General features: G+C 51.6%; 3 protein-coding genes across 5 annotated transcripts in view; 1 reads left to right on the top strand and 2 right to left on the bottom strand.

The window, feature by feature from the left end:
- Capn11 (calpain 11) overlaps positions 1–930 on the bottom strand; it is a 16,124-nt gene extending 15,194 nt beyond the window's left edge. The window contains exons 1-2 of the mRNA XM_036168182.1: positions 688–930; positions 387–456 (exon numbers count right to left, since the gene is read on the bottom strand). Coding sequence (XP_036024075.1) covers positions 387–456; positions 688–915 — 298 coding nt within the window. The 5' untranslated portion in view covers positions 916–930. The remainder of the gene's footprint in view (positions 1–386; positions 457–687) is intronic.
- An 8,367-nt stretch (positions 931–9,297) lies between these two features.
- On the bottom strand, positions 9,298–35,657 carry Tmem63b (transmembrane protein 63B). Of its 2 annotated transcripts, XM_036167118.1 has the most exons (24): positions 35,510–35,657; positions 28,741–28,923; positions 28,440–28,519; positions 28,175–28,213; positions 27,189–27,279; positions 24,873–24,910; positions 23,910–24,052; positions 23,767–23,818; positions 23,530–23,638; positions 22,936–23,006; positions 19,520–19,600; positions 17,098–17,221; positions 15,749–15,882; positions 15,484–15,621; positions 15,175–15,328; positions 14,359–14,465; positions 14,123–14,209; positions 13,906–13,971; positions 12,654–12,816; positions 12,011–12,116; positions 10,947–11,114; positions 10,605–10,720; positions 10,375–10,455; positions 9,298–10,099 (listed from the first exon to the last, which is right to left on the bottom strand). In XM_036167118.1, exons 2-24 carry the CDS (start codon positions 28,897–28,899, stop codon positions 9,908–9,910), a joined length of 2,499 nt encoding a protein of 832 aa, XP_036023011.1. In that variant the 5' UTR covers positions 28,900–28,923; positions 35,510–35,657; the 3' UTR covers positions 9,298–9,907. The 2 variants fall into 2 exon arrangements, with proteins under 2 accessions (XP_036023011.1, XP_036023012.1); XM_036167119.1 differs by lacking the exon at positions 28,175–28,213 and having other exon boundaries at positions 9,353–10,099.
- Positions 35,117–49,665, top strand: Mrpl14 (mitochondrial ribosomal protein L14). Of its 2 annotated transcripts, none has more exons than XM_036167120.1 (3): positions 35,117–35,174; positions 45,794–45,884; positions 48,752–49,665. In XM_036167120.1, the coding sequence occupies exons 2-3, from the start codon at positions 45,814–45,816 to the stop codon at positions 49,116–49,118; spliced, it is 438 nt and encodes a 145-aa protein (XP_036023013.1). In that variant the 5' UTR covers positions 35,117–35,174; positions 45,794–45,813; the 3' UTR covers positions 49,119–49,665. The 2 variants fall into 2 exon arrangements, with proteins under 2 accessions (XP_036023013.1, XP_036023014.1); XM_036167121.1 differs by lacking the exon at positions 35,117–35,174 and adding an exon at positions 35,746–35,820.
- The last annotated feature ends 19,705 nt before the right edge of the window (positions 49,666–69,370 follow it).

The following is a 69,370-nucleotide window of genomic DNA, read 5'->3' as shown; positions in this document are numbered from 1 at the left end:
GGAGCTTCAGGTATTTTGGATGATGGAACTTGGGTGTTGGAGTCTGCACTCTGGTCTTCATTATTTTGTAGCAAGTGCCCTTAACTGTGGGCCATCTCTCCACCCGCCTCCAGTTGCTAAGCCTTGGGTAGTACATTATGCAGCAACAAATATCTGCTATATCACCCCAATTTATTCCCAAACCAGACTGCAGTAGATACAGAAGGGTCGTTCGTAGGACACACGTGACCCTTCTATGGACTGTCATCTCTGGGAAGGGGAAGAACAGGGAAACAGAGGTAGGTGGAGTCTAGGGAGTCCCAGGCTTCCAGGTTTGTGAGCCATGCCATAGCCCCCATCCTAACCCTTTTCTCCCCATGGAGGCCAGCTCACTGCTCCCCACTCACCGAGGATCCCTTGGCAGATGTCTGTGGGAGAGAGGTCATCCGTAATGAATTGGGGGTTATGCGTGATATCCTGCGGTGAAGGAATAAGAGCATCAGTGTCAGTGTCGAGGGGTGAAGGGCCCCGTCCGCCCTCCCTCGCACCTCTGAGTTCTAGGTGAGCAGTAGGGGGAACCCCGAGCCATTTGACCAGGGCTTGGCTGTGATAGCCAGGCTTGGGTGCCAGCCCAGGATTAAACTAGGAGGTTTGACGGAAGTATGTTCAGAACCACTCCTGACTCTGATGGCATTTCCCAGTGCCCACCTTGGGCCGCAGCCAGTAGATGTTCTGCACCTGTTTGGAGCTGGGGCCCAGATCCTTGAAGCCTATAGACTTGGGTTCAGCAGGGAAGAAGGGGTCCTCAAACAGTTCCCCCTTCCTTAGACACGCTGCTCGAAGTTCCTCAAAGTTCTGATTCTTGTAGTTGCGGGCGTTTTGGTGTTGGCCCACGCCCTTGGCCTTGAGCCTGTTGCTGTTTATGGAAGCCACCATTCCGTTCTCAGTGTAAATGGGCTCTGTTCGATAAAGAAAAACCCCAAGTAACCCGATTTTGAGTAGTACTGAAGCTGGGTGGGTGGCAATAGCAGCTGTTGGGAGGGTGGAAGCCGGAGGGTCAGGAGCCGATCCTCTTTAGCCATAGAGGTCTTTATTTTTTCATACTGTACTGGCTGGTTTTGTGTGTCAACTTGACACAAGGTAGAGCCATCAGAGAGGATGGAGTTGTAGGGCATTTTCTTAATTTGTGACCCATGGGGGAGGTCCCAGCCTACAGGGGGTGGTGTCATCCCTGGGCTGTGGTGCTGGGTTCTATAAGAAAGCAAGCTGAGCAAGCCAGGGGAAGCAAGCCAGTAAGCAGCACCCCTGTATGGCCTCTGCACCAGCTCCTGCCTCCAGGATCTTGCCCTGTTTGAGTTCCTGCCCTGACTTCCTTCAGTGACAGCAATGTGGGAGTGTAAACCAAACAAACCCTTTCTTCCCCAACTTGCTTTTTGGTCATGGTGTTTTGTTGCAGGAATAGAAACCCTAACTAAGACAATACTTATTTACTTTTATGTGCATTTGCATGTGTGCCTGAGTGTATGTCTGTGCACCCACCACATGCTTGCAGGAGCTCACAGAGGTCAGTAGGGAAATCAGATCCCCTGGAATTGGAGTTACAGATGCCTGTGAGCCACCATGTGGGTGCTGGGATTCAAACCCAGATCTTGTGCAAGAGCAGCTGGTGCCGTTGCATTGCCTCCTACCCTCCCTCTCCTCCACCCCACACCCGAGACAGGGTTTCTCTATGCAGCCCTGGCTGTCCTAGAACTCACTCTGTAGATCGGCTGGCCTCGAACTCACAGAGATCCACCTCTCTGCCTCTTGAATCCTGGGATTAAAGACATGTGCCCCCACCACCTGGCCCCATTTATTTTAAATACTCATTTATTCTCTCTCTCTCTCTCTCTCTCTCTCTCTCTCTCTCTCTCTCTCTCATCTATCTATCTATCTATCTATCTATCTATCTATCTATCTATCTATGAGGTCTTACTATATAGTGCTGGTTAGCTTGGAACTCACTGTGTAGACCAAGCTGACCTGAGACTCACAGAAATCTTCTTGCCTCTGCCTCCCATGTTCTGGAATTAAAGGTGTGTACCACCATGCTCAGCCTTATTGAATTAAAAAAAATGTGTATGGGTGTCATACCTGCACATTGTCTGGGCAGGTATATGCAGTGTCCACAGAGGCCGGAAGAAGACATCAGATCCCCTGGGACTGGAGTAGGTGATGGTTGTGAGCTAACTAATGTGGGTGCTGGGAACTGAACCAGGGTCCTCTGGAAGTGCAGGCAGTGCCCTTAACTGCTGAGCCATCTCTCCAGCCCCACAAATCTAAAGGATTTATTTTATTTATATGTGCACCTGTCTGTGTTTGGGTGAGTATGCATGTGTTGGGGGAGTGGAAGGTGTCAGAACCCTGGGAGCTAGAGTTACAGACATTTGCCAAATGGCTGGCTTCTCATGGGGATGCTGGGATCCAAACTCTGGTCCCCATTACTGTGCAGCAAATCCTCCTGACTGTGGAGACGTCTCTTCAGGACCAAACACAGTGCAAACATCATGCTTGGTTAAATGACACCTTGCCTCAGAAAACAAACAGAAATGGCCTGGACATTTTTCAGAAGGTCAAGAACACCAAGCGACACCCCTTCCTACTCACAGATGGGAGGGATGAGAAGGCAGTTCATCAGGCATAGTGAATAAGTGAAGATCTGGGGCCCTTGAGCACGGCCAGGGAGACTGGAAACGATGGGACCCCTTTGGAGAGCATCATTTGGCAGTGGTGTCTCAGATAATGAGACACAGGGACTGGAGAATTGGCTCAGTAGTTAAGAGTGCTTGCTGTCCTTCTGAGGACCCAGCCTTGGCTCCCAGACCCACATGGGAGCTTATAAATCACCCATAACTTCAGTTTCGGAGGTCCTGAAGCCCACTTCTGCCCTTCCTGGGCACCTGCACCCATGTGCACATACCCACACATAGACACATAATTTAAAATAAAAAATCAGGGGCTGCTCTTCCAAAGAACTCGGGTTCAGTTCCCAGCAACCACATGACAGCTCACAACCATCTGCAACTTGAGTTCCAGGGGATCTGATTCTCTCTTCTGGCCTCTGAAGGCACCAGGAACTCACACGATGCACAGATGTACATGCATGCAAAGCATCCATGCATATTTAATAACAAAATAACAACAACAAAAATATAGGGCTTGGGGAGGCAGAGGCAGATGGATCTTTGTGAGTTCAAGTCTGATCTATAATAGCAAATTCCAGGCCAGGGCTACATAGTGAGGCCATGTCTGGAAAAAAGGAAGAAAGGAAGGAAGGAAGGAAGGAAGGAAGGAAGGAGGAAAAAAGGAAGGAAGGAGGAAGGGAGAGAAGGAAGAAGGGAGGGAAGAAGGGAGGGAGGGAGGGAGGGAGGGAAGGAGGCACAGAAGGTCTCAGCAAGGGAGACTGCCTCACCTAGTCTAAGGCCTCTTGGCCATGTCTAGAGACGCTTTCGGCTGCCGTCACAACTGAGGGTGGCTGCTATTGGCATGTAACGGACGGAGCCCACAGATGAGCTGATTGCCTTACAATGCTTGGGACAGCATTGCCTCCATGTGGACAAAGGGTCACTCAGCCCGAGATGTCAGTGGCTCTGCAGAGGCTGTGGAATCTGGGGCAAACCTCAGGCCATCTACACAGTGAAGTGAGCTCCTTGGTGCCTTCCACTCGGGCCACCCTGGGAGGCCTCTGCCGTGGCCGTGCTGGGACTGAGGGGGTTCAGCCTCTGCTGGAAGTCTCAGAGAGTCACAGAAGGGGCTGGCATCCAAGAGGACTGAACATCACCAGGGGCAGACCAGCCCAGTGAAGGTCTAGCCTTACCTCTCTATTTCCCTGGGGGCTCCGTCCAGGATCATTGCCCAGCTCAGAGTTGTTTCTTATCATACTGACTGCACCAGCCAGAATCCCCGTGAAAGTCCCCAGTGTCTGAGCTTGTTACTTAGTGCGGACGGACAGCAGGGAGTCATATGCTCTAACTTGCTCCCACTACCATTACTATGGCAAGCATCTCTAGAGAAGGCAGCTGCCCCAGGTCCTTTCCCATGGTGTTGTGGGGCCCTGGGCCGCAAGTACAGCAACCATTGTCATCCTCATCAGAGTAGCTGTGACCGCTGGCAGTGGGCTCTTAAGATGGCGCTTGTAGACATTCCCTCATGGAGCAAAGGGTCTCCCAGGGTTGCAGGATCCTCACTGAGGCCCCAGCCGCTCCCTCTTGCACTTCCTAGCCAGCTGATTGTAATTCTGTGCCAACTGCATGCGGTCTTGGGAAACACATTGCCTTACAATGCTTGGGACAGCATTGCCTCTACATGGACAAAGGGTCACTTCCGTGTTTACACGGAAGGTTAGTTCAAGGGAGGCTCGTCTGTGTAGCTACCAGGAAGTTGTGCTAGAGTGAGACTTTCCAGAGACGCATTTGTTTGGGGGTCACCCATGCTCCTGTGAATAACTCCTCACCAGTGCACTGTAAACAAGCCCAAGTCAGACTCTGGACTCTTGTTGGGATCTTATCTGGGGCAAGTAGGTGTTTGGTAATGTCATGAACTTGAAAAGTTCATGCAACACATGGATTGGTGGCAGTGGGGCAAGGTGGGACAGACAGGCAGATGAGGCAGGCAGAAGCTCAGGCAGATGACTCTGGGAGGGAGAATCTTAAGAGACATGACCAAGCTGGGCGGTGGTGGTGCACACGTTTAATCCCGGCACTCGGCAGGCAGAGGCAGGCGGGTCTCTGAGTCGAGGCCAGCCTGGGCTACAGACCAAGTTCCAGGACAGCCAGGGCCACACAAAGAAACCCTGTCTTGAAAAACAAGCAAAGCAAGCAAGCAAACAAACAAAGCAGAGAGAGAGAGAGAGAGAACAACATAGGGAACTGCCTCCTCCATCAGACTAAAAGTCAAGGTGAGGTGCAACCCACATCAGACTAGGGACCTGTAGATTTTTGAAAAATTAAATCTAAGAAGAATGTGGTAGCATATTACTGTAACCTGGCATTTGGGAGGTTGAGGCAGGAGGATCCTGCTTATTACATCTATTTACTTATCTGTTTACTTTTTGTGTGTGCATACATGTACCAGAGCACATATATCTGGAGGTCAGAGAACAAGCTGTAGGCTCTCTCCTTCCACCTGTGGATCTTGGGGATCGAACTCAAGTCATCAGGCTTTGTGGCAAGCACCTTTACCTGCTAAGCCACCTTACTGGCAAGGACCCTGTTTTTGAGACCTAAGCCACATAGTAAAACTCAGTCTCTGAAACAAAAAAAACAAGAATAATGCCTCCCAACCCCCTAAATCTGTTTATTTGGAATGCCTCAGTTGAACTAATTAACATATGATACACTATCTCACACACCTCACACCCTTTGGTTGTGGTAGGGACACTGAATATAAATACTATTTTTTTTTTTTTTTTTTTTGAGCTAAGGATCGAACCCAGGGCCTTACACTTGCTACGCGAGCGCTTTACCACTGAGCTAAATCCCCAACCTTTTTTTGTTTTTTAGACAGGGTCTCATATAGACCCAGGCTGGCTTCAGACTCCCCGGGTAGCTGAGGAGACCTTAAACCCCAGACGCTCCCCGCTCTACCTCCTGCGTGCTCAGATCACAGGTCTGTGTCTTCACATCCAGTTTTATGGTTTTAAGGGGATGGGACTCAGGGTTTCATGCATTAGAGCATTCTACTACCTCAGTTACACCCCAATCACTACCGTCAGTGATTCAAAAAACATTTAATTATGTGTATGTGCACATGAACGCAAATGCCCACAGAGGGTAGAAGTGTTGGATCGTCTGGGAGCCGGAGTTACACCCCACACGAGAGCTGGGACCAAACTTGGGTCCTATGCAAGAGCAGTATAGGCTCTTAACACTGAGGCCCTCTCAGGGTCTACTCCCAGGGACTTTTGAAACTATTACGTTATAATAGGGAACAGATGGTCTTATGGATAGTTTGCGCTCCAGAGCTTGGAGGAAACTGAGATACTGCTTCAGAAAACTCCAGGGGTTTAGGGTCTCCTTCAAGCCTGTCACAGAAGCTGGGAGGCAGAGTCTAGGCGCCTTTGTCCTCATACTAATCCAGCTTCCTCCCCTCTCACAGGCTGAGGGGAGGGCCAGAGCTAAGCCTCACTCCTCCTCTGCTGCTGAAGCTGGATTACCCAAAGGACCAGTCCGCCCTGGATCTGAGGGGAGAGCTGAGACTCCATCCAAGCAGCTTGCTCCTGCTGTGTCTTAGGACCTCAGGTCTCTGGACTAAGGAGGTCACTTTTCTAGGCTTGGGAGATTTTGTCTGTTCCCTAAGGCTTACCGTCTCTCTAATGGCTGATGGGGGGCCCTTACACAAACCCTTTTGCAGACAGCCATGACTGAGGGGTATGAGACATCGCTCTACCCATGAGAAGGAAGCCCAGCTTTTACCCTCAGAGCATCCAGACTGATAGCGGTCCGGCTCTACCCTGTCTGAGGCCTCAGGACACACAGCTGGCATTTCTGTAGGAAAGTCCTAGTATCTAGGAGGGACAGGCCCCTTGAGTGCCTACCTGGGGAATACAGCATGCCGAAGGCTCACTCAGGTGAACACCTAGTACAACTAGTGCCTAGCACAGTGCTTGACAGTTGAAGGTTCTTGGTGGTGGTGGTGGGGGGGGGAAGGGAGCAGAGACCACCCCTCCCCCACCCAGAACTCTCCAGTGCAGGTGAGTCTTCAGCCAGGGGTCTAACGGCTGGCTGGCTGCCATTCCCTCCTTCTCACTTGGCCCTTTTACCCTGGCCCTTCCGATCTGCCAGGGTCAAGGCCTGTCCCTACCTGGACAAGGGAACAAGTAACTAATGGGGCAGCTACCCTAGGCCAAGTCCCTCCCTGTCAGCCTAAGGTTTCTGGAAGCAGTTGTTCCTACCCCCTCAGCCTGTACTTTTTACCCTGAAAAGCTTCTTGTTTACAAAAAAGTCACGATCTCACGTCTTCACATCTTACTGCCCTAACATTTTTTTTTTTTTTTTAATAAGATACGTAGCCCAGGCTAGCTTCAAACTTGCTTCATGGCTAAGGCCTTGAACCGGGGTCCCCCTTGTCTCTACCTCCCAGGTGCTGAGACTGTGGACTTGTGTGCTACCTGCTCTGCTTCCGCCTCCTCCATATGCCACATGTGTGTGGTGGCTCTCAGAGGACAGCTTTTGACAGCCTCTTCTCTTCCACTGTGGCTTCCAGGGCTTGAACTCAGGTCTGGATGGCAAATGGTTTACCTGCTGGGCCATCTCCTGGACCCCCAACCTTCTGATCTTGAGTGCCCCTGCTTCCTGAGTGCTGGGGTCACAGGTGTGCACCACCACACCTAGTTCATGCCTTGCGGGGGATCCAATCCACCTTTGTGCATGCTAGGCAAGCACTTCACCAACTGAGCCACATCCTAGCTGCTACTCCCATTTTATAGGTGAGGTCAGGGGTATGGTATTGTTTGCTCAGGGTCACTCTGCAGGTAAAAGGCTGAGCCAGGGTTTGAGCCTAAGGCCTCAGCCCTTACCTATTATCCGTTAGAAGGAGGGGCCAGGGGAGGCTCCCCTGAGCCCTTCCCTCTCTCTTCCCATACCTGCAGCTAGCAGGATAATAAGAGGTCGTGGAGAATCTTGGGGCCTTTGAAGGACCCAGACCAGAGTTAAGCACCGTTTGCCAAATATTACTATTGGTTTTTCCCAATGGCCTGAGTTCTGTTTGATGCCAGGAGCCAGGAGCAGGTAGGCTTGGGCCTTCTCCATGGCAGCCTTCCATCCTGGGGAGGGCTCTCCTCAGCACCAGTGCTGTGAACGCTTTTGAGTCTAAACCTCATTTCTCATCCCTAAGCATTTGGATTTGGTTTAGAACTTGAGGCCCATCAGGCGATTCCCTCCCTACAGGAACCAAGCGAACCCCACTCCCATCCCCCAACTCAGGGCAGGGAGGCATGCTACAAGAGGTGAGCGAGCAATCGAGGTCAGGGCTAAGGTCTGTCCAGGACACAGTGGGCAGACAATCGGATTTTCCAGGGAAGATGTGGTGCACCTGCTCACCCATACAGACTGTGCTTAGGAGTGACTGTAGCCTTCCTGTAACCAAGATGCTTGCTTCCCAGTCCCCTCAGTCTCTGTGATCTAGTAGCTGGCACCCTGGCTGCAGGCCTTGGCCAGGCAACTGTTCCTGTTTCAGCACTGTGAGGGACTCCACCTTGGAGCTTCTACTTCATGAAGGCTGCAGATCTGAGTTTTATGTGAAGGTTGAGATGAGGTCCAAGGCCACTCCAGTCGCCATGGTAACTGGCCTGGTTCTGCACCCACAGTCAGCTGCCATGAGCACTGGCTCTGTGTGGGGATTTGTGGTACTGGCAGCATCACCTCTGTTAGGGAGGAGCCTAGCTCCTGTTCCTGAGGCTGTTTTCATCAGGGTCTTTGTGCTTCCTTCCTGCTGCTTCTGGAGGCTTTCTAGTGCCTGTTTTTTCCTCCTCTCCTGGACCTCTTCTCTCTGGGTAATCCTCAGCTCACTTTCTCATGTTCTGCTGAAGGATGGAAAATTCACCAGGCAGTGGTGGCGCACACCTTTCACCCCAGCACTCGGGAGGCAGAGGCATGTGGATCTGAGTTTAAGGCCAGCCCAGTCCACAGCCCAGGCTTACACAGAGAAACCCTGTCTCTGTAAAAACAAACAAGCAAACAGGATAGAAAACTCCAGCCAGTGGCAGGCAGAGGCTGGAGAAGGATGGCTTCTGAGGTTGGCTGTAGAGGTTATCTGGTCATACATCTTGATTTGACTGAGGAAACAAGGCCAGAGATGGGTGTGGGTGTAGGTGTTCTCAGAGACACATAGCCAACTGGTGACAGAACCAGCCAGGGACAGAGGCTCTCTGGCTCTTGCTGCACACAATGCACTGTGGGTATACATGGCTGTGCCCTTGTTGAGTGGCCTAAAGAAAGCTCTTAGAGAAGGTGAGTTTGGGGTCTTGAGAAAAGATGACTAGAGAATGTGTCCTGAGGACACGTGGGGCTCAGGCAGGCTACCCTGAGGTGCTGGAGAGGGCCCTGCCCTCTTCCTGGGCTCACGTGGAGCAATGAACTTTTGCAATTTTCTCTCAAGACCTTTTTCTCTTAGTAATTCTTGGGGTGCTCAGAGCATAGGGCTGGTGTGAGGTGACCTGAACCCTGAGGCTCTTCCCGATAGAGGGCTCCTCTTTAATAAAGCAGGGACCCCCCAGGACTGTAGATGGACCTCATGGGAGGACAGAGGATGGGGTTCCAGGGCTGCGCCCAATCAGACACAAGCTTGTAACTTTTGTTTTTATTTTAAAGGAAAACAAAAACAAAAACAAACCCAGTGCAAAACCCCATTTTCCAGTGTCAGTCATGCCCCTCCAGGTCACCCCTCCAGGTCACCCCCTGGCTCAGGCCTGACTCTTCCCCCCACTCTGCACCCCTCCCTTCTCCTACATCCCAGAGGGCTGTGGTTCCATGTCCCTGGAGGCCCAGATCCAGGGGCAGTGAAGAGAGGAAAGAACTGGGGGGCAGCTACAGATGTGCTCATTCTCCTCAGGCCTCCAGCCATGGCACCAGGTACCCACCTTGGCTCTCATTAACCCTTTCCTGGGCACACTACTGGATGGTGAGGCTGATCTGGGGGGGGACTCTCTCCACACCCCTCTTTGCCCCGGGGCCTGCTCGGGGCTGTCCTCACTGAGGTTGGGGGAGCTCCCTCCCTCCCTCCATGGTGGGGGAGAGCAGTGAAATCCCCAGGTTTAAATACCTTAATGAAAGCAGGAGACAGGGGAGGAGGAGGGGGCTTTAGTTCTAATAAATTATTAGCGTTTTGTTTTTTAGTGTCCGTGGGGGTGGGTGGAGGGGCAGGGCGTGGCCTCCAGGGCCCCTCCCTCCCCTTACTGGTGAATCTCATTCTCTATGAGGCTGTCCTCACATGACTGGAAGTCTGTGTCCGTGAGGCCATCAGGCGGCATCAGCAACTCCTCATCTTGGGAGGAGGATGACGGGGGCTCGTCGCCTGAGCTCCCAGGAGCCCCGTCCCCGTCCCCATCCCCCTCTGAGTCCTGCAGCACCTGAGCGATGTATTTCTGAAGGGAAAAGGAAGAGGGGTAAGGTGGACAGCTGCCCCTGATGGGTGGGTAGGTGGGGGCAGATACCTTAGGGCCTGTGGGAAGCATAGTGGACAGCGCCCTAGGGGATGGAGTGGAGGGGGTGAAGGCAGGTCTCTCCTGGGCTGGTGCCCACTGCCATGAGGTCTGGTTCAGGATGACTTTGGTGGAGGACTAATGGCCCACCCAGATTTGGGACTGAGTCTCTGCAAAGGCCCCCCAAAGCACCCATGGCTGTGGAGTAGGGCACTCACCGCAGATTTGGGCACAGCGGCAGCAGTGGGGGGCCGTCCGTTACTTCTGGAGCTCACGGCATCTGTCTCCGTGTGTTCAATCTTAAGGGGTCCAGGGAGGAGAGGAAACATCCTGTCTTCCACCCCAGTCATGCCCCCACACCCTCTCAGCACCTTTTGACCCCGTGCGCCACCCCCACAGAAAACGTCTGCCCTTAGCCATGCTCCACCTCCCCGCTCCCGCCCCACACCTTGTAGTTGTGGGCACTGAGGTATTTGAAGTGTCCGAAGCAGACGTGGCAGAGACAGATGACGATGGTGATAACCAGGACAACGAAGGTGAACATAGATGTGGGGGCTAGGAATCCTGCGGTTGGGGAGGACAAAGAAGGGAGCTGCCGCCCGGCCTGTCCCCGGGCCTCTTCCAAGGGGCTCGTACCACAGCCTCTGATCCCTTCACTCCCATCCATATGGCCTCACCGAGACCCGCCACTGTCTACCACGTGGGCCTTACTTCTATGGCAAGTTCTACCTTCGAAAGTCGCTTCTGTCCTCATCACCGCCCCCCACCCCCATGGGATGGTGGCCCTCACCCGCGCGCATGGTGGAGAAGAAGAGGAGCCAGAAGAGGCAGAGGATGGGTGCCGCCACCACCTGGTTCACAGCCCCTGAGTGGATCTTCTTGTCCAGCTTGGCCGGCAGGTAGGCGTAGTAGAGATTGTACCTGTCTACCAGGTGCTTCAGCAGCATGTACATGAGCCCTGAGGAAAGCCAATGGCCCTGACCTCGGAACCAGCGCCCGTGGACCTTGTGTATTGACCACAGGCTGTCCTGGCCTTCTGAGTTGGCTGAAGGGCTGGTCTCTGCTCCTGACCTGCCACAGATTGAAGCTGCAGCTTCCCACACTCCAGTCCCTTCATCCTGGGCAGCCTCCCCATCCCCATAGCAACCATTGGAGAGCTATTGTCTAGATGACCCAGAAGCCTTTGAATCCCGCCTTACTTCTTTCTACCTGTCCCTAAACAGTTGACTGTAAATTAAGGCAGGTTCTACTTCCTGGAGCTGAGGGAACTATAAACAAGAGTTAGGAGGTTAATCTGAGAATTGGAGCCTTTAACAGGGACGGAAGGTGGGTGGGGAGTTAGGACGCTATGGGGAGGTAGAGGCTATTGGTGGGATCATGGCCAATGAGAAACCTGGCTAAACACCATCAAAGAGGAAGAGGGGCCTGCCCAAGTTACACGGTTTGCCTGCATAGGTCCACAAGGTACAAGGACTTAGCCCACTCTGGAATCCAAGGGGTTTTCTTGAATTTTGAGGTCTGTGTATCAGTGTAGATTTTGGTAATAGGACTGTGTGTATGTGTGTATAACAACTCAGAGGGAAGTATGTCCGCGTATATAACCAAAGGAAGGCCTCGGTGCCGGTAACTATTGCTGAGGTGGATGTTGACCCAGGGACTGGGCATGCCAGCTTTTCTCCCCCTCTTTCCCAAGGCCTGGCCCCAGACTGAGCCAGGAACCAGGCGGGAGGCCGGAGGGGCCAGTCTCCCAGCCAGGGCCCTGTGCAGTCGGGGTGGCCTGCCTTACTAGCGTGGAGCGGGTGAGGCCCTGGGTTCCCCCGAGCAGGGCCCAGGTCCCGGCGCGGCGGTGCCTACCGAAGGGCACGATGATGGGGCAGGTGATACTGTAGGTCATGACCACCGTGAAGACGCACATCATCCAAGCGTAGGCTGCGCCAAACTGGAACTCGTAGGCCTGATGCTGGGGGGGACATGGGCAGGAGGGTGGCTCAGGGTGGAGGGGACAGGCTGCAGGGGGGCTAGGCAGGTAGGAGGCGGCCAGGAACTCTGGGGCTGGGAATAAAGCCACGGGGAGTGAGGGACCTAATGTGGGGGTGGTGCAGGGGATAGCAAAGCAGGTGGGAGGCAGGGGCTGTGGCTGAGAGGGAGGCCAGGCTGGGGCAGTGATGGGGCATGGGCAGGTAGGGAAAAGTTGAGGACTAGGTGACAAGCTATCCAGCGCCCTCTTGTGGAGTGAGAGCAGAGGGACCCTAGACCAAGGGAGTGAGACCTCTCCCAACTCCAAGCACGTAACACTATGCTCTCAGAACTCAGGGACGTCCTGGGATCATCTATGTCCACCCATAACTATATGTGTGGGGAAACTGAGGCTTCAGAGGGAACTGAAATCCCTAAGTCCCAGTATCCTTGTGCCCACCACCCGAGCCTGACTGCTGCTGTTTCTGGTTGGGCCACCAGAGGGCGCTGTGCGTGTTGCCGCTGCCCTAGGCGGCCATACCCGCTTCACGTTGCGTCTTTCGGCGGCGGAGCGCGCCAGGCAGAGCCGGATCATGTACATGAGTAAGCCCGGGATACGCAGCAGGTCCATGGCGTTACCGATAAAGGCTGAGGCAATGACGTAGTTCACGAAGAAAGCGCCGTTGTCCGGCAGGAACACACACCTGCAGGCAGCAGGTACTCCAGCACTGCACCCTTGGGGTGACCTGGTGGCTGCCTGCCCACTGCTAGCATGGCAGCACACCTTGCCCTCACCCTTAGCTGATTCCTCTCTGCGCACACCCCCATCCTAGACCCATAATACCTGTGCTCCAGTTTTTCCGCAGTGTGAACCCCAAAACACGAAAGCAAGCCCAGATGCACACCCTGAAAACCAGCCCAGAGACCTACCTAGATGGTGTACCCAACCCATAAACATCCAAGACCACATTAGGCCACCAGTATGTGCAGTATATAACTGCTGAGACCTCCACAGAAAGTCTCAACGGCACCCTCAGAGATCTCCAAGGATTTGAGCCCCAGAAAACCCAGAAAGTTTTCCGACACTGGCATTCCCACAAGAGAGAGAGCCTCAGACTCACTCATCAGCTTCAGAAACCCTCCCTCAGATGTCTATGGCTGTTGGGGGATGACAAGAACCAGAAAGTCCCTAAGTCCAAGATGGTCACAGAAGATTCCAGCAAGTCCCTGGAGTTTGAGCCTACGAGAACCACCGTTTACATCCGGAGACAAAACAGTCACACTCTGAGTGAGTGAGACATACTTTAGAGACTAAACTTGTGCTACATAAGCACCTTCGGCTTTGTGCCCCAGAGCCGGCCACTCCGAGCTGTGAATCTCACAGACTTCAGTATTCTTGTGACCCTCAGGGATATTCTAGGAGTCCCCAAGTCACTGCCAGATCATGACCAAGTTCCTACAACAGGCACCTCTCCGGCCTCCTGGGTGAAAGCCAAGACTCCCACAGCAGTCCTAGACTAAGAACCAGAGTCCCCACACAACCTCCCAAATGTGAGCTCTGAAGCTGAAATCTACCATTCAGGTGCATTCCTGAGCACGAGACATCAAGTACCCACTCCATCCAAATACATACCCAACACCCTATGGGTGCCTTCTTTTAGTAGATCATGATGTGCATCCCACCTCACCCCTTATGGCTGGAAGCTTGGTGACACCCTCCTATAAAGGCTAGAGGTGTCTCAGCCACATCCACCCATCATTTGTCTCTCTCCCCAAGTGCTCTGCTCACTCACTCAAACCGAATAGCTGCCTCGGCCAGGAATTTCTTGTCAAAGAGCCAGCGGAAGAAGAGGTCTAGGCTGCAGGGAAGAAAGAAGGAAGGGAGCTGGAATAGCACAGAACACCAGCGCAAAGGGTCCCCAGGAGCACCCGGGGACAGGTAGGCTTCTCCCTGTAGCTCTCTCCCTATTCTGCACTCCCACCCGGCTCCCCTCGGTCCTCCGCACTCACCTGCTCAGCCCCAGCGAGGGCAGGAGCAGCACCATGAAGATAAGGAAGGTGTAGCACTTGTGCATCGTGGTCCTGTTCTCCCCAGAACTAGGAGAGCAGGCAGGCGGCAGAGCACAGGCCGAGGTCAGGGCAGGTCAGCGCATACTGCGACCATGTCCCAGGGGCTCCCTTGGGTGGTGGGGGCTTCCCTAGGTGAAGGTACAGGGCTCAGGGCTGGTGGAGTGTGGGCGGCTCACCGTGTCCAGTGTGCTTCGAAGAAGGCAGAATAGTAGACGATGGTGGGAAGCAGGGCTGAGAAACACCACAGCAGTAGTGTAGGGAAGAACTGGGTGATGATGGGGTTCTGTGGGGGGACAGGGGGTGTCAGGCAGGGACAGTTGGGTGGGTCTAAAAGTTCAGAACACTTGGATGGCTGGGGTGAGGGTGGAGGCTAGGGTCCTGGGACAACTCCAGGGTGAATGTCGATGGTGAGCATCTGCTGAGCACCTACTGTGTGCTGAGTGCCTGGGCACATGACCATGAAACTAGATCATTTTCCCAATGAGCCAACCTAGGCTTTGTACAAGACACTCCATGGCTTGGCCAGCTAGTGAGCAGCGGGGATTGGGTTTGGACTAGGATCTGCATCTTATCTGCTGAGCTTCTGGGTTTCAAGGAGGCGTACTCTGTAAACGGCAGGAGGGGCGGAGGAGGCCGGCAGCCCTGAGTGTACCCTACTGTCATCTGAGCACCTTCACGCTGACAAGAGGCTCTGAATGTACACTAGGGTGTCAAAGGGCCATTCTACACCTCCCAGTTTTCAGAGAGAGGAGAAAGGAGGTCTTACCCAAGGTCATGTGCCCTCCTGAGGGGTTTACCCAGGAGGTGTAAACCCAAGGGTGGCCCCTCCTGAGGGCAGGTGTAGTGCAACCCAGGGACAGGTACGATGGGAGCATCCCGGAAGGGCTAGGCTAGGCCAACCAGAACCAGAACTACAGTAGGGATGAGGGGGATGCTGCCTGGCATTGATGCTCATGGCACATCATGGAGGGCTGGGTGAGCATGGGCCTCACGTTGAGGTACTCCACAGGCTTGGTGACGTTGAACTTGTCCATGGTGGTGATGATGATGGCTGGGGTGGTGAGGAAGAAGAGCAGGATGAAGAGGACCACATTGATGACAAGGCAGCGCAGCCACCAGATGAAGCCTCGGATGGAGAGGTGTTCCCTGGGAAAGCAGGGGAGGGTCACTTTGAGGACTCTGGACTGATTGGTCTCTGGTGACATCTACCTCCCTCCCCCTCCTCTTCCTGCTGGAAACAGCCTCTCCATCCGTCCGTCTGTCCATCCGTAAGAAGCCCCATTCCACCTGCTATGGCTCACCAGTAGATGTTCTGGGGGTCAGGGGCATAGGTCACGGTCCAGTTGGAGATATGCAGGGCCTCACTGCAGGAAGAGGCCCGCGGCTCCCCACGGCAGGCACAGCCCTGGCATTTACACACGTTGAAGTCCTTTAGGATGCTGGGGGGATGGATACTTGTTACTGCAGCCGAGACTGGGGTCCACAGTGGTGAATACAGGGCCCTGTGGCAGAGAGAGGGCCAGGGGCAACAGGTGGGGCTGGGGGCATGAGACGGTGACGACTCACATGGCTGTGATGGTCTCGTTGTGGAAGGTGACAAAGGCCATGCCGAGCGGCTTCTCGTTCACCTTCTCTTTCTCCCGCCTGTAATCTTCCTTCAACCTCTGCTCCAGCTTTGTGTAGTACTCAATGGCCTCCACCTACAGGAGAGAGGGCCAGGGGCTCTGGTTAGCGTTGGGGGCACCCATGGCGTCAGCCAGCATCATGCCATGCTCCCTGAGGCTTTCTGGTCTGTCTGGAGTTGCTCTGTCCTTGCTCTGACCTTGCAAGGTGGGCACAAGGAACCCAGTCTTTTTTTTAAATTTTATGTCCTTTGGTGTTTTGCCTGGATGTATGTCTGTGTGAAGGTGTCGGATCCCCTAGAACTAGTTACAGACAGCTGTGAGCTGCCCTGTGGGTGCTGGGAAGTGAACCCAGGTCCTATGGAAGAGCAGCTAGTTCTCTTAACCACTGAGCCATCTCTGAACCCAGTCTTAAGGGGGAAACCAAGGCACGGGGCAATTAAGAAACTTGTTAAAAATACAGTTCGTTTCTCTCCTCTTTCCACCATCCCTTTTCTTTTTCTTATGTGGAAACTGCTACGTAGTCAAGATTGGCCTTAAACTCGAGATCCTCCTGCCTCAGCCTCCCAAGCAGTGGGGTTACAGGTGTGTACTATTTGACTAGCTTCTCAGCTGACGACTATTTTAAAAAACAGGGTCTCATGTCTCCCAGGCTGACCTCAAACTCTCTTATGCAGCTGAGTATGACCCTGAACTTCTGACCCTCCGGCCTACATCTCCTCCTGAATGTTGGGGTCACAGGCATGTGCCACACCTGATTTATGTGGTACTGGGGATCAAAGCCATGGCCTGTGTGTGCTAGGCCAGCACTGAATGACATCCCAACCTCTTGCTATACTCGCCTAAGCTATGGTTTTAGAAGTTATCATAAACAGGACGAACCCAACAGTGAGGACAGGGGCTTCAGGGGCCGGCAAGATGGCTCAGTGAGTAAAAGGAGCCTGCCACCAAGCCCGAGGACCAGCATTTGAGCCACAGAATTCGTATGGTGTGGAGAACTGACACTCACAAATTGTTCTTTGACCTCCACACATGCACCACGGCATCCCCCAGATAAAGAAATAAATAAATATTTAAAGAAAGAATCAGGTTTTCATGGACTCCAGAGGGAGGTGAGGCTTTACCTGGGTTAGTGCCCAGGCCCTCTTCCTCGGGGAGTCTGTTTACCTTTGGGTCCTACTGTCGCCCACACCTGTTCCTGGGGTGGTGGGTTGGGTCTACCCGTGGCCATCCATGTCTACTGAGACTTGCCCAGTCCTCCCCAGCCTTACCTAAAGGCAGCCCACACGGTACCTGCTCGCAGCCTCGGACCACACAGCAGCAGAGGTGGCCACACGGTTTGGGGTTGATCATGGTAGGTACATTTTCCTTGCTCTGCAGGTTTGTGAAGTACAGTTTTCCCCGCTCAGCCTTCTTCCTGTAGGACCCGGGGGCCAGTTACCCACCACATAGTGTCTGGGGATGGCCGTGAGGTGGGGTAGGGGTCACCAAGAAACCAAAAGCGTTTTTTGTTTGTTTGTTTGTTTGTTTGTTGGAGAGAGGATTTCCCTGCGTAGCCCTGGCTGTTCTGGAACTCCCTCTGTAGACCAGGCTGGCCTCAGACTCCCAGTGATCTGTCTCCTGAGTGCTGGGATTAAAGATGTGCGTCATCACCACCTAGCAAAACTCAAAGCTTTTTTAACTGTGGGCATGAAGTGGGGGCACTAACTGAACTTGAGGGTTATGAAAACTCAGGCCAGTCAAAGGTCTCTAAAAGCACAATGACCACAGATTAATTCAGAATAAACACCTCCCGAGTCTGAGGTATTTCTGGCAGAGCTTGCCTGTATTGCATCATGAGACTCCACTGCAGCCTTGGGTCTGAACACACAGCTTGCAGTTCATGTGGCCTTTGCCGCCATGCCAGTGACTGCTCCCCAAAACAGGCTGGCTCAGACTGTGTTAATGAGTTGCAGTGATTTCACTGTACATAAATAGCTTTTGGCTCTTGGAGAAGACTACTGGTTGAATTATAAAAAACAGAGTTAACGTTTTCCTGTGCTATTCCTCATATTTTTGGTACTATGTTAGACACACCAGTACATCCATTTTAGGAATGTGCTTTCCTCTTGTTTGTGTGCACAGGTGTATGCATGTGTGTATAGGAACAAGACACTGACATTGGGGGTGTTCCTCGATTGTTCTACAACTTAGTTTTTTTGGTTTCTGTTTGCTTTGTTTTTTGGAGACAGGGTCTCTCTATTATGTAGCCCTGACTGTCCTGAAACTCACGATGTAGACCAGGTTGGCATTGAACTCAGAGCCACCTGCCTCTGCCTCCCGAGTGTGCTACCATGCCACTGGGCCTGCACCTTAGTTTTTGAGGCAAGGGCTCTCACTGAATTTGGAGCTCATGAATTTGGTCAGGCTGGATGGCCAATGAGTTTCAGGTATTGCCTGTCTCTTCCCTCACAGGACCAGGGTTATAGATGTGCCTGGGGCTTTGCTTTCACATGAGTGGTGGGGATCCCGACACAGGTTCTACTTTTGCATGAGAAATGCTTTACCCACTGACCCATCTTCCCAGCCCAGTCTTTTCATTAAATAAGTGACGGGATCATATAAGGACCGAGGAGTTTTTTAAAATGAGTGTGTGCACACGGGCACACACACACACACACACACACACACACGCACACGGAGGATAACTCAGCATCACTGTCATTCTGGCATCTAACTCCTTAGAGGCAGGGTCTCTTGTCTTTGCCTCACCAACACTAGGGTTACTAGTGTGTGCTGTGACAGATAACACCTTTATATGGGTTCTGGGGACTGAGCTTCTTGTAAGGCAAATTCTTTACCAACTGAGCTAGCCCTCCAACCCTCCAACCCCAAGAATTGTCTTAAGTTTCTTTCTTTCTTTTTGGTTTTTCGAGACAGGGTTTCTCTGTGTAGCTCTACCTGTCCTGTAACTCACTTTGTAGATGAGGCTGGCCTCGAACTCAGAGATCCACCTGTCTCGGCCTCCCGAGTGCTGGGATTAAAGGTGTGTGCCACTACTGCCTGCCTCTTTCTTCTTTTTCTTTTGTTGTTTTTGTTTTTTGTTTTTTTCCAAAACAGGGTTTCTCTGTATAGCCTTAGATGTCCTAGAAATAGCTCTGTAGACCAGGCTGGCCCCAAATTCAGAGATCTGCCTGTCTCTGCCTCTCAAGTGCTAGGATTAAAAGTGTATACAACAATCACCAGCTAAAATACATTTATGACTTATTATCAGTAAATGTTTGACTTGTATTCCTATTTATACACCTATAAACCTGAGGTCATGCAAAATTTTCTCAGGTGCAAAGGGGTTGGGAGTGAACAAAATTCAGGTCCCCAAGGGCAGGGGCTGTCCTTTCCTGGGTTTGTTTAGCCAATATGGCTCAGCAATAATCCCATCCAAGGATCTCCTTGTCCATTTCTGGAGGGCCAATTCTTTGGCTAGTCTGCCATAAATTTCTTATACTGTAGCTTAAGAGGGTCAGTCCTCAGATGTGAGGGCCACAGACCCCTTCCCTCTTGCAATACACTCTAAGCCCCAGGCCTTGGAAGTAACAGAGACTCCCGAGGTTGAGTCATATTCAAAGCACACAAGGGAACATCTGAAAAGGGAGTCAGGATCCCACAAGGTGCCAAGATTCCCTCCATGATGAGCAGAGGGCCCCTGGTGTCATCCTCCCCGACCCCAACCCATTACCTCTCGGCATCAAGGAACATAAGGCGAGCCACGTTGTAACAGGGCCGGGCTTCCAGAACCGTGCAGTTGGGGTAGGCCTCCCTGAAACACAGTCCAGCTGTCATGATCTGCAGGGCCCCTTCACTGCCTACCCTTGCTTTCATCCAGGGCCCCCCACATCAACACATCCCCATCTCACCCCCATCTCAGTCTACAGCTCTCAAGAACAGAACTTCAGAAGAAAAAAAAGAAAGAAATTGTCTGGCGATGGTGGTGTACACCTTTAATTCCAGCATTCAGGAGGCAGAGGCAGGTGGATCTCTGTAAGTTTGAGGCCAGCCTGGTCTACAAAGGCAGTTCCAGAATAGCCAGGGTTACACAGAGAAACCCTGTCTTGAAAAACACACAGACAAAAAGAACAGAACTTGGAAAATAACTTCCTCATGTTATATGAGTGGGGGCTGGGTGCAGGTATGCCTTCAGACTCTCTAACCCAGGATGTGTGAGGACACCATTGTGTGGAACCAGGGCTTTGGTCTGATTCTTGCCCAGGGCTGTGAACTTGAGGTTCAGAAAAACTGTTTCTAGTCACAGGCTGTTCTCTGAGCCCTGTTCCCAGAAGCCCTGGTCCTGATCCAACACTTGGCCTCGACTTTGGACTTAATACAACCAATCTTGGCCCAAGACCAACAAGAAACTGATCCTGAATCTGATCTCTGACCCTGGCCATGACCCAGGCCCAGGGCTGTCCCCCCCGCCCCCCCGCCCCTGAGATGGAATGCTCAGGCTAGCTGCCTGACCCACTGGCATGTGGCTCCCGAGAGCATTCACAAAATACTTGCTGATCCACCAATCAGTGTCCTTCCCAGTTGACTGCAAACTGATCCAGGCCTTAATCCTGACCGTTTCTATCTTCTGATGTCTTATTAAAATTAAATGAAGGGCCACCAAGGATTCGAGACACGTGTGATAAAGTTCCACAACAGCAAGATGAACTTCACAAACTCACATCTGGCTCCGGGTCCTTGAAAATGAGCTCGCCAGGTGGCTACAACTCTTCCCTTCATGGCTCTTTAAGCTGCTGTAGGCTTCCTCTTTGGGAGAGCAAGCACTCACCCTTGCCAGGCTCATGGCAAATCCTTTAAAGCTAACCAGAAAATCTCGGCGATTCTGCACCAAGGATGTTCTCTACTTCTTCTGAGGCAGTCCTCCAGTCCACACAGTCCTTAGACCTGGACCACGAGCCTCAGTGAACACTGATGACCGCTCAGCTCAGTGTGGACAACAGCTATCTCCTAATCATCATCCTATACAAAGTCCTGTCCAACAGCCTCCCACAGTAAGTGCTCAACAAAGCAGGCTGAATGGACAGGTGGGTGCGAGGCAGATTTCACCTATGTTCAGGCCACTGAAAGCTGCCCAATAAAGACTAGATTCTCTTCACCCTCCTTTGTGAGAGCATGAACTCTAACCACAGGCTCTTTCCTAAACAAAATTAGAGACCAGCCCTGAAGCAGCCCAGCCAGGACATGTTAGTCCAGCTTTCTGCCTCCCCCAGCACATAGGAGGATAGCGGAATTGACCAGGAGGGTACACTCCTTCACTGCGCTCAGGTCTCTGCTCAGATGCCACCCTGTGAGGGTCACTTTCCCATGTCCACCTGTTCCCATGTCCACCTTCCCTGCTCCCGATGGCACCTTAGCACCTGTGCAGTGGGACGGTGTTGAGAGCAGCGTGTCTCCACTGACTCCCAGGACTAATGACAGGAAGATGGCTGGGTTTGTTTACTGCTCTGTACTGAGCCCTCAGCCAGGACAGGCCCATGGTCTTCATCAGGACATGTCAATGCAAGCTGACAACTGTCCTAGTGGACACAATGTCACTTGATCCTGAGCCCCCACAAGCCCCCACCTCAACCTAGAGTGCTCCATACTGATAAAAGGTTGAACCCCAAATACTTCTCACCCTATTTTGAAGTTGTAGGAGGGCAGGCCTTACTCCTAACATCTCTATGCCTGCACACTGCTGCTCAGTATATGTGTGCCACACGCATCAGTGTCTAGCTCTGGATCCCTGTACCTCATAGGCGTAGAAGGCTTTGGAATGTGGCCTCCGCTCCTGCTCAGACAGTACTGCTGCTGATAGGAAGACATACTGCCCAACCCAGGACAAGAACAGCAGACCTGGACCGCAGGGCTGGAGGGATAGCAGGGCACGAGAGCACCGGTGCTCTCCCAGAGGACCAGAGCTGACTGCCAGTAATCACACAGCTACTCAAAACCATCTGGAACTCCAGCCCCAGGGGTCTGCTGTCTTCCTCTCTGGTTTCCACAGGCACTGTGCCCACACGGCACATGGACATACACAGTCAAAATACCCATACACATAAAATAAGTAATTCAAAATTCAAAAATTCCAAAAAGAAAAGGAAGAATAAGCCCTGAATCTGCCTGAAGCCTGAGTTTGGACCCAGACCAGTAACATCCTTTGTGATGACCACTGGGCAGTTCCTAATCTGGGTCACAGATTGACTTGTCCCTTGTCATGGACACTTGCTGGCTCCTAATTTGGGTCACAGATTGATTTGGACCCATCTCAGTTCAGACCCTTGACTAACTGCTACAGCTGGTCTCCATGGTGTGGCCTTTGAGCTGGATAACTGTTCATTCATCTTTGGGAAGAAATGGAATAAAAGTGTGACATACCTCTAATCCTGTCACAGACTGTCCCTCTAGACCCTTACAGCTGGGCTCTTAACTCTTTTTGTTTGTTTGAGACAGGGTTTCTCTGTGTAGCCTTGGCTGTCCTGGAACTCACAGAGATCCACCTGTCTCTGCCTCCCGAGTGCTGGGATTAAAGGTGTGTGCCACCACCGCCCGGCAGCCCTTGACTCTCTCTCTACACCATGAGTTCAGCACCCAGGTGCCTGAACTGAAGAGCCAAAGAAGCTGAGGGAACATAGGCCAACCTCCTCAGAAGCCACTCACAGCCCACGAGCTTTCCCACAATGTCTGCAAATGCACCAAGCAGATGCTGCTAATAATTTTGAAGAAGCCGTCACCTCCGGATCCTGGGCCAACTACCTATAACCCAGTCCAAGCCGGGGGGAGGGGGGAAATGAATGTCACAGGCAGTACTCTTCAGGATCCATCTTACTTCTTTCGTTTACTTTTTTTTGTCTTTTTGAAGGGCTGGGGATCAAACCCAAGGCCACGGGTGACTCTGAGTGACCCCTCAGCTCTGTCCAATTCTGAAGGGGCTGTCACTCAGGAAAGTGGGAGACCAGCCCAGGTTGGGACGTGAGGTCTTCCCCCAATCTGCTCCTCTCAGCCTGTGCTGCCAACCGTTGAGTATGACTCAAGGGTACAAAGATGTTCTTGGGGCTAACGGGCAAGCAAGGGTCTGCATGCCTGTGGTGGGGTGGGCTGCTTACTCACTCAAAATGCTTCTTGATTTTTTCTGACTCTGCATATTTGGAGATTCCATTGATGAAGAGAGTCCGCTTGACCTGTGGGAGAGGACAGCAGGCCTGTCTTCCTGCCGGAAGGTGGGCTCCAGGAAAGCCAGAGGACAGCGGGAGGGGCTGGGGGTGGGGTGAGCAGAGGGGCAGATGGGTGGGAACAGGCCTCAGGACTCTGTCAGGTCTCAGTGGAGTGTTTGAAATTGAAGCCTGACAGAAGAGCCAAGAGGTGCCTTGTCCTGTGAGGGCCTACAGGGGTCACCAGATGGCTGGACGCTTAGATCCCTAAGGACCTAGCACAGTGGCTAACGAAGAACAAACATTTGGTCTGGGCTGGGTGAATGGATGTAGAAGGTGAAGGAATGTTCCTACCATCCATATCAAGCAGGATGACAACACAATCATCTGACAGCACTACCAGCCAGGGCCATTTCCCAAGGGCCAGGCGCAGCATGGTGAGGCCCAGGCATTTCCTTCCTAGGACCCCTGGAGATGTGCCCTCATCCCATGCGGAGGAGGGAACCCGGCAGCCCCGCTCCACAGTGGGCACCTGAGGGCTGCACTTCCTCACCAGGTCATCCTCCTTGTAGCGCATCTTAGAGGTGTGTCTCCGCATGCTGTAGACGGTGAGGAGCAGGTACAGGAAAGCAAAGGAGGTGTGCAGCCAGAGGAGATTATTCCTGTCGGGGGCAGAGGGTCACGTGGGGTCAGCAGAGTCTACCTCCTGTGTCCATCCATCTCTGAAGCCTCCCATCTCTTGCTTCTACCCCAGACCCCGCCCACTGCAGAGCCCCGCCCCCAGCCTCACCCTGATTTCAAGTTGGCAATAGTGGTTCTTCCGAAGCTGTAGGCATTGTTCTCTGGAAGGCGGGAAGGAGAAGGGGGTGGCGGTAGGGTCGGCATGGATGCCCTTCTGTCCCCTTCCACTCCAGCCCCCTGGCCCTCACTGACCCAGCAGGTCCCCTGAGAAGTTGACGGGCAGTACGATGCCCACGGAGAGGACGCCCACGACGACCAGCAGCCCGATGATGTGTCTCTGGAAGGACAAGTAGTGCACAGCGTCGCCCCCACACTTATCCCGGATCTCGTCATCCCTGCAGACCACAGGAGGCAGACGGAAGAGGCTGGTGAGCAGCAGCCAAGGCAAGGCTGGAACCTGCCTGCCCCACCCCACCCCCACCCTAGCCACCCCTGCTGGTGGGGTAGCAATGGCGTTGAGATGGAACTTCTCATCCCGATTTCGTGGGAGGGAGGGGAGGAAGAAAGGAGGAACTCTCAGAGCCCGGAAGTGGCTAGCAGAAGAGATGTGAGAGAAAGGGAGCCAGGTCAGAACAGAGAGGACAAGATAAGAAGCAGGGTGTTGTGGACGGAGGCTGGGAAGTGGGCAGCAGCTCCTTCTGGGGCCTTAAGGGTCCCAGGGCTGAGCCCCCACGGCCAAAGGCCGCACTGGGGGAGGGGCCCAGAGCACGGGGAGGGGCCCAGTGCTGACCTGTCCCAGCTTCCTGCCTTTCTCAGCGCTCACTGCCTGCCTGTGGACTCTGGCTGGATCTCCTGAGTTCTGCCTTGCTGGCTGCTGGCTGCTGGCTCCAGCCTGCCTGCTGCCCCTACCCGCTGGCTGCAGAGAGGCCGAGGTGGGGGCTCCAGCCCCTGCTCTCAAGCTGTGGCCAGGGCTGGTGGACCAGGGCATGCTGACCTCGTGCGGAGTGCCACAGAGGAGATGATGGGTCAGAATAAGCATTCGGGGGTCAGCACAGGCTGGACCCCCATTGCCTGGCCTCTTGGAGTAGGGCTCGGGGTACTGCCATGGCTAGGAGCACTAGGCCCTCAAGGCTGCTGGCCTTGACTTTGGAGGGAGATGACAGGTTCTGAGGTTTTTCTCTGTTTCTCTTTAGAGTGCGCAGACCATTCACTTACTTTATCCTGAAGATGGCTGTCAGCCAGGAACAGAAACCCTAGGGGAGCAGAGAGAACACACTGGAGCTCCCAGCCTCCCAACCCCTCCTTCCCTTAACTTCCACCCAGGAAATAGTTCCTACGCCCACCCCTGCACCTGAAGACAAACCTCATCAACACAAAGGACGAAAGTCTGGTAGTGTCTGCCTAGTATGAGTGAGGCCCTGGTTTCTATCTCTAGTACTGAAAAAATGAAAGTATTTAAGTAGGGGGAGGGAGATGGCTCAGTCAGGAAAGTGTCAGCCTTGCAAACAAAAGTTCAATTCCCAGACACTACAGAAAAATAAGCAGGGCATGGTGGTGCACATTCCCAGCACTGGGGAGGCAAAGTTAGACGGGTCTCTGGGGTGCAATGGTGAGACAGATTAGCCTAAATAGGGAGCCCTAGGTCCCAGTTAGAGACGTGTCTCAGAAAATAGCGAGGTGGGCCTGGTAAGACAGCTTGTTTGATCTCTGGAACCTCACATGGTGGAAGGTGAGAACTGACTTCTCCAAACTGTGTTCTGATCTCCAGACAGAATTTAGTATGTGCATGTGTGTATGTGCGCATGCATGATGGATAAATAATGTAACCTCCCCCGCCCCCCCCCAAAAAAACCCAAAAGATAAACCAAGGTTGATGGTACCTGAGGAACAATAATCAAGGTTGACTGTTAGCTTCCCCATGTTCCTGTACACATGTGCAAACACACCTGTACACGCACAAACCCCCCGCCCCCCACCCCACGAGTATGTATCCAAGAAAAAACCCACAAAGACCTAGGAAGGTCTGCCCTTAAGGAAGAAAAGGCCCAGCACCTTACTGTTGGACCCCATGTCCAGAAGTACAGATAACTACAAAACCTTAAGGTTCTAAAGGCCAGAATGGGGATGGGTGTACTTTGGGGTTCAAGGAAGGTAGTGGGAGCCCCTGATCTCTGGCAGATAAGAAGAGTTTGTAGCCTAGCAAAACGGCTCGGAAGGTAAAGGTGCTTGCCCCCAAACCTGATGACCTGAGTTCAAGTCTAAGGACCTACGTGGTGGAAGGAGAGAGCCAATTTCCAAAACTCGCCCTCTTACCTCCATACATACAATGTCCACAGTGGTGAACACACCCACAAACTTATACAAATGAATTGATTAAATAAAAAAGAAAAAATTAGGCTCACTGAGCAAAGGTAAAAGCATTTGCTGCCGAGGCTGCCGACCAGATCCCACATGGTGGAGGACCTAAGGTGTCCTTTGATCTCACACGTGCTGTGTCACCCTCCCCCACTTCTCCTGCGTGCACGCATACACACACACACACACACACACACACACACACACACACACACACGCGCGCGCGCGCGCACACAAAGTCAATATAAAAACAAACAAACATGACTCCCCAAAGCAGAGGGGTGTGCCATGCTGCCTGAGTGCCCGCCTTCATCTCCTAGCCCACCTTGAAGGGACCAAAATCTAGGATGAGCTCGGCGGCATCACCTCCCTCTCTTTCTTTCAGGCCTGCCTTCAGGTAGAGAGTGGATGCTCAGAAAGAGAGGGTCCTCCTCACCTTCTACCAGGAGAAGGCCCATGTTTAGTGCAGGACGGGGAGAGGTGCCTTCCGGCCAGGATGCAGGAGGTCTGGTTACCTGAGCTCCACTCAAGTCTGGGGACCGTCTGGACACCTCTGGCTAGCAAGGGTGATCCCAGTAGCTTGCCACTTACCCTGTGAGTCTCAGGCAGCTGACCTCTCTGCTAAGGCTGCTGCAGGAGCCCCAGCCCAAGTGTGACTGACCAGGGCCGACCCAGAGATTCTGCCTGGGAACTTCACCATCAAAACGTCGGGAGGGCCAGACAGGGGACAGCTGTGTACCTGATCTGATGCGAAGGAGGCCTGGGGACTACTGTGACCTGTCAGGCCTGAGGGGACTGTTTACTCAGCACTAACACCCAGAAGACAGCTGGTCCCTAGGGCCAGGGCCACTAGCCTACAACTGCAGTGTAACACGAAGGGGGTCTAAGTTTACGACATGGACCCTCTAGTTCATCATGGCTTCTAAAACCACGTTCAGAGAAAAAGTAGTTTTAATCAACGGTCTAGGTGGGCATCAAATTCTACTGTGGCCGACGAAGTTTGGAACTGAAAAATGTTAGGGATGCCATTCAGGGGACCTCGTCCTGTGTCACAGGTGCTCTGGGCCTGCTGCTATCCTCTGAATGCTAGCATGCCATTTTGCTTACTGAGAGAAGGCCACGCTGGTGTCCCTGACCTTACGGCAGCACAGTCAAGGAAACCGGGAGAACACTCACGTTGTCCCTTTGGTCAAAGTCGACGGAGCTGGAGACGGAGGTGAGACGCTCATACCGGTCATGACTGTCCCCATGCATAGCTGACGCCACACTGGGGTAGGGAGACAGAGCAGAGCACGGTGAGAAGAGGACCCTGAACCTCAGGGGGCCAGACGTAAGCACCCAGAGGGGCTCAAGAAGGTATAGAAACTGCAGAGGCTGAAGCGAGAGTGACCTCCCCCTACCCTGCCTCCCTCAGGGGTCACTGGTGACGGACAGTGAGTGGGGCCTTAAGGGGGTCTTCAGTACGGCCCAGAATGGAGGTTGAAGCAAGAAATGTTAGAGGTCCCTGCAGTTCCGGAGGTGACCAGCAGGGGGAGTGGGAGATTGGCAACAGAGCCAGTACTACCCCAAAAGCAAAGGGGAGGTGAACAAAAAAGCAGGGACCAGAAGAACCCAAATGGGTGGCAAGACTGTAAGATGTCTCTTGGGCAGGGCCCGACCCTCCCTTTTCCCTGAGCCATCAGCTGCCACAGCTCCAATTCAGTCCTATGCACAGAGACCACAAGGAGACATAAAGGCCACACAATGGGGACTCCTTGGGCAGGCCCGTCCTAGGCCTCCAGAGGGAGCAGGGAACCCTGGAATATGAAGAACTAGCTGTTAGGGATGGGAACCGTTGGTGACACCCAATCTTGTCTCTGCATGATAGTGCTAGGGATTTTCTGGGGAGTTCCCAGAGGATGGTCCCTCGCCCCAGCCAGTGAAGGCCAAGAATGCAGGGGTTCATACAGAGGGGATTTTCTTAAGGCAGACCAAAACCAGGAAGGGCAGAGACAAGCTGAGGAGCCCCCTGTTCTGCAAAGCACACCGCCTGCGTTAATCTGAAACAAGAGCCTGCAGAGGAGGAAGCTGCAAAAAGAGAACCAGCCTCTGGTGCGGAGAGAAGAGAAGCGTGAAAAGGAAAGCTGGTTTAGTGTGGATGAGGGGGCTGGTGCCCCACATACTATTCCTGCTCCACTCGTTCCCTCTCCTGCCGGCGAAGCCTGAGGACAGAGAACAGACAGGTTACAGGGGCGAAGGAAAGTCCCTGGGGACCGGTGAGACACAGAGCACAACCAACGGTGCCTGACCATCCCGTGCTGGCCCAGGAACTAGTCTCTTTCCATCCCTCAACAGAGCGGATGAGAAAAGGCTTGCTCTTCCCTACTCCCAAGCAGCACAGAACATGATGCTGGTGTGCAGTGGAGGGGTAATCCCAAGCTTTCTTACCTGTCTGCATCTGTGACCAAGGCCAGCCGCCCATAGTCCCAGGCCACCTTCCGGAGGATAGAGAACAGGAACAGCAGGGCCTGAGGGCAGAGGGGAGGCAAGTAAACAGCCGTCTACAGCCCGGGGGCAGAACCTTAAAAGGGAGGATGCTGGCTTGGGTCAATGGACAGAGTTGGAAAGCAGGAACCCCTTTTTCTTGGTTAGGCATGGGAAGGTGGGGCATGGGTCAGGGGTGGAGGATTTCTGCAGGGGGCATCCTGGGCCCGGGTGTCCAGGGTAGGGACAGTATGAGGACACTCACAAGGAAGCACATGAAGTCCAGAGCCAGCACGGTGGGGACGCCCCCAAAGGGCAAGCCCTGTAGCACAGTGCTGCGGATACGGGCACTGTAGCAGTAGTCCTTGGAGATGCTGCTGTTGAGGGCCGCGGTGCCCAGTGTGGCCAGCAAGAATGGCAGCATGGCTGCTACTGCCGCATGGTCCTCCTGGGCAGAGGGTAAGTCAGTCAGCTGGATTCATCCCCTACCTACCCTGGCCTTGCAAGGTGGGTCTACAGAGGGCTGACCATCTGCCTCAGTGGGTGGAAACTCTGTTCGTGAGAAATAAGTGCTTAGGGAAGAGAGGTGTGTATCACATGGATTGATTTCATGGCCCTCTGGCTACGATTCTATCCTGGGTCTGGGCAGCACACTCTGATCCTAATGGGGGGCGGGCAACTGGTTTCACTACAACGGCAGGAGTGTGAGCTCAACGTCTGCTTCCACCTACCCCAACTCACAAAGAATCTCTCCTAGGCAGGAGAATTGAGGAGGGGTGGAGACTGTAGATGGTTCCATGGTTAAGAGCTTCGCTGCTCTTCCAGAGGACCTGGGTTAGGTTTCCAGCATCCACATGGAGGCACATGACCATCATAACTTTAGTTCTAGGGGAGAAGATGCCCTCTTCTGACCTCTGCAGGCACCAGGAATGTATGTGGTGCATACACACACTCATACATATATGGTAATATAAATAAACATTTTAAAGATGGGTAGAGGCCTGTCTCTGTGCCAGAGAGTGAGAGTCCAGAGCCAACTACTTCATTTTGACCTCTTCAGAACCCCTAAGTTCAATTGAAAAGTGAAAAGAGAAACAGAATGATCAAATGTGCTTAGTTTTTAATTCTGTTAACCTCCTCCACAGAACCACCTTCAAAACAGATGTTCAGCCTCAGAGCTGCTCCTGTGTCCACAGGGTAGAGCACTGGCTGGAAGGCAGAGTTTGTGTCACCTGCTGGTGCCACCCACACCTGCCCTTCTCCACCCCAGCTTCCCTTCCCTCTCTCCAACTAGCAGTACAGGGGAACAGAGGGGTGTGAGGACTACAACTCCCAGAATGCCGTGCTTCTGCCTCCAGAGCAGAGCAGGCTGGGAATGCTGTGCCCTCCAGCCAGCTTTTCCATTGGCAAAGGAGGGGAAGAGTGGGCGGAGGCCTCTTAAAGGCCCTCAGCAACCACTGTACCACTACTGTCTTGCCTGGTGCCTGCCTGGTGCCTGCCCACAGCCCTTTGTGCTCTAAGTGGATGAGGGGCAGGAGAGGAGGAAAGGAAAGCCAATTGGACCCCTGGGCTCTAGAAATGCTTGGGGACAAAGATGGGCAGGGCCCGGGGGAGCTTCCCAGGCTGGAGAAGTGTGGCTGCAGCAGACTACCACAGCACCACCCAGTCCTACACAGGGGCCCCTGAGGGCCCCTTCTGCTGACAACATGGAAGATCTGCCTGGAGGTGGGTCCCGAGGGAAGAAAGGTAACCAAAGAGAGAATAACAAATCTACAAGAGGTGACTGGCAATTTATTAGGAACTATCTGCCCCTTAGCCCTCCTGGGGTGACCTAGCAGCCCTGGGGTCTCCCCTCTCCCATTCAAACATCCAACCAAACAGGGCAGGAGCCAGAAGCTCTCTAAGGATGAGAACATGAGCATTGTTTGTCCAAGAGAATCTTTGCAAAGCCTGCAGCATGATGGATCCCCTGCATGTGTTAGACAAGCTCCTTTTCTGGCCCAAGCCGCCTTTAAAAACACGTGAGTTTAATCATTGTAGCAAGTACTATTTACCTAGTGTCTGCTGTTTCAAGAATAATAATATATGGGGCTCCAGAGATGGCTCAGTGGATGCGAGCACGGGCTGCTCTTGCAGATAACAGGGATTCAATACCCAGCACCCATATGGCCCCTAACAACTGTCTGTAACTCGGTGACATGACACCCTCTTCTGGCCTCTGCTGGTATTGCACCCACATGGTACACAGACATACATGCAGGCGAAGCACCCCACACATAATCTTTAAAAAAATAAAAAATAAAAAAAATAACATACATGACTGCATTTAATCCTCAAACGCCCTGTGAGTTGTATCACTGACATTTGAAGACGTGAGTAGAGGGCTCAGAAAAGTTAAGTATTTTCCCACTAGGTCTCACTGCAAATAAAATGATGGAAACTTGAATTCAAACCCAAGTCAATTTCTACCCAAGGGTGAGCCCCTTCTCAGAACACACAGCTGTTTTGCTGATAGACCTAGGGCAGGTGAAGGTGGACCTCGGCCTCAGTCTTCCACTCTGTAACAAACAGATACATACTAGCAAGGCTCTCACAGAAAGGTAAAAATGTATCCATGCCAGGGGTGGGGGTGGGGCAGCACTGTCTCCCTCTCTTACCAAGGTCTCTATGTAGCCTAGGCTGACCTCCAATTTAAGATCTCTGTATATACCAGGCGGTGGTGGCGCATGCCTGTAATCCCAGCACTCAGGAGGCAGAGGCAGGTGGATCTCTGTGAGTTCGAGGCCAGCCTTGGTCTACAGAGTGAGTTCCAGGACAGGCTCCAAAGCTACACAGAGAAACCCTGTCTCAAACCTCCCCCCACCCAATCCTCTGCATAATAGGGAAGCTTCATAAATACAATGCTAATTATTTGTTCTGGAGGCAGAGAATACAAGGGCAGTCGAGACGTGTTCAGATGTGTAAACATGCTCATACATGTGTCTGTCTGTCTGTCTAGGTGACTACACGACACTGTGCAGAAATAAAAGGACTCGTGGCCTCTGAGTGAAGGAGTGTGTGAAGGAGTGTGTGTGCATGTGCCTGGGAGCCTGGGTGTGTAAATATAAGATGCACAGATGCCGAGGCACCAGGACAGGCTAAAGGTGGGTATAGGTACTTTGGGGAGGGAGGCTCCGATGAGCCCCCCCTTTCCCTTTGAGACAAGGTCTCATATATTCTAGACTGACTTCAGTCTTGCTATGAAGCTGAGGATGGCCTTAAATTCCTGACCCTCCTGCCTCTACTTCCCAAGTGCTGGGAATCGAACCTACGGCTTCCTTCATGCTAAGCAAACACTCTATCCACCAAGCTAAATGCTTAGTCCTGACCTCTCTGACCTCCAGGAACCTCAGTGCCCTCCCAACCCTTGTTTCTAAACTGTTCAAACCCTTTAAAAGAGTGCCATCTTCCTATTCCTATCTTCTCTACTCTGAACGAAGTTGGACCACTCTGGAAGCTTCTACGTGACATGGCTCTGCTGGGGTGGGTGAGAGTTCCGCGGGATGCGTGGTAACTGAAGTTACCAGATCTTTTCATCGCCAATCTTTGTCCTGTCACAGAGCACCCTCTGCTCCCAACTACACAGATCTTCCCCCGCAGCCAAGGCAAGCAGGGCACACCCAGATCACCCATCCATAGGAAGGAAATTGGGACCAGGGAAGGCAATGGAGCCAGGCAAGGTCACAGGGTAGGGAAGGGGTGGAGTTGGGCGAGTGGCTTTGCCAGTGGACAGGGTGACTTCGAACTCTTAACTGTAGGGGCGGGGCTGTTGGGCTGTGTCATCCAGAGCAACTGCCTTCAAATCCAGCCTGGGGCTGGGAGGCTGAGAAGAGGGCAGAAAACTACCTGGAGAGAGGAGGAGGAGGAGTCGAGGGTTCTCCCAATGCAGACATGCCCGGCCAGCTCTGAGCCCATTTCTCTAGCTGGATCCTGAAGCTGGCTTTGTAGCAGGATGGGGATGTTAGACCAAGTCAACACTTCACTAATAAAAACTGTACCACAGGGTAGAAAAAAAAAGTTACTTTTTCCTTTTGTTTTGTTTGTTTTTTCCTTGTAGAGTTAATGGGAAAGACTTAATTTAGGATTTGGGATTTTTATACAGCCAGTGAGAAGAGATTAACTTTTGTTTGTTTGTTTGTTTTTCAAGACAGGGTTTCTTTGGCTGTCTGTCTTGGAACTCACTCTGTAGACCAGGCTGGCCTCAAACTGATAAGAGATCCACTTGCCTCTGCCTCTCAAATGCTGGGATTAAAGGCGTCCTCCACTGCCCAGTGAGATTAACATTTTTTTGGGGGGGGAGCTGAGGATTGAACCCAGGGCCTTGTGCTTGCTAGGCAAGCGCTCTACCACTGAGCTAAATCCAAATCTGGGTCTCACTCTTCCAATCTATAACAAATAGTATTAATGGCTTTGCCTGGCCTGAGTGAACTCAGAGAAAGGTAAAAGTGTATCTATCCAGAGGCGAGCCACCCCACTTCCCATCTCTCTCCAGAGTCTAGCTATATAGTTTAGATTTTGTTCCAAGTCAAGACTTTCCAGAATGCTGTGGATACAAGCTGCCACACTGGCTTATTTTACTTTTATTCTGTGCAAGGCATTACTTCTCTAAGCACTTTGTAAATGTTACTATTTGCTACCCCTTGCAACCCCAACAGGGCACTGAGGCACACAGACAGCAAATAACTTGGAGAAGTCACACAATCAGTCTGTGATAGATCCAGAGATGGGCCCAGGCATTTTGCTGCCCCTGCAAATAGGGGAGGCCACTAGCAGGGCACTGAGGCTGAGGGCTGTTAGCACCAGCTCTGGAATGCTACACCCTAGACCTATAGGCTGGCCTTTCTTCTTGCTTGTAGCTCCTGATCCTTGACTCAGGTTTGTGGGTTCAAGTTCTGAGGCAAGGGCTCTAGGATGAAATGCACTTGGGTTCTATTCTGGAAAAAGTACTTAGCCAGCTCGGGTCTCAGGTCCTTCACCTGGAAGATGGGGACAACCACTCAGCCTTGTGGCCACTTGAAAGACGAAATAAGATTAGAAACAAACAAGAGTTCAAAGCTCTTAAAGAGAAATCCAACCAAACAAAACAAACTGCCACAAGAAAAGACCAGCTGTTGAAATCAAGCATGCTGATGTACACCTGGGAGGCGGAGGCAGGAAGATCAGGAGTTCAAGGCTGGCCTGGGCTAAATGATAGCAGATCTCAAACAAACACAAAAACAGCTATTATTAACAAGATATAGACTCCAAGAGGTTGCTTTACAGGAGGTAGGCTGGTTAAGAGCAAAATAAACCATATAATTTCATGATAGGAATAGAATCACTCAGTGGGGGAAGGGTGCTTCCTCTACATTAAGGACTCTGTTACCGAGTCCCAGAATGTACCCCATCCACCTGCATTAGGCAAGGTGGGGCACCAGAGGTGACTAGTAGGTCAGGAAGTTCAAAGAAGTGAACCCATTACTATTGATCAACCGTCAGGCAGCCTGCCAGGCTCTTTACCTGCATTACACTATCGGATCCCAAAGCTACACCTCGGAAGGAGGTGGTGGTAACCAATCACACTTTTAAATAAAAACAGAGGCTACTATGGTTAAGTAACTGGTCAAGGTCACAGGGCTCAAGAACAGCTTGGCTAGGATTCGAACCCAGGTTTCTGTCAGTTTATTGTGTTTGGAAGGAACTTGTATGATGTCCAAAAAAGGGGTTCTTAGCTACTTATCACCCATCTTCTGCCTCAAAACATCCCCACCCACCTACTCACTCACTCATTGGCTGCACTGGATGAACTAACAGCAGGCCCCAGCACGTGCTACCTGGGGCATGCCAGGGCGTAGACCCTCTGGTACCCCGGAGGACAAAAGTGCTGCCAGCATACCCCCCACCTGAGCCCGGCAGCCACTCCCCTTCCCTTCTCTCACGAATCTGGAGGGCAGAGGGCTGTGGGACCCTCTGCAGGAGGTGCTGGGCACATTCTCATTCATCCCGGACTACTGCAGACCGGGGAGGAGGCTACAGGGTCAAGGAGCAGAGATCCAAGCCCCACTGGGCAATGGGCCGCCAGACCTCTGACAGGGGGACCAAGGCTGGTGGCAGCACAAAGCCCCAAGGGCAGCCAGCCCCTCTGACCTCTCTTCCTCACTTCCCAGGCGTCCTTCTTTTTTCTGGGTAACCCAAAGACAAGCTTTGGGACAGTCCGCACCAGGAGGTCAAGACAGCCGGGAGGGACAAAGCGCGCCCCCTCCCCCTCAACAGGGCCTTTGCCTACTCCGGATTCGCGTCTGAATCTTCTCCCCACCGCACCCTCCAACGCAGGCCGGGGCGGCTCATGAATGAACTGCTCTGTGTGGGGCGCAAGAGAGGACATGCTCCCGGGGCCAGCCGGCAGACCAGTCCCCCGCCAGGGCCAGGGCCAGCCACCCGTCAGGTGCCAGGACCCTCGAGCCCTCCCCTTTGCCCAAGCCTGGATCCCTTGTTCGAGGCCAGCTTCGTCCCCAGCAACAAGAGAAAGAATAAAAAGAGACCGAGGGCATTGGACTTGGCGACCCCAGAATGCAAAACTCGGGGGCGGAGGCGGGTGGTTCCCTTCAGCGGCGCCGGTGGCTGGGGAGCAGCTGGGACCACAGGAGGGCCGCGCAGGGGCCGCGCACCTGGACCGGGCAGGTGGCACAAGAGTAGCACTCCAGGGCCGGGACAGAAGGGGTCCCACCCCTTGGGATATCCCAGCGGGGTGGGGGCAGAGGACGGCGCACATCTGGAGCCCCGACAGGGGTGGAAGGACTCACATCTGGCCAGGAACGGTGCGGGTTTGGGTACAAAGCGTGCCTCCCTTGGGTCCCGCGGGGCCTGGGCACCTCTGGGTCCCGCAGGAGGTGGAAGGGAGGGGACGCGCAGCTGAGTCCGGGTGTTTTTTTGTTTTTTGTTTTTTCCTTCCTTGGGGTGGTAGTGGGAGCCTGTGCTCCAAGTAAGGGGTGCTGGGGAGGGGTCCGCGTACTCACCCCCAGGCGCAGACTCGGCTCCGACTCGGGAGCCCCGGCTCCGGGCGGGGCGGGGCTGGGGAGGGGGAGGGGGAGTCGCCGGGCGGCTTGAGCTCAGGGCTCCTGCGGCGGCCGCGGCAGCGCGTGGGGGAGGGGGAGCAGGAGGAGGGAGGGGAGCCAGGGGGCGGGGCTCCCGAAGGGCCCGCCCCCCACGCCGCACACGTAGAAAGTGCGCGCGCACTTACGGAGCACCGCCGGCGCGCAGGCGCAGGGAGCGGGGTGGGGCTTGACCGGCGGGGCTCGTGGCGGGAGATTCCCTGGCAGCCAACGCGGTATGGTGGGGGCTCAGGGGCCACCTTGCTCCCTACGCGTAGCTACTCCTTCCCCTTTCTTCTCTGCAGTAGGGGAGGCGCTCTCGGGGAGGGGTCAGGACAAGCCACACTGGGCCCAGGGTCAAGTGAGAGGGGTTCCCCGCTTCGCGAGGCCCCAGATCTGGACGCTCTAGCCTCCTATTTGCCCAGGGCTGCATGGTGCACGCCGCTTCCGCGCCTCCCACGCCCCCTCGATGCGCTTACCCGGGTCAGGAAAGTGGAGCCTCGGGGAATGGGAGCTGCGGTCTAGCCTGGGCCAAGTAACTTAGATCGGTTGCTCTGGCGTGTCTCCTGCAGTTTATCTGCTCCTCCTTCTCCCACTGGGTCTGGAGATGAGTTTGCTAGAAGCTTCTTCAGTGTAAAGAGGGAGTCCTTGCTTTCGCTTATGTCAGACAGAACGACTCCTTTGGTCCAGGGGATTCCCTGCTTTCTCGGTTCACCAAAGACCTCACCTAGCAGGGGTTAAGACTGGGACGATGGAGAGGCGGACCGCCTCTTTTCTGTATGTCACCACAAATCACGATCACAAAGACAGGACAAACACCACCTGTTGTTTAATTGCGGGTTCTTAAAGGGAACAGAAGTACGCAGTAAGTGAGCTTTGCCACGCTGAGACGTTAAGGGACAGATTATGTAGCGGTCACAAGAGCTGAGACGGAGTCACCTTGGTTTGCTTGGGAAATGCTGGCACCCAGGGCCTTGCAGTCAGGGCTGGACACTGCCTATCCTGGTCAGTGTGTCTGCTGTATTTGGGTGTTCAGCTGCCCGTTTGTAGCTGGAAGGTTGCAGCTGTAAGGTTCAGTCTGTTGAAGTGTCTTTCAAACGCTCCCATGAGTAACTTGAAAATCAGTTTAGTAGATCATGGCCATTGTTTGTGTGTATATGTGTGTGTGTGTGTGTGTGTATGCATATGTTGCACTTAGAGTAGGTATTGTGTGTTGGGACACAAGGTCATGGGAGTGTATTAGGTGTCTTATCCTGTTTCTATGTATCATAGAGAAGTTTGGGAAAGCATTGATCTCTTACATGCCTCTTGATTTCCTCAGCTTGAGCTTTCAGTTTAAATCTGACTTTGCAGTTGGTTAGTGGGGCTTGCCTGTAATCCTAGACGTAGGCAGGTGTTCAAGGCCATCCTCAGTTGCTTTGGGAGTTTAAGGCTGGCTTGACATTGCCTGAGACCATGTCTTAACAAAACCAAACCAACTTACAAAAATCCAAACCCTTCCCAAACTATGAGAATTTTATTGGAGGTAAGGGAAAGAAGATGGAGGAAGACAGCTTAGTGGCAGAAGTCTGTAGGTCTGGGTTCTGAGGAATGAACAGTTCTTGGTTAAAAAGGATCTGTTACAATGTTTGGTGTTACCCATTTTACCCACAAGGGTTCTTAGATGTGTAAAAAGTCTTGGATGTGTAAAAAGTACGGTATTGATTTGGATGTCCCTGAAACAACAAAATTCACTGACAGTAGGTATCTAGAAAATGGAAATGGAGGCCATGCTACCTTGGTTTGGGAACTTCTAGAGATCACTGGAATATGTTTCTGGAATTTGACTATTTTAAAAAAATAATACAAGTGTGAATCTGAACCTCTGTGGGAGACCAGCCCCCAAACTTATTTACCCCAGGAACTCTTGAGGAATGAGGGATAAGAGACTTAGTTAGAAATAGAGGGAGAGAGAAAACACAGGGCAGACTTGGGTGGGCCTGGATCCTTATCCAAATGGGCCCCGAACTTTTTCCCAAAGGTCTGTTTATAACAATGCCAAAGGGTGGAGCAAAAGACTGCCCCCTTGCTAGTTAGACCCTTACAAACACCTGGTGCCCAGGCTCATGGCCCAGTCAACCTCCCATGCAGTCCTGCTGGGTACAGCCACTAGGAAACCTAGTGGGCTCCAACAAACCTCTGGGTTCATTAGTCCATTTCTCAGTTGGCTGTTACGTGAACACAGTGCCTAGACTCTGAGATGATGCAAAATCCTCCCCCACCCCCATACAGGGTTTCTCTGTGCAGCCCTTGTCTGTCCTGAACTCCCTCTGTAGACCCGGCTGGCCTTGAACTCAGAGATCCGTCTGCCTCTGCCTCCCGAGTGCTGGGATTAAAGCAAAAGTTCTGTGTTGTTTGACTGTCACAGGTGGATCTGCCCAAATGCGTTTTCAAGTTGTTCATGTTACTTGGTTCTGTGGGAGCTTGGGGAGGCCTCAAGAAGTCAGATTATAGCTTAACCTGTATTTATTTGTTTGTTTATGTGAAACCTTGGCTCACGTAGCCCAGACTGGCCTCGGACTCAATGATCCTTCTGCCTTTGCCTCCAAAGTGCTGGAATTAAATGGGTGCACCTCCATACCCAACTCCATTCTTCCATTTTAGAGGTTGAAGGTTTATCTGATACAATTTTACAGGTATGTTAACAATGATAGTCAGTGTTCAAAAAGGACTGTGATTCAGGGCTCATGGTATTGTTCTGAGTCACAAAATGTGCTGACCCAGAAGGAGAGGTCAGTAGCTTATTATTCACTAGGGAATCAGGGTGGAACCCCCCCCCCCTTGAAAAAAACTCTTAAAAATCATGTCTGCCCTTGGAAAGTCAGGAAACACTTTCCTGTGTCTCCTCTAAGCTGAGAAACACTTTGAGGATTTGAGATGAAGGAATTGGTGCTGGCTTGTGAAGGAGGAGTGAGCCAGGAAACAAGCTGCCTACTCTAGACCAGAAGGATTGCCCAGGCGGTTCCTCACCCAGTAAAGCTAACACAGTCAGATCCGTGCAGCTCTGCTCTACCCAATGACCCCGTTTGTCCACATTGAGACCTGGAGAAGTAAGTGGCTTAAAGGTCACAGACATATCAGAGAGATGAGTTCTCCCGGGAGCATTTCCTCTTTGGTTCTAACCTTGCTAACCCACATTCCTCTGGCTCCCTGACTTCTTATCCTGGGCTTCTTACCACTGGCTCAGTTAAGTCCTCATAGAAAGTTAAGCCTAAGATAAAAACTATGGACCAAGCTGAAAATGGGTTGTTCAGTGGCAGCTTTAGAAGAAATAAATGGATCTTCATATTGTTGAAGGGAGCTGTGCTCCTTGGTAGTGGTGCTATGAAAACTCACACCTGGGTAGAGTCAAACTGGCTTCTGCTTTGCCCTGGGCTGTGCTGGGTGTGGTTATTACTATTGTTATTGTTATTGACAGGATTTTACTATGTATCCCTGGCTAGCTTGGAATTCAGTATGTAGACCAGGCTGGTCTTGAACTCACATAGATCCGCTTGTCTCTGCCTCCCAAATGCTGGGATTACAGGTATGCACCACCAAGCCTGGCCTTAGTTGTTTTGATTTCTTTTGGAGACAGTCTAATTAACTCAGGTTTTCCTTGAACTCTTTATCTTCCTGCCCTGCCTCCCCAGTATTGGGATCACAGGTGTGCACTACCACAACAAAGGCAGCTTTTTATTTCTTGAGTTTTTAAAGACGTGTGCCAGCCTTTACACACGTAAAATGTGTGTGTTGTGTTTGCTTTTGGTGAAGTTTTTTAGTGGGTAGGACTGTATCTGAGCCATACTCCTGTCCTACAGGGCGTGCTGAGTAGGGAGTTTGAGCTCTGGTCTGGACTTGGTTGCCTTCTTACCTGGGAGGGGTGGCAAGCATTTCTGACTTGATTCCTCCTCCTGCAAGATGATGCAAGTCCTCAGGTGGTCCAGCCTCTTACAGTTGCCTGTTCTTATTTGTTTTTCTGTTTCCTTTGGGTGCCTAGGAATGAAATCATCAAAGAAAGCACTCTGGTGTGGATACTTTGAGAATTGCAACATATTAGACTTGTGTCAGGTTAAACTGTGTACACAAAGTAAACTTCCTGAAAGAGAATGAGAATCCGTGGTAGGGAAACAGTGACAAGTGTTTAAACAACAAATACAAGTGTTTGTTGGTCTAGAATGATAGAAAGGGTCTTTTTCTGATTCTTCAAAGTGTCCAGGCCTTTTCTTTTTCCTGCTTAACATTTGATTTGTTTTATTTTTGGAGACAGGGTCTCTGTAGGTGAAGCTGGCCTGGAATTCCCAGGCTGGCCTTGAACTGAAGGTGACTCGCCTGTTTCTCGGTCCTCCTGCCCCTGGTACTAGAAATTGAACCCAGGACATCAGTGCAGGCCAGACAAGTGCCTCTGCCTTCAGAGTGCTGGGATTGAAGGTGTGTGCCACCAGGCCTGGCTTGGAAACAATGTATGGGTCTGTGATACTCAGTATATGGCATACTTGTATAGAGAGCTGCTCTGTTGGGTACTTAGTACAATTCAGCACCCAAGTAATACCTGGAAAAAGATGGCCGAGCAAGGTGGCAACATGCTTATGCGAAAGTCTGAGCAACTAAGTCTGCTACCCAGAACCCATGTAAAGGTGGAAGGAGAGATCTGACCCCATAGTTGCCCTCTGCATGTGCACCATGGCACTCATAATAACAGATAAATATCCTCAACTATTGGTGCTTTCTTTTCTCACAAAGCATACCGAGGGTAGATGCTTCCTTAATTACTCTTCTAGCCCTTAGTTTGAAAACTAGCTATCCCCCAAAAGAAAAGAAAGCTAGCTAAAAATGAATCCCCTAGATCAGTGGTTCTCAACATTCCTAATACTGCAACCCTTTAATACAACCATAAAATTATTTGTTACTACTTCATAACTGTAGTTTTGCATGTTATAAATGGTAAATATCTGTGTTTTTCCAATGGTCTTAGGTGACCCCTGTGAAAAAGTCCTTCCACCCACCAGGGGTTGAGACCCATAGGTTGAGAACCACTGCTTTTTTTTTTTTTTTTTTTAATTGTGGTGACCCCCAACCATAAATGTTGTTTTCTATCATCAGCTTGATACAGTACAAATTCTTATCCTAATAGTGAGATGTTTCACTGAAGCTTGCCCAGTGATTGAGTAAAACCAAAACTTATTATATACACAGTCATCCTAGGGTCCCCCCTGCTATGTAGCCTCCCTGGATCTGTCTGTGGGTTGCAGTCTGATTGAGAACCATTGCTCTTAAACATCCGCAGTCTGGGTGCATGAAAAAAGTCAAAACACACAAGCTCACAGAACATGGAGACGGGGCTCCATGTTGAACTGTAAATCAGTTCTGTCCACTTGACAATTCCTGAGCTGTAGCCGTGTGTCAGTGGCTCTCTACCCTAGAATGCTAAGCAGGGCAGGTACTGGGCCCTGCCTCCATGAAGCATGCATTCCAGTGGGACGTGCATGTGATAAGGCTAGTGGACACCTCACCAATGTGTCTCTACAGCACAGTGGAGAGTTAGTTGAGTCTCGATGGGCAGGAGGCATGCCTCTCAGACATAGTAAACCATCTCCACCCTGCCCTGTGAAGAAGACGTTGTGATTCACACTCTGAAATGGGAGGATAGTGTTAGGAGTTGACCAGGAATAACATGAAAGGCTGCTTCTGGCCCTGGAATCTTCCAAAAACCCTGATTCCATCTGAATGTGAGTGTTGTGAAGGAAGAAATACTGAGGACTGCCTGGGCAAACACAAGGCTAAGGAAGAGACCCGGCATTCTGTGTGCCCAAGTCTGCTGAGCCTCAGGTCCTGGGTCTGCAGGGTGGACTCATGCTAGCAGAGAATGTAAAGGCTTCTCAAGAGATTTGTTGAAGTCCTTTGCTGTCCCGTAGCTCCAGAGCCTTTATTGAGTGATGTAGACATTGCCCATACTAGACTGGGAGATGCTTCCAGGGGTCTGCAGACAAAGCGTGGACTTCCCCCACCATGTTGGCAGCAGGGAACTTCTAGAGGGGGTTGCCTGTGAGGTTCCCGTGTCTCATGGAGGGGGGTGGGTGGTGGTGGTGGTGTGGTGGTGGTGGTGGTGGGGTGGTGGTGGTGGTGGTGATTATGGTGGTGGTGGTGGTGGTGATTATGGTGGTGGTGGTGGTGATGATGGTGGTGGTGGTGGTGATGATGGTGGTAGTGGTGGTGGTGTGGTGGTGGTGGTGGTGGTGGTGATGGTAGTGGTGGTGGTGTGGTGGTGGTGGTGGTGGTGGTGGTGGTGGTGGTGGTGGTGGTTATGGTGGTGTGGTAGTGGTGGTGGGATGGTGGTGGTTATGGTGGTGGTGGTGGTTGTGGTTATGGTGGTGGTGGTGGTGGTGGTGGTGGTGGTGGTGGTGGTGGTGGTGGTGAACAACTAATTCATTCATTTCACTCCTACTGTTTTTGGGACTTGAGATCTTTTCCCAGTATGAGAGAAGCAGTTGTCTTTTGAGGAATAAGGAATATAAGTGAGGTCTGTGACTGCCTTAGGGCCACAGGAAACTGCTAAGTCAACTGGGGTTGAGGTCAGAGGTTACAGTCACTGTAACAGCGAGAGTAACCATGGGCCTTAGGAAAGTCAAAGTCTTTCCTGGAGGCATGACCCCTGTGCTTGAGGATAGAGTGCAGAGCCCCTGCCTTCCCAGTTCTTGTGGCCATTTGAGATGTCCTTCTAAGTTCCTGAATTTGGGGTAGTAAGTAGCAAGGAGTAAAATGTGAAGGGACATCCAGAATTACCCAAAAACCAGACCTAATGGCCTGGTGTCATAGGCCTGTGATCCCAGCGACCTCAGAAGCTGAGACTGAAGGATGCCAAGTTCAAGGCATGTCTGGGCAGTTAAATGAGGCTGTATCTCTGTGGTAGAGGGCTTGCCTAGCATTTTTGAGGCCCTGGGTTCAAATTTCTGGCTTGGCAGAATCAATCTTGGGTTGAGATGTGGCTCAGTGGTAGATCACTGTCCTAGCATATGTGAGGGTTGATCCCCTCAGCATGCTGAACATTATCTCAGTGACATTTCCATCAGCACGGGATACAGGGGTGTCCCCGTGTAGATGGGGCTGCAGCTCACTAGGAAAAAATGGCTTGGAACCAGGTCAGACTCAGTAGGCAGAGAGGGGCATGGGTAACAGGGCCAGCTGAAAGCAGGTGCTAAGTGGAGGCCTGGGCCCGTTCTTTAGTAGTCAGAAGGTTCCTTGAACACTGGGATTTGTGATGGTATCTCATCAGGAGCTTCCAGGAACCCCTCAGCACTCCTGCAGTTCTCGACCTAGCATTCTAAGAGCCCAGTGCAGAGGTGAGGTCCCTGTGACCTCAGGATCAACTGTGTGGGCTGCAGTCAATTCATTTTGAATGCTGAAGGAGTCCTTTTCCTCTGGGAGCGAGCCTGAAGGCCTGCTGGCATCAGATGGCACAGCGTGGTTGGGGTTGAAGGTGCAGGCTGGCTGCCCTTCAGAGCTGTGTGGCTTTGTACCCATTTTTAGTTATGATTAAGCATGAGCCCTTCTTGCTACTTACACTACAGATTGTCTTCAGAACTTAGATGGGGCCTGAGATGTCACTGAGCTGTGGAGCGCTTGATAGGCTCAAGGTGCTGTGTGCAATCCCAGCACCACAGAACACAGCCAAAACTTTGGGTTGGATTGAAGAGAATCCTCTTCACCTGGGATTTCAAGTCATTCAGTAGGTAGTGAAGTGCCCATGAATCAAGTGGACATGTAACGCTGGGTTTTTTTGTTTTGTTTTTGTTTTTTAAGTTTTTGAGATGAAGGTCTATCTCTATCACCCTGGCTGTCCTGGAACTTGCTATGAGACCAGGCTGGTCTCAAACCCTGCCCCTGCCTCCTGAGTGCTGGATGGAGGCGTGCACCAGCACACCAGGCCGGTGTCAGTACTGATGGAAGTAGAGCGCATGAACAGTTGGAGGAATACTTCAGGTTGCCATAAGCGGGCTACTGTGGTTCAGATTTCAGCCTTGCTATTCCTCACTCTGTCGCCTTGGTCAAGTTACTTCTCTGGCCTCATTTGTGTGTGCATGTGTGCGGGTGCGGGTGCGCGTGCGTGCGTGCGTGCGTGCGTGCGTGCGTGCGACAGTGAGGTCAGTAAAGGTGTGCACTGCACAGTGGTGTTTGAGTGAGATGACTTTAGCTGTAACCGCCACAGCAAAGGTTCATCAAGAAAACGGGGGTCCAACAACTCAAAGCCTGAGGGGTGCCGAGGGAGGTCCTGAGGCCGAGGCTGGTATGGTTCTGGTTCTGCCCATGACTGGTTGTGGGGCTCTGTCTAGTGCTCTGTGTCCCTCAGTTTTCTCATCTATCCGATGAGATGGGAAGAGGAAGAGAGCCGATAGGCACTGGGCGTCCAGCCTGTACTGGGTGCTCTGCATAGCTCACTGCCCGGGATCTTTAGTAAAGCTGGCCTTTTCCGTTGCTGTCTGTGTGTCCAGTGCTCAGGCATGCCTAGGTTAGCTGCCGTCTGCTGCACGTTTTCTGATCATGGAGTAGGCTAGCACTTCACAGACGTCCCAAGAACACTGGGATTTGAGGCTAGGCACTAAGTGACAGGCATTTGTGGAATGCCCGAGTATTTCTGTGGAAGTGACTGGTGAATTCTTTCCCACCTTTATTAAATAGTCTTATCTGAGGCAGGCGTGTTGAAGCCTCACTAGGCAAAGCTGTATGTTAATACTCCAGTGAACAGGCATAGCTCTGGGGCTCTTCAGTGGGGCCCTCGACGGCCAGGTCCAGGTGGAAGAGCTGGCCTGCTTACAGCTAGGATCCCCATCGGTTTGGTGGCAGGTTGTTCCTTGCCATGACACAGCGATGCTTGTGCCCTGCGGGACCTATTGGCTTCTGTGTGACCAAGTTCTGTGACCTGGACTCCTGACTCCTGTCTGGAGATTTTTTCCATGCCACAGTGTGGTTGGGGAGACTCACCAAATATAGACTGGTCAGTGCCCTGGCAAGGGTGGCTTTGGCTCTGCTCTGCCGACCTTGGGCTCTACAGGTGTCCTGGCATTCATATTTGGGGGAAGGGTGATATGTGGCAGGTGACTTTGGAAGCTGCTTAGATCACTGACATTTGTACCCCCTTCAGCACTATGAATTGGACGCACGGTGTGTGTGAGCACACTACCATTGAGCTATATTCTCAACTCTTTTAAACATTTATTTTTGCTTCATGTGTACCAGTGTTTGCCTACATATATGTAGATCACAACATGTATGCCTAGTTCCCAAAGAGGCCAGAGGGATGCCTGACCCCTGGAACGGGAGTTACAGACAGTTGTGAGCCACCATGTGGGTGCTGGAAACTGAAGCCAAGTCCTCTGCAAGAACAGCCAATGCTCTTAACCACTGAGCCATCTCTCCAGCTCCAAATTTTGTTTTATCTTTTTTTGGTTTTGTTTTTCCAGACAGGGTCTCACTATGTAGCTGGCTGTCTAGGAACTCTCTCTGTAGACTAGGCTGACCTCGAACTCATAGAGATCCACCTGCCTCTGCCTCTCATTGGGATTAAAGGTGTGCACCACCATTGCCTGGCTTGTGTTGTCTCTTAATTTCTTTGAGACAGGGTCTCATGTAGCCCAGGCTGGCCTAGAGCTCACTAGGTCTTGAACTTTTCATCCTCCAGCTTCAGTGTGCTGGGATTACTGGTGTGAGCCACTATACCTGGCTTAACAGTTTTTAATACAGGATCTTGGTAAATTACCCTGGCTAACCTAGAACTCTCTCTGTAGTCTGGCCAGGTGTGGAATGTGGTCCTCCTACCCAGAGTAACTGAGATTGCAGGCTAATCTGCTTTCTCCCAGGGTGCTGAAGTGGGTTTCAGAAGGCACGAAGGTGTCCAAGTGTTCAGTTTTGGGGCCCTCTTTGGAAGTTGTGGCTAGCTCGGGTGTGCTACAGGACTCCTGTTTTCTATTGCCCAGGGAAGCTGTAGGGCTATCAACATTCTCTCTGCTGGTCTGTTACAGCAGAGCTGTTGAGGGCCGGCCCAGCTGACCTCAGCGGGAATGTGACTCAGCAGCATTGGGACCTGGAGTTGTCTAATCATCACACAGCGTCAAACACTAAGATTCGTAGTTAGTGCTACCATGTCCTCTCCCACACAAGCCCCCATATAAACAGGCTCTGTCCCCTCTCCTGCAGGTTTGCCATCTTGGGATCCCATGGCTGTCCTTACTGGGCTCTGGGGCCCCTTCGCCCATGCCAGCAGAGCATTCGGCCAGCGCTGCTTCAGGTAATGCTTGACGTCTTGTTCTTTTTGTTTGTTTGTTTGTTTTTCGAGACAGGGTTTCTCCTTGACCTGGACTAGCTCTCTAGACCAGGCTGGACTCAAACTCACAGAGATCCGCCTGCCTCTGCCTCCGGAGTGCTGGGATTATAGGTGTGCGCCACCACCGCCCAGCCGACGTCTTGTTCTTAAGTGTTCCTGGTAAGCCTGCTGCCCTGACTGGATCCAGTGGTGACTAGAATAGGAGAGGAAACTCAGGGAGGTGTCATAGGCCAGTTGGAGCTGGGATTTGGTCAGCACGGGAGGGGCTAGGACAGACGTGCAGATTCTATCTTGGGTGCAGGAAAGCATGGCCTGTGATGAAAGCTATCTTCAGTCCCTGCCAGTTCCTTAGAGTCACAGCTCTTGATCCTGTTTGTCATTCCCAGGGCTTTAGAACACCTTACATTAAAAACAAACAAACAAAAAAACCACTCTGTGTGTGTGTGTGTGAGAGAGAGAGAGAGACAGACAGACAGACAGAGACAGACAGAGAGAGACAGACAGAGACACAGAGATATTTGGGCATACAGGTGTCACAGTACACATTTGGAAGCCAGCGGACAGCTTGCAGAAGTTGCTTCTCTCCACAGTGTGGCTCTTAGGGATTGAACTGAGGTCGTTGGACTTGGCAGCAAGCACCTTTGCCTGCTGAGCCAGCTTACTGACCCCAAACTTAACTTTACTTTTCCTTTTTTTCTTTCTTCCTTTTTTTTTGGAGACAGGGTTTCTCTGTGTAGCCCTGGCTGTCCTAGAACTAGCTCTGTAGACCAGGCTGGCCTTGAACTCACAGAGATCTGCCTGCCTCCCACGTGCTGGGATTAAAGGCGTGTGCCACCCCAAACTTCTTTAAGATGAATTTTTTTTAGGACTATGGATTGAATCCAGGGTTTACAGCCAGCCCTCCTTTTACATTTATTTTGGTTTTTGTGTTTTCGTGTGCTTTTTGCAATAGAGTTTCACTGTAGAGCTGTAGCAGGCCTGGATGTTTCCATGTAGACCAGGCTGGCCATCTTCCCACTTCTGCTTCCTGACCACTAGTGTTACAAGTGTGTGCTACCAGCCATCTGTTTTACCTTTGATTTTGAGACAAGAGCTCACTAAGTTTCCCAAACTGGCCTTGAACTCTGTAGCCTACATTGACTTTGAACTTGCCATCTTCCCGCCTAGTCTCTGGCAGGATTGTATTCTTGCATCACAAAAACACAGCAAAATTATTCTTTTTCTTTTTTTTTTTTTTTTTTTTGGTTTTTCGAGACAGGGTTTCTCTGTGTAGCTTTGGAGCCTGTCCTGGATCTCGCTCTGTAGACCAGGCTGGCCTCAAACTCACAGAGATCCGCCTGCCTGTGCCTCCCGAGTGCTGGGATTAAAGGTGTGCGCCACCGCTGCCTGGTGCAAAATTATTCTTTAATCACAAAATTGCACAATTCCTGTCAGCACATGCTTCTTTACCAAGCCAAGACGGCCCCACCCCAGCCACAGTGCCTTCCCCTTGAGAGCCCGTGCTACCCACCTTTACTGCATCCTCAGAGACGAGAGTCGCTTCTAGTGCAGAACACTTCCCAAGGCAGGCCTCCGAGTGAGCTGTGATGCAGCTGACTCTCAGAAGAGCTGAGGACAGGGGCGAGGCTCAGCAGTAATGGTGGCTGCCACAGGCCCGGCGGTCTGCGTGAGTTCCATCCCTAGGACCCTCATGACGGAAGGAAGGAGAGTACCAACTCCTGTAAGCTGTCCTCTGACCTCCACACATGTGCACATGTGCACACACAGTAAAGAAAAGGAGTTTTTAAACGAACACGGTGAGTATAATGGAGAGCGAGCGGTTTGGTGGTGTCAGGTCTGAGGAGCTCTCAAAGGAGGGAGGTAAGGACACCTAGAAAGGGAGTTTCTGAGGATGGCAAACGACCGGAGTTTGCGGTGTGTGTAGCACACATGGGAGGGAGCTCTGCAGTGCTAAACAAAGTCAAGGCTAAACAAAGGAGCTACCTGACCCAGAGGTGGACTCACTTAGCTGGAACCGTGGGGCGAGGCAAGTAGAGAAAGGGTCAGAGACCCCGGGATTGTGCTGGAGAAAACCCCACTCAGGGTAAACATCAGGAGATGGAAATCCCACAGTGGCCAGACTGGATCTGCTAGGAATAGCGTTCTGTTTCTGAAAAGGAACGGGTCTGGGGGTAGTGGGCTGCAAGCTGCAGCCCGTCTTCCTACCTTTGGAGGCTAGGCAGCAGGGTCACTTGCTGTCAGGGGTTTGGGCAACCTAGAAGACCCCTCTCCAAAGGCAAAGCCAAGCCTCTTGGCTAGCATTACAAAGTTGTTGCCTGGACAGTGTCTAGTTTCTGCTGTGTTGTGTCAGGGATCCCTCAACCAGAGTCTCCAGGTTCCAGACTCCATGAAAACAGGGTAGGGCTACGCCTGGGGAAGCAGGTTCTGCAGGATTGGCAGGGGTGAGGCAGCCTGTAGAGATTCCTTTAGCTCTCCTCAACTTGCAGAAACCAAAGGCTATGGATGAAGTATCCATGAAGTTTGTTGTCAGAGAAGAATTGGAATCTTGACACTCAGTAGCAGCTCTTAGTTTATGAAAGCGGGTCTCACTGAGCTTCTCAGGTGCTGGGTTGCAGGTGTGCGCCAGCACTGTCTAAGATATTCTCAGTTATAAGGGAATCGGTAGTTAAGGCTTCACAACCCCTGACTTTATTTTGAGTCCTGGGTCATCCCTGCTGAGCATGTACATGCATGTCTATGCATGTGACTAACATGCACCTTCCAGCTCTCTGAGACCTGTGCCCTGTGGCCCAGAGAGGTCTGTGTCACAGACTCTTTTTCTCTCCCACTAGCACCTCTGGGAGCCTCGGTGCAATCCAGAAGATGACTCGGGTACGTGTAGTGGACAACAGTGCCCTGGGAAACACCCCGTACCATCGGCCTCCTCGATGCATCCACGTCTATAACAAGAGTGGGGTGGGCAAGGTAGGCGATCAGATTCTGCTGGCCATCAGGGGGCAGAAGAAGAGAGCACTCATTGTGGGGCATCGCATGCCTGGCTCCCGGATGACTCCAAGGTTTGACTCCAACAACGTGGTCCTCATCGAGGACAACGGGAACCCTGTGGGGACTCGAATCAAAACACCTATCCCATCCAGCCTTCGAAAGAGGGAGGGCGAGTATTCCAAGGTGTTGGCCATAGCTCAGAACTTTGTGTGAGCAGAGCGGCTCTGAGCCATGCAGCTGTCCCTTCACACTGGTGACACGTCCTGGAACAGAATAAACGTTTTAATGTGTGTTTTCTTCCTATGCTGTCTGAGCTGTGGTCGTGAGGTGGGTAACAGAGCAGTTGAACGCTGGTCTCCTCCCTAGACCCCAGGGATGCTCTGACCTTACTTTTACAGCTCCTTGCATCCTTGTGGTGATTCAGCCCGTTTCTCTTCTCCCCTTCACCTGTCGATCTCCTTGTGGGGAGTAAGGACTCCTTTAGTTTCTTTAATAGAACCTTATCAACTCACAAAGTGTTTTGTTTAAGATACTGTGGGGTTGGAGAGATGGCTGCTCGTCTAGAGGCCAGGTTCTATTCCTAACACCCATGTGGAGGCTCATGACCTTCTGGAACTCCAGTTCCAGTGAATTTGATGCTCCCCTCCCCCACTTCTGACCTCAGTGGGTACATGTGGTACACAGATGTGTGTGCTGGCAGAACACTCCTGCATGTGAAATTTAAAGAAATAAATTAATTAAAAGATACTGTAGCGAGATATGAAAGTGTCTTCTTGGCATCTTAGAGGCCGATGACAGGGATTCACAGGTTCAGATTGCCTGGATTTGAGTCACAGCTCCACCTCTTACCACCTCATAATGTTGGACAAGTTGGTTTATTTTTCTGAGCCTCCATGTCCTCACAGGATGCATGACAGTGGTGCCCACACGATGCCATTGATACGAAGATGAAAAGGGCCAGTGCCTGTGATTGCTCAGAGCGGTCCCTGGCTCTTTCCTGTATCGTGACTACATGTGCCAGTTCCAAGAGAACAAAGGTGAGTGAAAGCAGGTGTGGCTCTTGTCCTCCTGGCACTCAGAGTATTTATTACAAAGGGAGCCCACAGAAACTCAGTAATGCCTCTAACAAATGCAGTGCCCAAGTGTAACAGGGACTTATCACGAAGGGTTAGGCCTTCAGTAAGGTTAGCACTGTCCTAGAGAAAGGGTTGCCAGCCTCCACTGCATCAAAATTGGCATTGTGATAGAAGCCCAAGTAAGGATTACTTGAGGGGTTGGGGGTGGTGTGGACTGGGAAGGGGCAGGAGGGAGCCTCTGGGCATTGGGAATGTGTTAGACTTCGCAGTTGAGGAGTGTTTCTATCTGTGAATAATTAATGAGCTGTACGCTCCTGTCCTTTTAAAGGAGTAGGGATTTACTAGGGAGAAAGGGGTCTGTGCACAGGCCCTGGGGTAAGTACCAGGGCCTTTAACATGTCAGCCTTTGGGGCACTTCACATCTGGCTATAGCAAGTCAGGAGAGGAGTGGACCTCCATTTACTCAGGGCCCCATGGCCGTAGGAAGGAGATTTTTCTTATCCAAATACATTAAGATGCATGTGGTGGGTATTCAGGAAAGAGGAGGGGAGGAGGGTTGGAATAGGACAGACTGCTGTAGTCCTGTAAGATGCTGCCATGAGCTGGGGCACAGTCGAAAGTAGATACCTAGAATAGCTAAGTTTGGCAATGGCCAAAAGTAAATCTGGGGTTTCTGGATTCCGCTCAGGAGGAGCACTGAGCTAGGGGCTGCTGGAGAGGCCTGAGGGTCTGAGAGGGAAGTGGTAGTGGGTAGGTAAGTAACTGTGCCTTTGAGGTGCCGAGCAGGCAGCTGAGTATAGTCTTAAGTTATAGTGCACTGTGCGACATCCAGGGATGCAATATTCTCAGTGCTTCTCACAGCCCTTGGGTTTGCAAGCATTGGCCCCATTGCAGGTGAGGACAGTTTCAGAGGCCATGTGGGAAAGCTGGGTCTCAGGCCAGATCTGTGACTCCCCGTTCAGAGTCTTCCTCTAACATCCCCGACTCTATTTTTACTGTTGCTGAGGTCTCTATCTTGACTTCCACCAGCTGTGACCCTGCATACAGGCTGCCATTTTGATTCTCCTGCAAACCTCAGAGCAGACCTTGGTGGTGGTGGTGGTGGTGGGGGCACTGTCTGCCTGAATACGAACAGGCAGAAACTCAGCTTGTGTCTTCCAGCCCCAGTGTCTCCTGCTCACAGGGCTCCTCTGGCTAAGTTTGCTTCAAGGGATCCTGGGTATTTGGGAAGCCTACCCGTCCCTCCTAAACTGTCCGTTTGCACAGACTAGTGCAGTGGGACTGCTCTAGTGAGCTGCAGGAGTGGGCCAACTGTGGTAGAGCACCCGCCAACACCTTGCTGTTTTGCTGGTGTGTTTGCAGCCTGGCAGCTGGGATTTAGTGGGCTCTTAATTCCCTGCTGTCTCTGCAGCTTGGAAGGTGGACTGGTGGGGGTGGGGTGGATGAAGCCTCTGTCTTGGGGCAAAGGAAAGCAGTGATTGTCCTCAGCCTGACATAACCTGCTTTTGCCTGGACCTTTGCTCTTGACAGGACAGCTTGGCCTGAGCTACCTTACAGCTGCTCTGGCCATTTGCTTAGCTGGAGTTGGTCCCTCCCTCTGCCCTGTCATGTGTTTTCAGGGTGCTGGCTGCACCCCCTCACCTGCTTCCTGGCTGTTGAGGCTCACCGGTGTCCTCTGAGTGGCTCTATCCTTGCTGTCCCCTCTGGTCTCTCATGGACTTAAGCGCACTCCCAAGGTGCACTGTGCTGACCACTGGAAGCCTGTGGTTTCAACACAGCCGAGTGGCCAGTGCCTGTGACGCAGGCCCTTGTAGCACACTGCCCAGAATAGCCCAGCCTTGCTGCCCTTCCAGCTGTCCTATCACGTTGCAAAGGGAGATCTAATTTGTTGCCTCCCCCACCCCACCCCCAGTGCCCACAGCCAGTACTTTCTTTGCCCATGAAATATTTATAATCACAGATTATGTTTCCTCAGGAGTGTAAGCTTGCTTTTGTTTATTCCCCTTAGGTGCCCCTAAGAAGCCGCCCGCCGGGTTTGCAGCCTCCCTCATCCTTCCAGAGTTACCACGGGCTTCTCTGCAGTGTCTTTGCTGGTGTCCTGCCCACCCACAGTGTGACTCTGCCACATCGCTACAGACGGATTGTGGTGGGAAAGGTTCCTAGATTGGTATCTGCGGTTGGAAACCTGTCTCCAGGTAGCTGCGTGTCTCTGAGCACAGGCGCAGGCTGAAGGGGAGATGCAGCTTATCCTTCGATGGCTTGGTGCTCAGGAGGCCTGGATGAATGCTACATTTCACAGATGCAGCCTGACCAACTCTGTTAAGCCCTCACACCCCAGCCACCTTGAAGGATGTGCTCATGGCTACAGATAAGGATCTGGCCAAAGCGTGTGCAGAGGCTGCCTTATCCTGACACTCTAGAAGTCACCTGTCTCTGGCAGGAGTGTCAGGTGGTCCATCCCAAAACCTCCCGCATGGCCTCAGCTTCCCACTTAGCCTCTCTTGGCTTTTTCATGTTCCCTCATGGTCCTTGGTTAGAGAACTTGGAATGTCTCTCACTGTAGTACAAACTGGCCTGGAGCTCCCTGTGCAGACCAGGCGTGATCTCATGGTAGTCCACCTGCCTCAGCATCCCATGTGCTGAGATTATGGCTGTGTGGCTGAGAACAGTCTTTGGTGGAGATCGCACTATATTGGGGTCAAATGCATAGCTGAAATTGTACTCGTAGCTGGAATTTGTAGTTCAGTCTTTAGGAAAGAGAGACGCTGGCGCTTTGTTTTCTTTTCCCGCCTGTTTGGCGGTGGACCGCTATTTTGTTCTCAGTCCTTGGAAACATTTTTGTTTTAGTTTTGAAACTATTTCATCAAATATGACTCATTTCCAGTGTACCTGGCCTTCCTGGGATGAATCGGATCATGGGTTTCCTTAACACATTCAGGGTAGTGATGACCCCTTGCCATTTGCTTGACAGTGTGATAGGCCATCTGTCTCCTTGGACACACTACAGGCTTGCTGAAAATGAAGAACTGATTTTGAGAATTTCACAAGAGCTCTTGCATCCTTGGGATACCCTTGGGTATTATGACACCTGAAGTGGGCGAGTGATGGAGGCCCAATGTTTACATACCAAATAGAAGCCACCCTTGCTCACCCAGGATGGAGGGTTCAGCTGGCCATTTATCCCCTGTGTCCCCCAGTCCTGCTGCAGGCTCTGTTGATTTCACCTTGCTTCCCCAGAGCTGCCCGGCACAGGAGAAGAAGTGGGTGCCTCTCCCATGCTAGCCTTAGCACTGGCTACCACACCTGGCCTCCAGTGGATTTGCAGCCTAGAAGTGGACTGTACTGCCCTTTTAGGGTTAACCCAGCACCTTCGTGGCTAGCCACAGCTGATGTCCAGAAAGGGGTGGGCACATCGGAGCCAGGGAGCTGTGCGTTCATGTGTCCATAACCACGCCAGTGTTCCATTCGAAACAAACAATAACTGCACTTGCCACCAGCTCTGTTCAGGGGTGTGGGGAAAAGAAGGATGCTTAAGTGAAGGTTTTAGGGTTCTTTGTAGAACCTCTTTCTCCAGGATAGATCCCTGTAATCATAGTCTTGTGGTTCCTCAGTTATCCCAAACACTCTTTGCTGCAGACCTCCCAGCCAACAGGCATCCTCTGTGTTTAATTAATTTTGCAGAGAGTTTGTGTGTGCATGCATTTATTTTACGCATAAAAATTAACTTTAGTCCTCTTCATTGGGTTGTATTGTGTTTTTTAAAATATTTATCTTTCATTTTTTTTATTTTTATTTTTGGAACTGAGGATTGAACCCAGGGCCTTGCCTAGCAAGTGCTCTACCAAAATATTTATTTTTACTTCATGTTTATTGAATGCCAAAAGAGGTGTCTGGTCCCCTGGAGCTGGAGTTACAGGTAGTTTTAAGCCATGGGTGCTGGGAATTGGACTCGATTCCTTTACGAGATCCCGTCACTGACAAACACCTAAGAGAAGCAATTGAAGGGAGGAAAGACCCCTTGGCTCAGGTCCGGTCAGATGCTTCACTTGAGGCCTATGATGAGGCGCAGCAGAAGTGTATGGAAGAGGCTGCAGGGCAGGGAGAGTCTCCTTCAAGCACACGCCCCCATGTGACTTCCCTTCCTTACACTAGGCCCTCCCAAACAGTGCGGGCTGCTGGGGACCAGGCTTTTACACAGGAGCCTGTGGGGACATTTGAGATCTTAGTCTGTGAGGATTTGGAGTTTTCCATTCATGCTCAGGGCCTGGAGTCTAAGGTCATTCTTAGCCACACAGTGAGTCTGAAGCCAGCTTGGGCTACATGAGACCCTATCTTAAATTTTTCCCCCTTTAAACCCAGTGCTTAGATGCAGAGGGGGCCTTTCTCCAAGGCCCAGGTTTCATCAGTCATCTGACCTTGAGGACAGTTGATTTCAGACCAGAGCTGAAGTCTCAAGACAACAAAAAGTCCCCAAACAAGTAACAAAGCCCTGTGGATAGGACCAGCTTCCTAAGAAGCTGGACTGGTTAAAAACCAAACCAAAGCTGCTTATGAGGAAGTGAGAGCCTAGTATTCAAGAACGATTGTCTGGGGTACAGTGAGGCGAGGCGAGTGTGCGGTGATGGACGGGCAGGAGGCGAGGGGTTTGGGGTGCTGTGTGGAGACCTCCTCTCTGAGCCCCTTGTTCCCCACAGCCTGGGACAGCACAGGAGGGCCCCCTCGCTGCTTTCTCTCCCACCTAGTCCTAAGTCCTTCCTCCTCTGGACCCCTGGGCTTCTGAACAACACAGTGGCGGCACTGCTTGTATCCCACAGTGCTTTTGTCTAGGGGGTTGTAATGATTAATCTCACAGGTCACCTTGTTGAGATCTAGACTCACCTGGGAGATGGGTGGCTAGGCAGGCCTGCAGTAGGAGATTATTTTGATTTGGTTAGTTGAACTGAGAAGACTGTCCACTATAGGTGAAACCGTTTCTGGGGCTGGGAACCTAGACTGTAGAGAGAAGTGAGTTGAACATATGAGCATGAGTATCCATCATTCTCTTTTCTTTTTTCTTTTTGGAGACATAGTTTCTCAGTGTAGTCCTGGAACTCTCTCTGTAGACCAAGTTGTCCTCAAACTCGGAGATCCGCCCGCCTCTGCCTCTTGAGTGCTGAGATTAAAGGTGTATGGCACCATGCCTGACTGAAGCCGCAAGTTTGGAGATAGAAAACGGGCCAGTGAGGTGGCTCAGTGGGTAAAGGCACGGCCATTGAACCTAACAACCTGACTTGGGTCCCTGGAAGCCACATGGTAGAAGAGGAGAATCCCGCAAGTTGACCTTTGCCCTGCATACAAACGTGCTCACACCGCATGAATAAATCAATGTCAAAGAACATTAAAGAGGGCTAGAGAGATGGCTCCTCAGTTAAGAGCTCTTGCTTTTCCAGAGGACCTGAGTTCAGGTCCCAGCACCCAGGTTGTGTGGCTCCCAACCACCTACATCTCCAGCTCCAAAAGATCCTACGGTCCCCTTGCCCTCCTTCATGGATGTTCCTGTACCCCTGCGGAGTTTGGCGAGCCCTCTGAGTGCAAGCTCACTGCTGCTCTGTCAGATTTCAGGAGCCCCAAGAGCTCCACGCAAAGATTAAGGGCTCCATATTGTTGGTTGTTTTTTACTCTTTTGGTCTTCGGTCTTCTACTCTTTTGAGGGTCCGCCACCCAGCTCCCGAATAAATCACACAGAGGCTTGTTCTTGGTTATAAATGCCCGGCCTGTAGCTTAGCTTGTTTCTAGCCAGCTTTTCTTAATTATCCCCATCTACCTTTTGTCTCTGGGCTTTTACCTTTCTCTTACTTCTGTAATCTTACTTTCACTCTTACTCCGTGGCTGTGTGGCTGTGTGGCTGGGTGGTTGGGTGGCTGGGTGGCTGGGTGGTTGTGTGGCTGGGTGGTTGTGTGGCTGGGTGGCTGGGTGGTTGTGTGGCTGGGTGGTTGGGTGGCTGGGTGGTTGTGTGGCTGGGTGGTTGTGTGGCTGGGTGGTTGTGTGGCTGGGTGGTTGTGTGGCTGGGTGGCTGGGTGGTTGTGTGACTGGGTGGCTGTGTGGCTGGGTGACTGGGTGGCTGTGTGGCTGTAGGCTGGGTGACTGGGTGGCTGTGTGGCTGTAGGCTGGGTGGCTGGGTGATTGGGTGACTGGGTGGCTGGGTGGCTGTGTGGCTGGGTGGCTGTGTGGCTGTGTGGCTGTGCGGCTGGGTGGCTGTGTGGCTGTGCGGCTGGGTGGCTGTGTGGCTGTGCGGCTGGGTGGCTGGGTGGCTGGGTGGCTGGGTGGCTGTGCGGCTGGGTGGCTGGGTGGCTGGGTGGCTGTAGGCTGGGTGGCTGGCCCCTGGCATTCTCTTTTTATTCTCTTACTTATTCTTTTTTCCTCCCAGATTTTTCCTTCTATTCATTCTCTGCCTGCCAGCCCGCCTATCGTTTCTCCTGCCTCACTATTGGCCATTCAGCTCATCATTAGACCAATCAGGTATTTTAGACAGGCAAAGTAACACAGCTTCACAGAGTTAAACAAATGCAACATAAAAGAATGCAACACATGTTTGCATCATTAAAACAAATGTTCCACAGCACAAACAAATTAATACACCTTAAAATAATATTCTACAACACCATATCTCTCAGGCTGCAGAGATGGCTCAGTGTCTAAGAGCATTTGCTGATCTTGTAAAAGACATGGTTTCTGTTCCTAACACGTGGTGGCTTACAACTGCTGGTAACTCCAGTTCCAGGGGATCCAATACCCTCTTCTAAACTCTGAGAGCACCAGGAATGTGTGTGGTATGCAAACAAAGCACTCAATTTTTTTTTTTTTTTTTTGAGACAGTTTCTCTGTGTAGTTTTGGAGCCTGTCCTAGATCTCACTCTGTAGATCAGGCTGGCCTCAAAGTCACAGAGATCTGCCTGGCTCTGCCTCCTGAGTGCTGGGATTAAGTTGTGCCCACCACTGCCCTGCCTGTGCTCAGTCTTTTAAAAAGAGAAAAGATTAGGGCTCTCAATTTGTTTATATATTTCATCTGTTTGTTTGTTTGTTGAGACATTGTCTTGTGCAACTCAGGCTGGCCCCAAACAACCTGTGCAGGCCAGGATGTCCTTGAACTTCTGATCTTCTTGTTTCCAGTTTCCAAAGGCTGGGACTAGAGGTTTGTGTCACCGATAACTGGCTCTTTAATTTAAGAGTCTTCAAACATTGGTCTAGCATGGGGTTGACATTCAGACATTTGCAGTGCCAACAAGCACCTGTGCTGGGCAGGGCTGCCCATTTCCAGATAGATCCTTACCTCCACAGACTGCCCTCACTGGCTGAGTGCCTCGGGCTTCCTACTCACAGGGCGATTTCCTGTGCCAAGTCTAGATTGATAACTCAGTTAAACCGGAGTCTGCATTTATATGCAGAGAATCGATGTGTTTCTTGGAGAGAACCTTTGATAATGTGACATTTTGGCTTTAACTTTGATGTCTATTCCAGGATGAGGTATGAAAAAGGAGCATTAACTGAAAGCTACACCCTGCACCCCTTACTGTCTTTAGAGATAGGGTCTTAGTCTGTGGCCCCAGATGGCCTGGAACTCACAGAGATCTGCCTGATTCTGCATCCTGAGTACTGGGATTAAAGGCGTGTGCCCCACCAACTTACACTGTCTTAAAAAATTGTGTCTCTGTGTGTGCCTGTACATCCCACCACACATGTGGACCGGTTTTAGGAGTTGGTTCTTGTATCCCAGGGACTGAATGTAAGTCATCAGGTTCGGAGACAAGGGCTGCACTCCCCAGTCATCTTTCTGGCCTGCCTTGGTCTTTGAGACAGGGTTTCATGGAGCCCATGCCAGCAAACTTGTTATGTAGCCAGTAATGACCTTGAACTCCTGATCTTCAGCATCTGCCTCCTAAGTGCTGGATCACAGGGGTGCACCACTGCACCCTACTATAACCGGCTACTTCTCCGAATTTAAATACTGTTTCCTGGCTTCCACTGCTTCTAATTCCACGGAAGTTTCTATGACCAAGCCTTCACGGTGAGGGGAAAGAGGATTTCAAGGTGGCCCATGGGGGAGTGGTGAGTGCAGCCACCACCTCAGGCTGGGTGAGGCTCTGTGTGTCAAGTGGAGAGGAGGAGGAGGGGGCACACAAACTGACTGTTTATATGGTCTTGGAAGTTGGCCAGCAGTGCCCCTCAGGCAGGGGGCACACAGCCAGGGACTCTATTTGTAGAGGAAGATGGCCTTGAAATGGCTGTAATCTTCCTGCCTCAGCTCCCCTGGTGCTGGGACAGTCCTGTGCCACGATGCCTGGCTGTAGGCTATTGCATGTGGACAAGGGTTCTCACCTTCCTCCTCCAGCTTGTTTTCCCCCTTACCTCCCCTTAGAAGGCTGTGGAATAAACACATTTTGTTTTTTATGTGCATTGATGTTTTCCTTCATGTATGTCTGTGTGAGGGTGTCAGACCCCCTGGAACTGGAGTTACAGACAGTTGTGAGCTGCCATGTGGGGGGAGGGGAGCTAGGAATTGAACCTGGGTCCTCTGGAAGAGCAGCCAGTGCTCTTAACCACTGAGCCATCTCTCCAGCCCCATAAACAAGTTTATTGACAGTCTAAAGTTGATATTTTCATCTTTTAAAAAAATACTTGTCATCTGGTGGTGGTGCATGTCTCTAATCCCAGCACTTTGGAGGCAGAGGTGGGCAGATTTCTAGTTTGAAGCCAGTCTAGTCCACAAAGTGAGTGCTGGGACAGTGAGACCCTGCCTCAAAACAAAACAAAACAAATGAAATGGAGACAGGGTCTCATGTGTACCAGGCTGTCCTTAAATTTAGCCGTGTAGCCCATAATAACCTTCACCTTCTGATCACCCTGCCTCTACCTCACAATGCTGGGATTACAGGTGTGCACCCCATGCCTGGTTTCTGGGGGTACTGGGGATAGAACCCAGGGCTTCATGCCTGCTGGCAAGCACACTGAGAACCAAGTTCAACCCCACGTTCTGCCCTTCTATAGAAGGGGCTACTCCTACAGCTCCACACACCAGTTCCTCCTCCATCCCAGGGCTCCCCTTCTTCGCATGCTGTAGAGTTTTATAAGAATCTAGCAACATGCTGTACCACCAGTTCTTGGGGACAGAAGCCACGCCTCTCTCACCCTGACTCTGTAGCATATACTGCTCATACATACTAAGCACATACTTAGCATATACTGCGCATACATACTAAGCACATACTTAGCATATATTGAACAGGAGCAGAGAGGAGAGAGCAGTCTGCTGGGGTGCTGTTTTGGCATTTCACATCTTGTCTTCCAAGTAATCCTCGAATTGGTACTCTGATTGTGTGGTTGACATTAGGAGAGAACCCCAGGCTGACCAGAGCTCAGGGACTCCTGGGCTAATGGCAGGCCGGGATCCAAATCAGGACCATCTGACCTCATAGCTCCTGCTCTTTCAGCTGCACTGGCCCGGGTTGAAGGATTTCTTGGTAAGATTCCCTCCCCGGCAATTAAAATTGTTTTGTGGAAGTATCCTTTGGATGACCACCAAGATACTTGCAATTGCTTCCGGTTGCCTCTTAGATTATCTTCTCCCGGTCTAAGCTCTGAAGGCTATGCTTCCCGATGGGGTTGCTGCCCTCACCAGCTCTGCTTCCTGGCATCTCTCACTTGGCCATCCACTGTGGCTGAGGAAATGGGCACTCTGTCTTCCTGGAGCCCATGCCCAGCAAGGAAATGGGCCTCCATGTTTGTTGAATAAATAACCGAATGAAGATCGTGATCCTTCCCCCACACCAGCGATCGGTTAGCTCTGTCTCCCCAAGCCCCATTCCTCCTCTCCGTAAGTCCCAGGCCACAGAAGCCGGTTAGGTGCTGGGTGAGTGGTTCTGTTCAGTGGTCCCTGCAGTACTGAGGTGGAGCTTAGCCCTACTCAGGGACCTCTTCTTTGGGCCTTCTTTCTCCTGCCCCATCCCTAGGATTTCTGCCTTTAATCCCCGGCATACGCCCAGTATAAACCCACAGGTGGCACTGTGTCCCTTCCCATCTGGAGAGGTGACCGATCATCCTTCGGATTCCTGCTCAGATTTCTCATCAATGAAGTTCTGTTCAACAGATACTTGAAGTCCAGGCTGAATGTCTTTTTTGTTTGTTTTGTTTTATTTTCCGAGACAGGGTTTCCCTGTGTAGCTTTGCACCTTTCCTGGAACTCACTTGGTAGCCCAGGCTGACCTTGAACTCACAGAGATCCGCCTGCCTCTGCTTCCCGAGTGCTGGGATTAAAGGCGTGTGCCGCTGCCACCCAGCATAGGCTGAGTGTCTTAAATAGCCCCTCAGGACTCAGTCCATGCTGCTCTGTATTGGAGGACAAGAGAGAAGGCTACAGCATTTGCCGCCGGCTTCTTTCCCCCTTCAGGGCTGGCTGCAGCCCTTGTCATGCCACAGTATTCTACAGACAAGTGCCTACGTTGCCCAGGGGCTGGACCGCAGGGCCATGCGGTATCCATCCTGGTGCACACCTCTGAAAACGCTCCCTTTGTTAAGCTGCCCACAGCTATTCCAAGTTTATCCCAGAGGGGCCCACCTGTTGCCTGCTCTGCTCTTGCCTGATTTGGACATTATGTGCTTCCAGTGGGCAAGACAGCTCTGCCTCTAAAGCTCCTGGGAGGGGCTTCCCTGCCCCCATGGACATTACATTCTGGGATGGTGTTAAGGCATCGGTACATATAGCAACCGGCAACCTGGAAGAACAAGGAGGACTTCCAGAGAGGATGGCCAGGGCGGGGAAGACTAGTCAGAGTTAGTCAAGTGACAGTGTTGAATGGCAATAACCCCAATCCCAGCCAAAGCCACCGATGTGACAGTGAGTGGGCTGTACTGAGATCTACCTGTAGTTTGTGGTTCATAGTGGTGATGGTGAGCTGGCAGAGGTGGGCCTGTGGGCTGCATGAGGGCTGCAGCTCTGACCCATTGTTGTCTGGCTTTATAGATAAAAATATAAGTGCTCATGGCTCCTTATCATGGCACACACCTGTGGTCCCAGCACACCAGAGGTGGAGGCAAGAAGACCAGGAGTTCAAGGTCATCCTCAGTCACTTAGGATATTCAAGGACAGCCTGGACCACAAGAGACCTTGCCCCAAAGAAAATAAGATGGGCTGGGCAGTGGTGGCACGTGCCTTTAATCCCAGCACTCAGGAGGCAATACTCAGATGGCCTCTGAGTTCAAGGCCAGCCTGGTCTACAGAGCAAGGGGCTTCATAGAGAAACCCTGTCTGGAAAAACCAAGGGGTAAAGTTGGGGTGGGACAGGTATTTAGCAGTTTGAGGATACTTGTCGTTGTGGAGTCTGCTAAGCAGCTGAACGCTGAAGGCAGCAGAAGCTAGTGGAGAGCCGAATTTGTGTCGGGAGGCACTCACTCGGTAGGTCAGGAGAATTGGAGGGACAGCCCAGGAGTGGATCTGGGACAGGATGGGCCTTTTGGGGGAGTGTGGCCAGTTCAGTGAGTGACTGGGGAGTGGAGAGGTCTGGTCTGCCTGCTGTGTGACCAGGTCAGGCTGTGGAGCTGGCTGGGACCCTTCCACTGAGAAGCACCCCCTCCTTCAGGCTGTGGCCTCTAAATCAAGCACCCCATGTGCCTGCCCATACTGCCGCCTTCAACCCATGGGGTTATCGGTGTCCCCAAGGTTGAATGGGCAGGGCTTCAAGAATAGTAGGAGGTGGGCTGTGGAGACAGCTGGGTATGTCTGTAATCCCAGAACACAGGAGGCTGAGGCAGGAGGATTGAAATAAACTTGAGGTCATCCTGGACTATGCTGTAAACTCAAGACTAACCTGGGCTGTGTAACAAGACCCTATCTCAAAACAAAAACAAAAACAAAACAAAACAAAACAAGACAAGAACAAGAAAACAGGGCTGCAGAGATGGCTCAGTGGTTAAGAGCACTGGCTGCTCTTCCAGAGGACCCAGGTTCAGTTCCCAGAACCCACGTGGTGGCTCACAACCATCTGTAACCCCAGTTCCAGAGGATCTGATGCCCTTTTCTGGCCTCCATGGGCATCAAGTATGCACATGATGCACAGACACACATGCAAGCAAAATATTCTCACATAAGTGAAATATATAAATCTAAATTTAAAAAATTTTTAAAGAATGTCTGGGGTAGAAGTTGATGAGGGTCCACTGTAGGTCCAGCTTGGGGCTAGGGACAGACTCCCCATGGCGTCCAGGATCCTGGGAGTGGAGAGAAATGGAGGAAGGGAGTCATATTTGACACTGGGTTGAGAATGTTCAGGGGCAGTGAGGTCTACTTAACCCAAGGCCTGGGAGATCTGAGAGATTCCAGAGGCATCGGGACGTAGATGGTACTTCAAGGGAGAACCTAAGGAGAAGGGAGAGAGGAGTGTGTCAAGGGCAGAGGTAGGAGGGAGAAGGAAGCTGGGTGAGACTGGGAAGGACCAGTCCGGAAGGAGGAGAGGGGCTGAGGGAGTCCTGGCTGCAAGGAGGTAAAGCCTTAAGAGGAAGCAGGCTGGAGCTGGAGAGATGGCTCAGTGGCTAAGGGCATTAACTGCTCTTCCAGAGGATCTGGGTTCAAATTCCCTGCACCCACATGGCAGCTCACAACTGTAACTCCAGTTCCAGGGGATTCATCACCCTCACAAAAATATGCATGCAGAAAAAAAACTAATAGATGCACATAATAAAAATAAATGAATCATTAAGAAAAAAAAGAGGAAGTGGGCAACCGCATCGGACACAGTGAAGCCTGCAGAGGGACAGAGAGGGTTGTCACTTGTGAGAGTGTTGGTGTCAGGGTAGCCTGTGGTAGTGTGGGAAGGGGGTGGGGTCAGGGACGGTCTCCACAGCTGTTTGAGGTCATGTAAGGAGCTTGGCTGAAAAGGGCAGAAAAGATGGGCTGTATGGAGAAGTCAGTAAAAGAGTTGTGGAAGCATGAACTTCCTGTGGATGGGTGGGCTCTCATGAGGGGTTCTGGGGGTAGCTTGCTTTGTAAAGTACTTGCCTTTTAAGTATGGGTCTGAATTTGATCCCCAGCACCCATGTTAAAAAGCCTGGCCTGATGGCCCGTGCTTTCATCACAGAGCTGGAGAATCAGAGACAGGGCAATCCCTGGGGCTTACTGGCCACAGTCTAGCCCTGTCATTGAGTTCCAGGTACCAGTGAGAAACCTTGTCTCAAAAAACAAAAACACCAAGGTGAGCCAGGCTGTGGTGGCACGAACCTTTAATCCCAGCACTCTGGGAGGCAGAGGCAGGTGGATCTCTGTGAGTTTGAGGACAGACTGGTCTACAGAGTGAGATCCAGGACAGCCAGGGCTATACAGGGAAGCCCTGTCTTGAAAAACAAAACAAAACAAAATCATCATCATCGTCGTCATCATCATCATCATCATCATCATCATCATCATGGTGTGTGTGTGTGTGTGTGCGCGCGCCATGCATGAGGTCAGAGAACAACTTTTGAGATTCAGTTCCCTTCTCGCTGTGGGCTCTGGTGATCACATTGAAGCCACCAGGCTTGCATGGCAAGTCCTTTTACTGGCTGAGCCACTTTGTCAGCCCCAGAGGATGCCTTGGTGGGGACCACGACACTGTCTGGTACTGCCCTTGACTCGGTAGCTCTGGTTATCTCTCTTCCCTGGTGGCTCTGTGGCCTCTGAGACTCTAGTGCCACAGTCCGCAGCAGCACTGGGCATGTTTGGTGAATGTCCCTTCATGTGGTCCCTGTCAGCATGTACTCCCCATCCTTCATTTTCCCAGGGGCCTCCCGAGGCAGGTTCTGTCCACACCACTGGGTTTTGTCATGTGCTGCAGACATCAGAGTGAAGTTCTGGACATGGGATAAGGTGTAAGATGCTGGGCTGAGACTTGGTGGGGCTGGACTGCTTAAGCACTCTGCAGTGTGGCCATCCTGAAGTGGAAGGAGGAAGCTGGCGGTAGGGAGATGCTGGAGACGCTGGAGATTGGTGGAGGAAGACCCGGTAGTGGGGGAGACTCAGGGAACATGAGAAAGTGGACGGTGCTCTGTTCCCTGAGCTGGCGAGGCAGGAGGACTGACAGAGGAGTCAGGGAGGTGAGCATGTTTTAATCCCAGAACACGGAAGGCTGAGGCAGGAGGATTGAAATAAAACTTGAAGCCAGCCTGGATTACACTGTAAACTCAAGACTAGCCTGGGCTGTGTAACAAGACCCTATCTCAAAACAAAAAACAAAAACAAACAACAACAACAAAACAGGGCTGGAGAGATAGTCCAATGGTTAAGAGCACTGGCTGCTCTTCCAGGGGAGCGGGTTTGATTCTCAGCGTTCATACAGTGCCTCACAACCGTCTGTAACTCCAGTTCCAGGGTAATACAGTGGCCCCTTCTGGCCTCCGTGGGGCACCAGGAATGCAAGTGCTCCACAGACATAGATGCAGGTGAAACACCCATACATGTTTAGAACAGGGATAATGTGTGTGGGAGGAGTTCAGGATGCTGAAGCTGTAGAAGTGGAAGGGAGATGGAAGAGATGAGGACCAGCTCCAGAAGGGAGGGAGAAGTGGAGACAGGCAGGCCCCCATGACTTCCCATCCACTAGAGCAAGATTCTACCTAGCTGGGCTCTGTGACCACATACAGAACAGAACAGGAGAGCAGGCAGCCGGGAGCATCCTGGGTGTGAACTGCAGGTCAGGACTCACGGTTCATCTCTCAGGGTTTGAGGTCCAGGACAGAGTTGTAGCCCGGGTTGGCCTTGAACTCAGAGTATGTAGGAGGATGGTCTTGAACTGGTCCCCCTGTCCCTGCTTCTCTTGTGGTGTTCACACTCTGTTTGGTTCTTGCGATGCTGGACCTCTAACCCGGGGTTTTACTTGCTGTGGATATTGATCTGTATAAATAAAATGCTGATTGGCCAGTAGCCAGGCAGGAAGTATAGGTGGGACAAGGAGAGAGGAGAATTCTGGGAAGTGGAAGGCGAAGGCAGAGAGAGATGCCAGCCGCGGCCAAGACAAGATGTAAGGTACTGGTAAGCCACGAGCCATGTGGCAAAGTATAGACTAATAGAAATGGGTTAATTTAAGATAGAAGAACTAGATAACAAAAAGCCAGCCACTGCCATACAGTGTGTAAGCAATACAAGTTTCTGTGTGTTTATGTGGATGGGTCTGAGCGTCTATGGGCCTGGCGGGGGAGAGAGACTTGTCCTGACTGTGGGCCGGGCAGGAAAACTCCAGCTACATTTGCTTATGCTGAGCAAACACTCTACCAACTGAGCTGCATCTCCAGCCAGGGGTGCCCCTGAGTGCCACACATGGGGTTACCCCGAACTGTGTGCCTGACTCAAAAGGGCAGGAAGCATGTCGTTTGGTGTCCGTGGCACTTACCACAAATGCCGGTGCTTGCATGGCCTACTTGAATGCAGCTGTCTTATTTTGGTCCCCGGTGAGCTCCTCTAGGGCTGGCAAAGTGGGCATGCAGCACTGACCAAAAGTGCCAACCAGCCTGGCAATGCTCCCTGGGGAGGCATTGCTGCTTCTCTGGTCACTCTGCCCTCTTTGGTGTTCACACACACACACACACACACACACACACACACACACACACACCACATGCACCCCAACACACACACCCCAACACACACACACACACACACACACACACACACACACACACCACATACACACACACAATTACAGTGCAGACTATGACCATCCACTGGTGCATATGTGAGGTACACACACACACTTCTCCAGTCAGAGCTGTTCCTGCAAGCCTTTCCAGGCCCAGGGTGGGCTCTGCAGCCACAGTGTGTGGTACAACCAGAGTCAGCTCAGTAGTTTGCCTGGTGTCATTGGTCCTGGGTCTTTTGTTTGTTTGTTTGTTTGTTTGTTTGTTTTGGTTTTTTGAGACAGGGTTTCTCTTTGTAGCTTTGAGCCTTTCCTGGATCTCACTTGGTAGCCCAGGCTGTCCTCGAACTCACAGAGATCTGCCTGCCTCTGCCTCCCGTTTTTTGTTTTTTTGTTTTTGTTTTTGTCTGATTTCTTTCTTTCTTAGACAGTGTCTAAAGAACTCATTATAGGTGTTGGAGAGATGGCTCAGTGGTTAAGAGCACCGCTTGCTCTTCTAGAGGTCCTGAGTTCAATTCCCAGCAACCACATGGTGGCTCACAACCATCTCTAGTGGGATCTGATGCCCTCTTCTGGTATAAAGTTGTACATGCAGATAGAGCATTCATCTACATAAATAAAGAATAAAATCTTAAAAAAAAGAACTCATTATATAGCCAAAGATGACCTTGATGTTCCTGCTTCCACCTCCTAAATGCCAGGGCTACAGATGTGCACAACTACTCTAGAGTTATACAGTGCTGGGGAGCAAACCCAGGGCTTCCTGTGTGTTAGTAAGTACTCTACCAACTGAGCTGCATCCCACCTTACCTTTTTTTTTTTGTGACAGCTTAGGATGACCTTGAACTCATAATCCTCCTGCCTCACCCCCCAAAGTGCTGGGCTTATAGATGTATGTCACCAATACTTGGCTTCACTGCTCGTAATTAGTTGATGACAGATTTTGACCCAGACTGCCCTTAAAACAGTCGCCTACCTTTGTCTGAGGTAAGGTAACACAGACAGTACATACTGGAATCATCACCAAGTTTGACAGCTCTCCAGGACGGCTCCACGTCATTTCATGGAAACCAAGGCTCCAGTGTTAATTAGTCACCCAAAGGTTTCCCTGGAGGAGCAGCACCTCCCAGAAGACAGAGCCCCCTGAGTCCTTTCCAGACTGCACTGCAGAGCTGGAGACAGAAATGTCATGCTTTCCTGGTCTCCTTGAGCGTGTGCCACAGTCCAACTGGAGCACGGGGCCTGTCTCTTGGCTCCAACAAGGCCAGCAAGAGCTTGAAGCCTGGGATGGCTAGGGGCACCCCGCCCCTCAGCATAGTTAATACTTGCAGAGCACACAAAGGTAACTTTAGGTGTGATGTCAGGGGCTAGGAACCAACCCCCTACCCCCACCCCCAGGCCTCCAGAGGCTCCCAAGGAAAACAACCGTGAGAGATGTCTGTTAGTGTGATAGGTGATGGGAGATGGTGGTAACACACATCTCAGTGCACAGGGACCTGTGTGTGTGTTTGTCTCAGCCTCTACCCATTATTCTCCTGCCTCCACTACATGAGCATTGGGATTACAAGGGTGCACCCCAGACCCGGCTTCAGCAGCCCCATTTAAAACAGGTTATTTATTTTATTTACTTATTTATTTAGGTTTTTTGAGACAGGGTTTCTCTGTGCAGCCCTGGCTGTCCTGGAACTCACTCTGTAGACCAGGCTGGCCTCAAACTCAGAGATCTATCTGCCTCTGCCTCCGAAGTTCAGGGATTAAAGGTGTGGGGTCACCATTGCCCAACTTACTTAATTCCTTTGGTTAACATAATTTTTAACTGATTCTTTGGGAATTTCATATCATGCACCCCAACCCCACTCTTCCCAGTCACTCCATATCCACCTTTCGCCCTTGTTACTTTCCTCCAAAAGAAAAAAAAAAAAAAGAATTAACAAAATAAAACAAAAACCACTTCGCTCCTCCGTTTTTCCCGCCTCTCCATCACCTCTTTGTTTGTCTTAGTGACATTGGGAGCTGCTGTGTATCACGCAGTAGACCCTTTTGTTCGAACAGCTTTACTTGTGAATGTTCATTGTGTAATGAGTTGTTGGTGTGGTTCAAGGCCTCTGGTTTCTGGTACACCATCATCACTGGACCCTCACCAAAACTCCTCGGGGATGTCCTGCTATTGCTCTGAGTCTTGGAGATCCTGCAGCTACAGTTAGTTCCAAAGGACCAGACCTTTATGTTCCAGCAGGTCATAGATGTGGGCCTGGGTGGTAGCTAAGTTGGTCAGGCAAGAGTCAGGGCCAGTTCTCCCATGCCCATGCCATTGGAGTCCGCTTAACCATGCCAGTGGTGAAGGATGGGGCCAGGTCTCCAGCTGCAGCAGCTAGTGAGGAGCAGGTCCAGAGCTCAGCATATGGCCCTTGGATTCAACATGCATGGTTCACATGGTCCCTGATGGTATCATGGCCCCAATGGTCAAATGGCCCTCGACACCAATTTGGCTACAGGCCTGGGCATCTGTGTGGCCTTTGGTGGCAATGTGGTTCATGGATATCAACACAGACCCTGGCTCTGATAGGATCACGGATACAGACATGGTCTTTAGCAGCAGCTCAGGCCTGTAAGTCACCATGGCCCTTGGTGGCAGTGCAGGCCACTCAGATCAGCATAGACCTCAGGCACCAACATGGCCCCAGGTGGTGGTCCAGTCCCTGGACATCTGAAGGGCCTTCGGTGATAACAGGAGCCACAGACATCAACACAGACCCCAGTCTTGGCAGGACCATGGACCCAGGCATGGCCCTCAACAGTCACCTGCTCCTCCCCGCCTTGGCCTCTCCAGTCCCACATCTCTCCATGGCACACGACTGCCCAGCTTCTCCTGCTCTCCCATTTCTCCACCGCAGATTTTCTCACTGTGATGGTGTCCACTCCAAGGCACCAGAATGACCCGTGGGTGTCTCCCACCCACCAGGGCCAAGCAGCACATTCATTCCTATGCTCCTCTAGGAAAGCTGTATGTAGGCATTTATATAAAAGCACTGGACTGTGGCCTCCAAACTTCAGAGTAGCAGGAATCCCTTAGGGAAAGGAGGGCCTGGCCTTAGGTAAGACAGTCTGTGTCTGTCTGTGTCTGTCTTTGTGTGGTTCTAGAGACGGGACTTGCACAGTCTAGGCAAATTCCCTACTGTGCCACTTCCCAAGTCCTTATTTTTTAAATTTAATTTTAATTTTTAAAAACAAGCTCTCACTATATAGCCCTGGCTGGCCCAGAACTCACTGTATTAGACTAGTCTGACCTCCAGCTCATACAGAGAGATCTGACTGCCTCTGCCTCCTGAGTGTTGGGAGTGTACCACCATGTTCCACTAAATCTTGTGGTTTGTTTGTTTATTTTATTTTATTTTATTTTATTTTATTTTGGAGGCAGGGTCTCACTGTGTAGCTCTGGCTATTCTAGAACAGCTGTGTAGACCAGGCTGGCCTTCAGCTCATAGAAATTCACCTGCTTCCGCTTCCTGACTGCTAGAATTCCATGCCTGGCCTCTTGTCTCATTTTTTAATTTTTGTTTTAAAAAATTGATTTATTTGCACCTGGCAGTGGTGGCACACGCCTTTAGTTCCAGCACTCAGGAGGCAGAGGCAGTTAGATTTCTTTGAGTTAGAGGCCAGCCTAGTCTACAGAGTGAGTTCCAGAACAGCCAGGGCTTAACAGTGAAACCCTGTCTTGAACTGCCCACCCCCCTAAAAACAAACAAACAAACAAAAA

Source organism: Onychomys torridus, chromosome 18, assembly GCF_903995425.1.
Source record: "Onychomys torridus chromosome 18, mOncTor1.1, whole genome shotgun sequence".
In the NCBI taxonomy this organism is placed as follows: domain Eukaryota; kingdom Metazoa; phylum Chordata; class Mammalia; order Rodentia; family Cricetidae; genus Onychomys; species Onychomys torridus.
Note: the sequence above shows the minus strand (reverse complement) of the source record. Positions and strands in the feature narration are given on the sequence as shown.

What these genes read in the sequence shown, in the direction of transcription:
- Tmem63b (XM_036167118.1), bottom strand. Translation starts at nt 28,899, where the DNA reads ATGCTGCCATTCTTGCTGGCCACACTGGGCACCGCGGCCCTCAACAGC. An exon ending in ACTTTGACCAAAGGGACAAC is followed by an intron (nt 24,911 to 27,188) that starts GTGAGTGTTCTC and finishes CTGCTCCCCTAG; the next exon opens with GGTTTCTGTTCCTGGCTGAC. An exon ending in CCGCTGTGCCCAAATCTGCG is followed by an intron (nt 10,100 to 10,374) that starts GTGAGTGCCCTA and finishes TTTTCCCTTCAG; the next exon opens with AAATACATCGCTCAGGTGCT.
- Mrpl14 (XM_036167120.1), top strand. Translation starts at nt 45,814, where the DNA reads ATGGCTGTCCTTACTGGGCTCTGGGGCCCCTTCGCCCATGCCAGCAGA. An exon ending in TTCGGCCAGCGCTGCTTCAG is followed by an intron (nt 45,885 to 48,751) that starts GTAATGCTTGAC and finishes CTCTCCCACTAG; the next exon opens with CACCTCTGGGAGCCTCGGTG.